Raw genomic sequence first — 72089 nt, forward strand, 5'->3', positions numbered from 1 at the left:
TTTGTACAAAGCCCAGAATTGAGGCTGACTCTAACTAGGGGAAATATTATTTTCTGCCTTGTATGAAGCCCAAGGTTGTGGCTGACTCTTAAATAAACTGAGTATGGATGACTCTATGGGAAAAGATCCTAGATGTTAGGAATCTTTGACACATGAAATATGGTTTATCTGCCTTGTACAAAGCCCAAGGTTGTGGCTACCTGAATGATGAAGGACTCACTGGGGGAGACTCTATTATCTGCCTTGTACAATGCCCAAGGTTGAGGCTGACTATTAACAGGGGAGTTTTATTGTTTTGGTGCCTTGTATGAAGCCCAAGGTTGAGGCTGACTGTTTTTTATTGGATTTTAACTCTACTGGAGAATTTATCTATTAAAAGACTGGTTTTTGGAAGCTAACCCTTTCCAGGGATTTTGACTCATCTGGAGACATTATCTGTTAAAAGACTGATTTTTGGAAGCTAACCCTTTCCAGGGATTTTGACTCTTTTGGGGAAATTATCTCCTAAGAGAAATGAATCTTTGGTTTTTGAAGTGATTTTGGAGGCTAACCCTTTCCAGGGGTTTTTGTTAAGATGATAGAATGATTTGGAGGCTAACCCTTTCCAGGGGTTTTTGTTAAGATGAAAGAATGATTTAGAGGCTAACCCTTTCCAGGGGTTTTTGTTAAAATGTTTGGCAGAAAGATTATCTAATGAGACTTCTTGTTTAAAGCCCAAGATGAAGGCTGACACTGACTGAGGATAAGCAAACATGGATCCTAGACTCTGCTAAGGAAGGTTGATGAAGATAAGGGTGACAGAGACTGTCCATGTCTCTCATTCCAAAAGGTGTACTCAATGTAAAATTGAGACAAACTTAGCTTGTTTAAAGTCTGGTTTAAATTGGAAGAAACTCACCAGGGTATGTTAAAAGGTGACTAAAGACCTGTTCCTATGTTTATAAGAAACCTGATGGGTCCTTGTATACAAGCTCAAGAGGAAGCTGGAAATGCTTTTAAGAAGCCTGTGGGTCCTTGTACAAAGCCCAAGAGGAGGCTAATCGAGGGTCATCGAGGGTCCTTGTTACAGCACAAGAGAAAGCTATGTGGTTTTGAACTTATTTTGGCTCTAAGCAAATGGGTAAGAGGTTTCACCGGGAATAATTCCTCTTTGGGTGGATGTGTCCTATTTTTTTGGATTCTAAGGTTTTTGCCAAGATGTTTCACCGGGAATAATTCATCTTGGGGGTTTGAACTACAAATCTCTAATTAGGAAAGAGCCTTCACCGGGAAGACATTCTCAATCCTAGGCCATATTCCTATAATATATATATAGTTTAACTGTCCTAAGGTTTATACTCAAACGTAGTTCTAAACTAATATATATGCACAGTTTATATTTGACAGTAATTTAAATAAAGACTGTAAATTGAAAGCTTGTAAAGCCTAACCTGGATGGAGTGGAGGCCTTTGAAGAAGTATGTACAGAGCCTTACCAGTAGTTGATGGATGACAGTTGAATATATATATGATAAACAGTTAATGGTTTTTGAAAAAAGAAGAAGTGAAGATGGACAAAGGTCACCTAGGTATCTGAAGAGTTTCACCGGGAATAATGCCCTTTAAATACCAGAAGAATGTTTTGAAAACAGAAAGAAGATTTTGAAAATACAGTTTTTGAAAACAAACTATGAAAAGAAAAAGGTGTTGGGACTTACACTCTATTAGAGGCCCACTTGAAAATGATTTACTGTTTATGAGAAACAGTTGAAAATGATTTGTAATGATATAAGGTTTTGTTGTTTGAAAACCTTAATCATCTGTTTGATCGGAGATTGAAAACAGTTTTGCAAATTGACAAAAGTCAACTTAATTAAGGCAAAGATGAAATCTTTACCTATTTAAGACCTAAATAATTAGGGTTTTATCATAAAATTATTCACAAAGTAATTAGGTTAAAACAAAATGGAAATATATATTTTAAAGTATTTAAGAAAACACTTAAAACATACTATTTTAAACCTAATAAAAATATATGAAATAAATAATATTTTTATGATTTTTTTTATTATTCACAAAATAGATATATTAAATAGCAAGTGTGTGAAAAATGAGGTGAAAATGATTTAATTTGATAGGTGAATTAATTGTGTGAAGTTGTGAGAAAAATGAAGGAAATTAGTGGTAAAAATAATGTTTTGGTCTCACCATGGTTTGAACCCACGCCCTTTATGTTACCAGTCCCAAAACAACACCACTGAGCCAACGCGCGCTTATTGATTATAACACACACCCAGTTCATTATATTTTCAAACAAGTGGTAAATCATGGAAAAATAAAAGAAACAAAAAGTCTGGGGCGAGGGGGATTCGAACCCCAGACCTTGGGCATGAGGAAACTAAGAGCGCATGTGAGGCCACTAGGGCAAACGATGAATTCGTTTGTAAAACACAAACCATTCAAAATAAAATAAACTTGGCCCTCAGATTTGAAATTTGCGCGCCACCACCAATGTCATCTTCTTCCTCAAGCTCCAACAATTTGAATTTCTGAACTCTCTCAATTCTCAACCATTTGCAACGATATAAAGACCAAACTTGCTCTAAATTCACTCACGATTCTAGATATGTAACTAACATAAATTTATATTAACTATATCTAACTAATTTACTAAAAATGTGAAGAACCCTAAAATTTAAAAATCAAATTAAATGGCTATACTTAAAGATAAATGAATGATGATAGAGGGTTTTCAATACTCTGATGATGCTGAACAAGATAGAATCGAGCTTTATCACAAAGAGTGCTTAAATTAAAGAGGTGGAGTTCAGAAACTTACCTCTGAAAATGGAGGTCGTGAGGATGTTAGAGAGCACCTGGGCTTGTATGAATGATCCCAAAAGCTTCCTTGGGACTCAGTGATGCTAACTGAATGCCTATTGTAACTTCAATTCTCCTGAATTGCTCTATGGACCTCCCTCGATTTGAGCTTCAAGTGAACATGGGGGGATGATGAATCTGCAGTTACAGATGAGCTGCGACCATCTGGATAGCTCCACTACCTCCTATGGAACGTGCCTGGATGCTTAACCTTGCTTGGAGCCTTCTGAATTGCTCTGTGGACCTCCAACTGCAACAGCTCCAAAGTGAGAGCAACAATGGCGTTCCCTCACTTACAAAAGTGATCCAGGTATTTGGATAACCTCAAATGATCCCCTTGAGATGTTAGAATGCTTACTTTCCAAAGATAAGCTCTGGTTTGAAGAAAACGATTCTTCTTGCCAAAGAACTTTGAAAAACAATAAGCATGAGAAGAGAAAGAGAAAGCAAGGAATATGGTTGCTTTGGTGTGTTTTTCTACTGAGGTATGCTCTCCTATTTATAGGCAAATGATTCAGTACTGATTGAGAGAGTGAGCTTGCTTAGTGAAGTGAATTTGGTTTCTTAGCCATGAAGAAATTTCAAAGAATATCCAAGTGTGATCATTGCATTTTCGAGCCAGCTCCCTATCCTTTGATTCTATCTGATCTTAGGGAACATTTCAGATACAAAGTGAGCTCTAATTGGTTGGTGAGAAGATTCCTTGGGTGATTCATCAATTTGCCATAAATTCTCAAATGTAATCATTACATAATCACATGTTCTTGTTTTAGGAATCTTCCTCAATGATCATGGCATGGTGAAAATGAATGCATGGCATGTTTTCAGATGTGTTATGGGTCGTGTAGCATCCATAATTGAGGTCATGTGCACAAAATTGCAAAGTTCAAAAATGATGCATGACCTATAATTTCACTTCATGAGGCCAACTTTGAACAAGCATAACTCCTAGCTCAAAATGAATTTGGAGAAGGTTGAACACAATTTGGAAAGCCCTAAACATCTACTTCAAATCATTAGTTTGGAGTTTCTTCAGAATCCTTTGGCAAATTTGTGAAAAATGAGGCCAAAGTTGGAAGAAAACTAGGTTAAAACACTTAGAAAATTTTCTAAGTGTTTATGACCTAAAACTTCAAAATTTCCAAAACTCTTAAATGATTGATCTTTTGAAAAAAGTTCCATTGTAAGATGTTGTTTTATTTTGCAAGATCTACAACTTTCATGTTGGAAGTTTTTTGAGTTGTGTAGGTGAAATTTTGAGTTCCCACAATGCCCTCAAAAACCCTAATTCCCGACTTTTTGCTCCTTGAAGATTCTTCTTGAATTTATTTGGTTAAATGACTTTATTATCCATATATTAATGATATTGATCCTTGAAAGTCATGGTTTGACCAAAAATCTTAAAAGTCAAAGGTGATCCCATACAGTTGACTTTTTCCAGATAAAGTGAGATTTGGACTTTTGTGTAGAATCAAGATCTTCTCCTCAAATGAGTGATGTAAATGGGTTATATTGAGGTAGTAGAGGTTCTTGAATCATGTCTTGAGTTTTGGATCCATGCCCTGATTAAAAGTCAACTATCCTGGTGAATTAGGTCAAAAACCCTAATTGTCGACCATATGAAAATAATGACTGTAGACTTTGAATTGAGGTGTGATGCCCAGTGGATCTTGTTATATGAGATATTTGAAGATGATTGATGTCTTGGAATGATCCCCTGGGGCTTTTTAGGGTTTCCCAAAGGTGATCCCTGATTTTAGTCCTTGATAGGCTTAAAAACCCTAGCCTGGTGACCTGAGTAAATCTGTATTCAGAGGACTGGGTGTCTAATCAATCATAGGTGAGAAAATGAAGCTCTTGAGTCCTATGATTATGTTAGAGACTAATCCTTCTACTGATTGATCCTTTGCCTGAGTTTTCTTGTCTTTGAACATCCTCGATTAAATGCCAGATGAAGAAGTGACTGTTCTGGGTACTTGCTTTGACCTGATGAAAATCCTGAAGATATGTCATCTCAGGGGGGTCAAAAATTAGGGTATGACAGATGCCCCTATTTAAGTTTCTTTTATCTGGAGGGAGAGAGATTGATATCTCGATCTCTCCTGCGTGAAAGAGACTTAAATATCAAAGAATGCCCGAATTTTGGGCGCTCCTGAGATGTTGTAATTGATAAGCTCCTTGCATGACTTGATCCCGTTGTCGCACTTGGCGGGGGATGAGGAGACAAACTCCTGTAGAAATACTTGATGTGGACTCTGGTGAATGGATGGCAGTGTAGAATGCTCAATCCATCTTCTTTAACTAAGTGTTGACACTTAGAAAAAGGTAAACAACCTCCCCCTTGTTTCGGATGTCCATATCTCGAAACTGGTCTCAGCCGTGTTTGGACAATATCTCAGATAAAGAGAAAATTTCCAAAGGTTTGTTTCCTCATCAAACTTCTCATCAGCACTTGGAGATGAGATGCCATTTGATGGTAGTAAAGAAACTTCAAAGGTTTGTTTCCTCACCAAACTTCTCATCAGCACTTGGAGATGAGACGCCATTTGATGGTAGTAGAGAAACTTCAAAGGTTTGTTTCCTCACCAAACTTCTCATCAGCACTTGGAGATGAGACGCCATTTGATGGTAGTAGAGAAACTTCACCATCTTCCCTTTTGACTTGACGTCTTTGAAAGAATGTCATATGGCCTCATGATCTTTTGAGGGGCTAATGACTTTGTTTGAAAGCGGACGAACTGTTTTCGGGGTGAAAACCAACATTCACCGACTTATGCCAGGGAATCAACAAACTGTTTTCCTAAGAGGAAAAACTGCCATTTGTCGACTCATGCCGGGGAATCAACAAACTGTTTTTCTTAAGAGGAAAACTGCCATTTGTCGACTCTGAGGGGAATTAACAAACTGTTTTCCTAGGAGGAAAACTGCCATTTGTCAACTCTGAAGGGGATGAAACATCCCAGAAACAGACAAACTGTTTGAAGAAACTGCCATTCGTCGATTTCTTGAGTATTTAACAGACAAACTGTCTTTCCTTGGGGAAAGACTGCCATTTGCCAATTGCTAGGGGAACAAACTGTCTTCTACTGGGAGAGACTGCCATTTGTTGATCCTGTCGTGAAAGAAAGTGAGCAAACTGTCTTCTGCTGAAAGAGACTGCCATTTGCTGATTTTGTTGAGGAATCTTTAAGCGAAACGAACTGTCTTCATGAAGAAGGCTGCTATTCGTTATTTTTGTCCAAAAAAGTGAGTGAACTGTCTTTTGCCGAAAGAGACTGCCATTCACTGACTTCGCTGGGGATCACTTGTCGATCTGCTGGGGAGATTCCCAATTATTTTCTTTGACGAAGAGTGGCATCTCTTGACCCTACTGGGGAAATACCAAACTGTTTCCTTTGACGAAGAGTGGCATCTCTTGACCCTGCTGGGGAAATACCAAACTGTTTTCCAGGAGGAAAAACTACCACTTATCAATTATGTCGGGGAATCCACACTTCTTGGAGAAGAGAACCGCTCATCGACCCTGTGGGGAATTCCAAAATGCGAAACAAACTATCTTATTTGAAGAAGATTGTCGAGCGTCGCTCTGCAGGAGATTCTCAGTTGGGGAATTCCAAAAGTGAACAAACTATCTCTTTGAGGGAGACTACCATTTGTTGACTTGCTTGGGGAATTTGGGTGTATGAACCTTCTTTATGAAGAAGAAAAACCCTTTCACAACTTTGCAGGGGAATCTTGAGTATATGTCCAAGTAGTTTGGGTATTAACACTTATCAAAACCTGGCTCGACTATGCAGTTATAATGTATGCATGAATATTATGACAAATATAAAAGGTAAAGTGAAAGTGAATAGAATTGTCGCGGATGTAAAATCCTATGATACGACTTGAATCTTGTTGATCAGAAGATGTCCTCTTCTTGTAGTTCGAACTCTGTTGGGAATACCTGGTTATCAGTTGTCCGCTGTCCGAAGTGAGTAATATGAATAGAAGTGAAGATCCGTCATCGGGAGATGTTCGCAAAGCGACCTCATGGGGAAATCTTGGTTCCCGGAGTCTCAACCGTTCTCGGAGCAACTGTTTGCATTCTTCCTATTGTTTGTAAACCTTAGAAAGAAATTTCACCTTTATTTTTGCAAGTAAATTCATTTTATTTTATGAAAACATTTGTTTCAAGAAAATGTCTGTTTAAACTTAAAATGCATCTCAAGAAACTGAAAAAGACTCGATTTGCAAAGAAAGCACAAGGCTCAAATTATTATATATGGAATGGTAATCAGCCAAATGCTTGATTCCATGGAGTATTTACAAAGTTGGAAATTGGTAATTTTTCGGGAAAAGGGCTACGATGAAACGTGACGACCGTTATCTTTCCCTTCTGTTCCGAGTTGCGCTGTATTCGTGCTTCGTAGAAGATGACCTACTGCTGATGAATACTCCGCTATGGATTTTTGGATGATCAAGTTTGTCCTGAACACAGTTACTCGCCATATATCCCTAACTTTTGCGTAAACTACCCCTTTCGGGTTTTAAGTCTACCGGGATTGATTATTATTTTTTTTTTATGTCTCTAACTTTTGCCTGAATCGCCCTTTCGGGTTTTCGATTCACCGAGACGCTCTTTTTTGCCTAAGTCGCTCTTTGCGAGTTTTCAACTTAGCGAGCTGTTCTTTTGATTATTTAGGCGAAGTATTTCTTGACTGCGTCGACGTTCACAGGACGGGTGAATTCTTCTCCATCCATAGTCGTGAGTATTAAGGCTCCTCCTGAGAAAGCTCTCTTGACCACGTAGGGGCCGTCATAATTGGGAGTCCATTTCCCTCTTGAATCTGTGAGAAAAGATTGAATCTTTTTGAGTACAAGGTCGCCTTCTTTGATTGTGCGAGGTCGAACCCTTTTGTCGAAAGCTTTCTTCATTCTTTGTTGATATAGCTGACCGTGGCATAAAGCTGTCATGCGCTTTTCTTCGATTAAGTTCAATTCATCGAATCTGCTTTGACACCACTCGGCTTCTGTTAATTTTGCCTCCATCAAGACTCTCATTGATGGAATCTCAACCTCTATAGGTAGGACTGCCTCCATGCCATATACAAGGGAGAAAGGAGTTGCTCCAGTCGACGTACGTACTGATGTACGGTAACCATGAAGAGCATACGGGAGCATTTCATGCCAATCTTTGTAAGTGATGACCATCTTCTGAACGATTTTCTTGATGTTTTTGTTAGCTGCTTCTACAGCTCCATTCATCTTTGGTCTGTAAGGAGATGAGTTGTGATGTTCAATCTTGAATTCTTCACAAAGCTCCTTCATCATTTTGTTATTCAAATTTGACCCATTGTCAGTGATTATCTTGCTAGGAATGCCGTAGCGACAGATGATGTGATTCTTGATAAACCTGACGACAACTTGTCTTGTAACGTTTGCATATGAAGCTGCTTCAACCCATTTGGTGAAATAGTCTATAGCTACCAAGATGAAGCGATGTCCGTTGGACGCTTTTGGCTCGATCATTCCAATCATGTTGATTCCCCACATGGAGAAAGGCCAAGGGGAAGAGAGTATGTTGAGAAGAGATGGTGGCACATGAATTCTATCGGCGTAGATCTGACATTTGTGACACCTCTTTGCGTACTGGTAGCAATCTGACTCCATCGTCAGCCAATAATATCCTGCTCTCAGTATTTTCCTTGTCATGGTATGTCCATTGGTGTGAGTACCAAAGGAACCTTCATGTATTTCTCTCATGAGTACTTCTGCTTCTTTTCTGTCAACGCATCTGAGCAGAACCATGTCGAAGTTTCTCTTGTACAGAACATCTTCATTCAGGAAGAATCTACAAGCTAACCTTCTCAAAGTCTTTCTATCTTTCTTTGACGCCCCAAGAGGGTACTCTTGCTTTTGAAGAAAGTTCTTGATGTCGTGATACCACGGTTTGTCGTCGATGATTGCTTCTACTGTGAAAACATGAGCGGGCCTATCCAGGCGCATAACATCGATCCGAGGAATGTCATTCCAATGATTTATCCTAATCATGGAAGAGAGTGTGGCTAATGCATCAGCCAAGTTGTTTTCTTCGCGAGGAATGTGATGAAAATCTACCCTGTCGAAGAATGGTAACAATCTTCTCGCGTAGTCTTTGTAAGGAATTAGCCCTGGTTGGCGTGTTTCCCATTCTCCTTTGATTTGATTGATGACCAAAGCAGAATCTCCGTATACATCCAAGTGTTTAATTCTTAGATCCACGGCTTCTTCGAGACCCATGATGCAAGCTTCATATTCGGCCTCATTGTTTGTGCACTTGAAAGTTAATCTGGCAGTAAATGGAATATGGGTACCCTGAGGTGTAACAATGATTGCCCCAATTCCTCGTCCATAAGCATTGACAGCTCCGTCAAAGATTAAGCCCCACTGGGATCCTATCTCAGGTCCTTCGTCTGGTAGTGGCTCGTCGCAATCTTTCATCTTGAGGTACATGACGTCCTCGTCCGGAAAGTCAAAACTGGTTGATTCATGACCATTGAGTGGATGGTGAGCCAGGTGCTCAGCTAGAATGCTTCCTTTCACGGCTTTCTGTGCGTGATACTCAATGTCATATTCTGATAACAACATCTGCCAACGGGCAATTCTCCCGGTTAAAGCAGGCTTCTCAAAGATGTACTTGATTGGATCCATATGAGAGATCAAACAAGTAGTATGTCGAATCATGTACTGGCGGAGACGCTTGGCAGCCCAGGCCAAAGCACAACACGTCTTCTCGAGCATGGAGTAGCGGGATTCACAGTCAGTGAATTTCTTGCTTAGGTAGTAAATGGCATGCTCTTTTCTTCTTGTCTCGTCTTGCTGTCCAAGGACACAACCCATGGAGTCTTCTAAGACGGTTAAGTACATTATCAAAGGTCTTCCTTCCACTGGAGGAGACAAGATGGGTGGTTCGAGCAGATATTCCTTAATGCTGTCGAACGCTTTCTGACAATCGTCTGTCCAGACGCAACTTTGATTTTTCCGTAGAAGTTTGAAAATAGGAGCGCAAGTTGCAGTCATGAGATATATGAATCTCGAGATGTAATTCAGACGTCCAAGAAATCCTCTAACTTGTTTCTCGGTTCTGGGTGAAGGCATTTCTTGAATTGCCTTGACTTTGTCTGGATCTACTTCAATTCCTCGTTTGCTGACAATGAAACCAAGGAGTTTTCCTGAGTAGACACCAAAGGTACACTTGTTGGGGTTCAGGCGAAGCTGAAACTTCCGTAAGCGTTGAAATAACTTTGTCAGATTCTGTATGTGATCTTCTTCATTTTCTGATTTGGCAATCATGTCGTCCACATAGACTTCCACTTCTTTATGCATCATGTCGTGGAAAAGCGTAGTCATGGCCCTTTGATAAGTTGCCCCTGCGTTCTTTAGTCCAAAAGGCATAACACGATAGCAGAACGTGCCCCAGGGGGTGATGAAAGATGTTTTCTCCATGTCTTCAGGTGCCATTTTGATTTGGTTGTATCCCGAAAATTCGTCCATGAATGAGAAAACTTTGGATTTTGCTGTACTGTCTACCAACATATCAATATGTGGTAAAGGAAAATCATCCTTAGGGCTAGCTTTGTTCAAATCTCTGTAGTCGACGCACATGCGGACTTTTCCGTCTTTCTTAGGAACGGGAACAATGTTAGCTAACCACTGAGGGTATTCTGAAGTGACGAGGAAACCTGCGTTGATCTGCTTTTGAACTTCCTCTTTGATTTTCATGGCCATCTCCGGATGAGTTCTTCTCAATTTTTGCTTGACCGGAGGGCATTCTGCTTTTAATGGCAAGTGATGCTCCACTATACTGGTATCCAACCCTGGCATATCTTGATAAGACCAAGCGAAGACATCTGAGAATTCTTTGAGTAGTTGTATCAAACTCTCTCTGATCTCTGAACTGAGCGAAGCTCCAATCTTAACCTCTTTTCTGTTTCCATCGGAACCAAGGTTAATGATATCTAGAGGCTCATTGTATGGCTGAATGGCCTCTTCCTTTTGTTGAAGTAATCGTGAAATTTCCTTTGATATTTCTTCGTCTTCTTCTTCCTCTGCCTCGAATACAGGAAACTCAAAGCTTGGAGAAGTCATACGATCGCACGTTTCAACGGGGTATTTTATGATTAATCTGCATATGTGTGATAAGTTTTATTTAGACAACGAGGGAAGACTCGGTGTATGCAGTTAATGGAATATTTTTGATGTTTTTTTAAGGGTGTTTTTTAGGATTACCAATTTCCGAAAAAAAAGAAAAGGAAAAAACTAACGACGGAACAGAATGACATTTTTATTTATTGACAGTCATTTCTTGAAACAAAGACCCTATAAAACAAAACTCTATTGCTTTGGGCGAAGCAAAGAGGGACATTTTCCTAAGAAATAGTAAAATGCAAAGCCCTATGAAACATCTCTTCACCCTGGGCTATGGTGAGAGGATAAAATAACGGTGAAAGTTCCTACTTAGGAGTGCGAACAACAGTTGTAACTTCAACAGCTGTCCAATAGTGGCGAACCCCATTGTGCACTAAGTAATCTGGAACCTTAGGCTTAAGCTGGCCTGTGGTAGGTCTTGATTTACCAACCACTGTCTTTGCAACACTCAGACGATCTTCTTCTACTTCAGCAGACTGAGCGGTGTGAGCATACCCATTTCCAAGTGGAGTATGTCGAACTTTCTTTTGAGGAAACTTCCAATCTTCTGAATGGAGAGACTCGTTGTCGGAGACACTTTCGAGATCATCCTCTTCTGTATTTTGGTCTTGCTCTTCTCCCAAGATGGCATTGACTAGATATGTGAACTCTAGATCCGTAGCCTCGGAAGGTGACTTGGGGATATAATCCTCAATGATGATTTCACCAGTCGATGATGATAAATAGCAAGGGTTATATATCTCTTTTGGCTGAGAGAGGTACTCAAAATCACTGTTCCATCCAGTTGGAACAATATCTTCAAGAGAGATTCTTGAACTTTCAGGAGCGGAGTATTTCACCATGTAGTCGAATTTTCCGCTTGGTTCTCCTAATGTATCCCAAGTCTCTTCGGGGATAGGAGGAACTTCTTCTGATGAACCATGACTTCTGGTGGTGAAGCTATTTGTAACTTCATCACTGCTTGGTTGAGTCTTACTTTCAGATCCCTTAGTCGGATAACAGCAAGGTGATTCAGACTCTGATAGGGATATGTATCCTGCTTTGTTAAGATAGGATAGCCATTCCTCTTCATCGGTGTTTTCCGTACCGATGGTATTGACTGTTTGTTGAACAGGTTGAAGAAAACCTCCGCTGCGGAAAGTTTCTTGAATTGGAAGAACTACCTCAATTCCTGGAATAGTCTTTGATGATGTTGGAAAGAATCCAACTCCTGTTCTGTTCTTGTTGTTGGTAGGAATATTGATGTGCCCCCAACCACTGGTAGTGCCATCCTTTACAACTTGGATTGCATCTCTGTAGGAAGAAATAGACGCTGCTTTCTCCTTTCCTTTGTCCAAGGAAAGTGCTTGGAATTTAGTTCCAACAACTTCTTTTGGTTCTATGTCGGAGAATGATGACAGGTTGCTGACGATCAGAGCTCGTTCTCCACATACGGTTACCAATTTGTCATTTCTTATGAAATTCAGTTTCTGATGAAGTGTTGAAGTAATTGCCCCAGCCTCATGAATCCATGGGCGACCTAGCAAACAACTGTATTGTGCTGGAATGTCCATGACTTGGAAAGTGATTTTGAACGTCTGAGGTCCAATAGTTATGGGAAGATCCACTTCTCCAAAAACTGACTTCCTTGATCCATCAAATGCTTTGACGATGACATGACTTTTTCTTAGAGGGTAATCTTCGAAAGATAATCTTGACAATGTTGATTTCGGCATGACGTTGAGAGAGGATCCATTGTCTATTAGGACTCCTGTGAGTATATCACCCATGCAGCCAACTGAGATGTGAAGTGGAAGATTGTGGTCCACTCCTTCTTCAGGAAGATCTTCGTCACAGAAACTTAGGTTAGTTCTGGCGGAGATGTTGGCAACGATGTTGTTGAATTGGCTTATTGTAACGCCAGGTTCTACAAAAGCTTGTTCCAAAACTTTCTGTAGAGCTTCCCTATGAGCTTCAAAACTCAATAGCAGGGAAAGGACAGAAATCCTAGACGGAGTATGTAGTAATTGATCTACAATGTTGTATTCACTCCTCTGGATTAACTTCAAGATCCCATCATTTTCTTTCGCTTGAACAGCATTGGTCGGATGATTGTCTTGCCTATGTGGTACTTCCTCCGAAGGTTTCTCCATATTTTCTGTTGTTCTGTTGAAGACTCGTCCACTTCTGGTGACTCGACTGACATCAGCAATGTTGACAACAGACGATAATGGTATTTCCTTACCATTTTCAATGAATGTAGCATTGTACTTGTATGGTATAGCCTTGCTGGACTCATACGGTACAGGGCCTGGTAAGTAGATGACTAGCGGAGCAATTGCTGTCTTCATGCTATCGTACTTAACTTGCATTGGTTCAACTTGATTAATTTGAGGAGATACGGTAAAGACTTCATCATCTTCTCTGTTGGCAAGAACAGTAATGGTATTGTCATCCATCAGCTTTTGAATGTCGTTGCGAACACGCAAACATCCTTGTGAATTTCTTCGACAAATTCTGCATCTACTGTAAGGATGGAAATCCGTTCCAAAGTAGGCAAGTCCATTTAAAGTTTTATGGAACCTGACTACCGATCCTTCAAGATCTTCAACTTTGTAGATTTTGTATTCTCTTGGACATCCTTGAACCATGTTGATGTCGTGTTCAGTCCTGACTCGGATATGTCGAATCCATCCTAAGTCCATTTGTTCTTGTAATGCAGCTTGAACTACAGCACATCCTTGATTATTCTTTGGACAAATATCGCATGTGAAGTAGTTGTGGGGTGGTACGTGGCCGTACCCAGCTTGTTTAGCGTGCATCTTGACAAGATTTTCCCCTATCTGACGAATGTCGTAGATTTGAATGACGTTAGGGTGTTGATCTATCAGATTTACTGAAGCTTCTTTATGCTGCGGCAAAGGATTTGCTTGGACGTTTGGACTAGTATCTTTGAAGGATAGCATTCCGCTCTTCCCTAATCGTTGGAAGTCAATCTTGAAAGAGAAACAGTTCTCAATATTGTGACCTGGTGCCCCCTGATGATAGGGACAAGATTGGTCAGCCTTATACCATGGTGAGGAACTGTTTGTAGGATTTGGAGGACTCCTTGTCTGAATGAGTCCTTTTGCCAGTAATGTTGGAAACAATTCCGCATACGGCATTGGTACTGGGTCAAAGGCAGGATACCTTGGAGCCCGATTGTTGTAATTTGGAGGTCGAACCTGTTGCTGAGGTTGCTGCGACCTTTGTTGAATTTGTTGTTGCGAGACCTGAGGTTGATGAGCTAGCGCTGAGTTAACAACCGGAGTTATTGCTGCAACTTGAGGTTGAAATTTCTTCTTGATTCTGTGCAAGACATTGCTGACATCTTGATCCTTTTTCTTCTGGAAAGAACTTCCATACTTCCTTGGACCAATAGAAGATTCAGGTTCTTTGTTCAAGCGTCCTTCCCGAACTGCTTCTTCTAAACGTACACCCATGTTTACCATCTCGGTAAAGTCACTTAGTGCACTTGCAACCATTCGTCCGTAGTAAAATGGACTCAAAGTTTTGAGATAGATTTTTGTCATTTCTTTCTCTTCAAGTGGTGGACAAATTTGAGCAGCAACTTCACGCCATCTTTGAGCGTATTCCTTGAAGCTTTCTCTATCCTTTTGAGTCATGGCCCGGAGTTGATCTCTGTCGGGAGCCATATCCAGATTGTACTTATACTGTTTGACGAAGGCCTCTCCGAGGTCTCGAAAAGTACGAATCTCTGAACTGTCCAAGTTCATGTACCATTTGAGTGCAGCACCAGTCAGGCTGTCTTGAAAATAATGAATGAGCAATTGTTGATTATCAGTCTGAGTTGACATTCTTCGAGCGTACATTACGAGGTGACTTTGTGGGCATGAATTCCCTTTGTACTTCTCGAAATCTGGTACTTTGAATTTGTGAGGAATCTTAACATTTGGAACCAGACAGAGGTCTGCAGCATTCTTCCCAAATAGATCTTGTCCTCGAAGAGTCTTGAGTTCCTTCTGCATTTGCAGAAACTGTTCCTAGAACTCGTCCAATCTTTCATACACGCCAGCGTCCTCACTGGGAGCGTGATGATATACTTGTCCACCTTGTGGAGGAAAAGTATGCATAATGGGCTGTGGAGAAGCCATGACAGCAGATCTTGGAATCTCAGCATTCTGTTGTGTGAAACCCATTGCCGTTGCTCTTGGAACTTCAATTTCCAGAGGTTTGTAACCCTCCGGTGGTTGTATCTTCATTGTAGCTCTTGGAACTTCAGAAACTGGGGGTATGTACCCTTCTGGAATAAAGTTATACGGCATGCCCCAAGGTCGGTTGGGTGGCATGGTATACTGAGGAATAGGAGTAGAAACAATCTCGGAAACCACAGTCCTTTGTGGTTCTTTTGGCGTTGGTCGATTCTGTGCAACTACCAGGGCTTCTACCATACTATTGAGCCTTTCAATAGCATCTTTGAGAGTATTAACCTCTTCTCTGAGTTCTCCATTCTCTTGCTCAAAGTCTTCCATTCTTTTCTTGCGACTTGAACGAGTGTTGTATGGATGAGACAGCTTGAAAGTCTTGGTTCACCTCCTTCTCCTCCTCTCTTTCTGGAGAAAGGAAAGTGACTATTAGATCCGCGACAATTCTCGTGTCAGTGCGTACGACTAAAGAGATGTATGATATGCAATTAAGTTAATATTTTTCAAGGAAACACCAATATTACGTTATGAAACATCAAACTTTTATTAATTAAGCGAAAACGCCGTTTTTACACACTTTGAAAAAGAAATACAGAGAAACTGAGAGAAAGGACTCTAAAATTTTGACGAAGAGCCGACTTCACATTCTAACATCTTCTTCTGTTTCTTGAGCTGAGCGTTTTCTGACGTGAGCTGATCGATGATCCAGGAAGCAGGAGGGATGTTGAAAGTATTTTTGGGTAAATATTTTCGGTAACATATCGTATCCACAGGGATTGGTTAATATCACAGCCGTTCTATAGTTGTTTATTTTGAGTTAGGAAAATTGAGTTTGGTTTGTTTTATACTTCTACTATCAAAAGCAAATAATAAAATAAAAGCAAGTAAAGGACTTTGTGTTAACAAGTAAAGAAAGATGTTGAGTCTTTAGGGTTCATCAACCTAATCCTATACAACTATCAATTAATTCACAATAGAACAATCCTTTGAATCATTATCTTCACTTATCCTCAAATAAGATTCCATGTCTGCAAATCAAATTAGATAACTTTTACCGGTATGAGATTCGATCTCTCCAAATATCAATAACGATAATAGTAATTAAGAACGATAATTATGAAAACCCAATTACAATTCCATCTCTGCAAATTATAATTGAACCAATATAGTAACCTAGGGCAAAAGTAAAAATCCTCTCTTTCGATCGAAGATTCAACAATGATGTAAATTAAAGCAAGGTTTCTTATTGATAATAAATTCAAACAATTGTTCACAGGAATTAATCAATGGTATTGTATATTCATAGGTTAACTACTACCTTAGACTCAACAAGAGGGATTTAGCTCTCCATGGACATGAAGAACACACAAGAATTAATAGAGGGATTCATCTTCATCAATGGAATGTCTTCAATTGGTAAAGAATTGGCCTTCAATTGTTGTTCTTGATTGCAAACTCAGAATGCTCTCCTAATTTCGCTCTTCACAAAGTTCTCTAACCACCCTTTTTCTCTTGGAAGCTAGGGCTTTTAAATAGAAGTTTTGGGCTTTTAACGCCGAGGCCGCGGCGCGGCATCGGACTGGCGCGGCGCGCTCACAAACAGAAACTTTGGCGCGGCGCTGACTAGAACTCCCGCGGCGCGCTCACAAACAGAGATATTTTCGCGCCGCCTCACAGGACTTCCGCGGCGCGCCCTTTGCAATTTCCATCTTTTTCTTCTGCCTTTGAGACTTCCAGCTCTCTTTACTCCTCATGTTCTTCTCAAGCTTCAATTCAGCTCTAAACCTGCAACAATAACACCCACAAGTGATTCGATTTGCTTTACGCACGAACTAAACTTGTTCAGTTCAATTCTTAATAAAAACCTATGGATTTATCACAATTTGCATTGATTTGGAGACTAAATTACTTCTATTAACACATGAATTTACCATTAATTTACTCCTAACAAACTCTCCCCAACTTAGAGTTTTGTTTGTCCCTAAACAAAATTATTTACCTCCAGCAAAGTCTACCGACAATCATGCAACAGGTTTTTCAAAAAGTTTTTCTCAAGTGGTTCAATACAGTAACTAAGTCAAATACTCCTCTTCTACCTGCAAACTCAGAATATACACATGAAACAAACTTTGAAAGCAAATTACCTCCAGAAGTTCAAAACACTACACAATTGCTTGAACCAGCACTAATCACTCTCATCAGAAAATATGATGACTCAAAGAGGGGTTAAACACTCATCCAAACAATTAAATCAACAGAATTCCATATCATACGTTCACCAAATTGCTAGCATCAAGTACTGTGGAATCTGAGAATCAGAAGGTCTTTCTATGGTTGTAATGTGGTTTAGATTCAAAGAAAAGAAGATAATCAAGGGTTGTTCCTAATATAGGGAAGCATCCAATTCATAACTTATTTCTTTTTCTCTAACACTCTAATTCCTTTACCTGTCCATCTTTTTTCATTCATTCGTAGCTTGATTCTTCTTTTTCTCTCTTTGTTTTTTCAACAACCGTTATATTCAAACGTTGTTACTTCTTTCTTTTTTTTTTTTTCAAGCTACGACCTTTTTTCTTTCACCGATTACCATAAGTACTTACTCTTCTTTTGAATGTGACTCTCCCCAACTTGGAGATCAACCTGTATTCAGATTATATGAATGCTCCCCTACTTTCTAAAAAGGGTCAAAGAGAAAACACAACACCAAATTTTATGGTTGATGATCCAGAACAAAACTTTTTATTGAGATCAAAACTCACCAGGTATTTTCCTTGGTGCATATTATGATGCTTATCTTGACCTCAGGCTCAAAGAATGGTTAGCAAAAGATCACACTCTCACAGAAAAAATTAAGTTGCATGTTTAGAATAGGCTAAAAGAACTCTCAGATTCAAACAATTGCCTAAATCACTTTCACAGATTTCCACAGACGATGCAACAACCGGTTTAGCATGATACAAACACGTCAAAATAATTGATGGTCTCCTGCATATAGTAAACAATGGAAAGCTTTCCTCACAATGGTTAAGGCTAAGCTGATCCAATAAACAATGTACCATAAAGAACTTCTGGCAGTATTTACTAACAACCTAAATTTCATGCACACATTAGGAGCTTGAGTTCGAAAATTCATACCTGCCTTGTCACTTATTGAAAAAGAGAGTGAAACTGAAAAATTTTGAACATTCACTTCCTACCACTTTCATACATGTTGCTTCATTGTTGATACTTTGCTTGAGATTCTCGTTTTGTTATGGGACTACTTACTCTAACTGGGAGTACATAATTAAATAAAAACAGAAAATTTGAACAATTCAAAAATAAATAGCTCCACCCCCCAAACTTGAACTAAACATTGACCTCAATGTTTCGTAACAAATCCGAGAGGGTGACTTACAGAGAGTAACGCAATATCAATTGCTGCCTCCTAGCTTTCACCAGACGGGTTCCCTGATTATTTCCTAAAATAAAAACTAAACAAAACAAAACATTAGAAGTGTGGGTTACCTCCCACAAAGTGCTTCGTTTAACGTCGCATGGCTCGACGGTTCATGCTTTCAAGGAACTAAAAATTGTGCATGTTGCTCCACTCCCCCGAAGAAATCTTTTAACTGTTTTCCATTAACGGTTCTCCTCTCTTTTGTCAGTGGATTCTCTACCATAATGGCACCGTGGTCGCATATATCTTTTACTATCAATGGTCCAGACCATTTTGTTGTTGCTTTACCCGAGAGACATCTTAGTTTTGAGTTGCACAGGAGTACCTCTTGTCCAACTTGGAAGTAGCTCGGAGGTTGATTTTTGTCTTCCTTGGTTGTTCCCTCAGTTGTATCGATTTGGAAGATATCACTCTTGTTCTTAAGATGCTTCTTGGCCTTGAACAGATTAAATCTTACCTCTTCATCTTGCACCCTTATTTTCATGATCCCTTCATCCAGATCAATCATCATTCGAGCGGTTTTCATGAATGGCCTTCCTAGAATCACAGGTACCTCATGATCTTCTTCCATGTCAACAACCACAAAGTCTACCGGGAAAAAGAATTTGTCTACTTTAATGAGCAGATCCTGAATCACTCCATAGGGTGAAGTGATAGACTTGTCGGCCAATTGTAAAGTCATGCTAGTGGGCTTCATCACAATATTCCCTAGCTTCTTGACAATAGATAAAGGGATTAGGTTGATGCTCGACCCCAGATCAATTAACCCATCGCCAGTGAAATTACCTCCAATATTTAATGGTAAGGTTACTCGCCCCGGATCGGATTCCTTTCTTGGAGTTGTTCTTTGGATTATAGCACTACATTGAGCATCAAGCACCACAGTTTCTTCATCTATGCATCCCTTTTTCTTTGTGAGCATTTTCTTCATAAATTTAGCATATTTGGGCATTTGCTCTAATGCTTCGGCAAATGGTATGTTTATATGGAGTTGCTTGAAGATACTCATAAACCTGTTATATTGCCTGGCATTGTCTGACTTTGACGGAGCGTGGGGGTATGGTAGATGTTGGCTTGGTATCACAGGATCTACCTTCTTTTTCTTAGAACTTTTTCTTTTCTCCGTCATCCCTCTTTCTTTCTTGGTCTCATCTATTTCTCTTTCAGCATCTTTGCTCATGGTGCTCACTATGATTTCATTCTCCTCATCTTCCGCACCCTGATTATTATCCTCTTTCTCGGTATCATTGATTTCAACTTCTTTCTCAGCACCTTTCTGACCGGTTCTAGTCGTCACTGCTTTACAATGCTCTTTAGGATTATCTTGAGTGTTGGCGGAGAATGTTGCATTTGACTGAGTAGCTGCAATTTGTTTAGCCAGTTGCCCTACTTGAGTTTCCAGATTTTTAATTGCAGCTTCCTGGTTCTTCTGATTTGTCATTGACATTTGCATGAATTGATTCATGGTCTCTTCCAACTTAGATTGTCCTCCTTGTTGTTGTGGCGGCGGTTGATTGTATGGTTGAAAAGTTTGTTGCTGGTACCCTTGATTGTTGGGTCTTTGTTGATACCCTTGGTTGCTATTCCTCGGAGGATAATTCTGTTGATATGGCTGATTTTGGTATTGATTCTGCCTTGGTCCTTGAGTGTTGTTCATGTAGTTTACTTCTTCTTCTAGGACTGGTGGACAGAATCCTGTTTGATGATTGCCCTTGCATAATTCACACTTCGCAACCTGATAAGAATTGGATATCCCGTTCAGCTCCTTGAGTTGTTGTGGTAGTTTGGACATTTGTTGTGTCAAAATTTCCACCTGTGAAGTTAGCAATTTATTCTGGGCAAGTAGAGCATCACTGTTGTTCAGCTCCAACACTCCGGGTTTCTTATCTCTTACTGTTCGATCATGATTGCCTTGACGATCATTTAGAGCCATTCGCTCTATTATCTGAGTAGCTTCTTCAGGTGTTTTGGACATGAGAGAACCACCAGCTGTGGCGTCCAAAAGTGTCTTGTTTGTAGCTGTGAGACCGTTACGGAACATATGGATTTGATCGACGTCTGTAAAGCCGTGTCCTTTGCACTTTCTCAACATAGCTTTATACCTTTCCCATGCTTCATTTAAAGATTCATTACTACCTTGAGAAAATACTGCTATTGCTGTTTTTGCTTCGAAGAATCGGTTTTGAGAGTAAAACCTTTCCAGAAATTTTTCTTCCAATGTGTTCCAATTAGTCATCACTGCTTCGGGTTGATCCAGATACCAATCTTTTGCCTTAGATAGCAAAGAGTGTGGGAACAACCTCTTAAATAATGCTTCCTCATCAGCTTGAGCGACACCCGTAGTACCTGCTAACTCATAGAATCGAGTAAGATGCGTGTACGGGTCTTCATGGTCCAATCCGGCGAAAGGACTTGCACAAATCAATTGTATGATACCGGTCTTCAGTTCTGTCGGTCGCCCGTTGGCGGCAGTTCTAGCGAACTGAGGATTGAGTCTTGGACTATTAGCACATGGACCATTAGCAGCCATGTTGACAACAGTAGGTTGTATAAAAACTTCCGGTTCTTCCTCCGTGAATAGTTCGTGAAAGAAGAATCCTTCTTGCGACTCGTCAATGGTTTCAAGTTGTTGTGACGATGTCGCGGTTGCGTTGTCTCTTGCTTTTGCTATGTTTGCTCTTCTTCGTGCTTTGCTATTTAACCTCCTAGCGGTCCTTTCGATCTCGGGATCAAAAAGAAGTTGATCGCTAGAAACTTTGCTGCGCATACACGATCTTCTGCAAAAACTAGCAAACACGTGAAACAACCAAATAGAGAAAATAAAACTTAAAACTCAAAATAAGAACTATTGCAATGCGTGCAATATTGACACCAATCCCCGGCAACGGCGCCAATTTGTTGAAAGTATTTTTGGGTAAATATTTTCGGTAATATATCGTATCCACAGGGATTGGTTAATATCACAGCCGTTATATAGTTGTTTATTTTGAGTTAGGAAAATTGAGTTTGGTTTGTTTTATACTTCTACTATCAAAAGCAAATAATAAAATAAAAGCAAGTAAAGGACTTTGTGTTAACAAGTAAAGAAAGATGTTGAGTCTTTAGGGTTCATCAACCTAATCCTATACAACTATCAATTAATTCACAATAGAACAATCCTTTGAATCATTATCTTCACTTATCCTCAAATAAGATTCCATGTCTGCAAATCAAATTAGATAACTTTTACCGGTATGAGATTCGATCTCTCCAAATATCAATAACGATAATAGTAATTAAGAACGATAATTATGAAAACCCAATTACAATTCCATCTCTGCAAATTATAATTGAACCAATATAGTAACCTAGGGCAAAAGTAAAAATCCTCTCTTTCGATCGAAGATTCAACAATGATGTAAATTAAAGCAAGGTTTCTTATTGATAATAAATTCAAACAATTGTTCACAGGAATTAATCAATGGTATTGTATATTCATAGGTTAACTACTACCTTAGACTCAACAAGAGGGATTTAGCTCTCCATGGACATGAAGAACACACAAGAATTAATAGAGGGATTCATCTTCATCAATGGAATGTCTTCAATTGGTAAAGAATTGGCCTTCAATTGTTGTTCTTGATTGCAAACTCAAAATGCTCTCCTAATTTCGCTCTTCACAAAGTTCTCTAACCACCCTTTTTCTCTTGGAAGCTAGGGCTTTTAAATAGAAGTTTTGGGCTTTTAACGCCGAGGCCGCGGCGCGGCATCGGACTGGCGCGGCGCGCTCACAAACAGAAACTTTGGCGCGGCGCTGACTAGAACTCCCGCGGCGCGCTCACAAACAGAGATATTTTCGCGCCGCCTCACAGGACTTCCGCGGCGCGCCCTTTTGCAATTTCCATCTTTTTCTTCTGCCTTTGAGACTTCCAGCTCTCTTTACTCCTCATGTTCTTCTCAAGCTTCAATTCAGCTCTAAACCTGCAACAATAACACCCACAAGTGATTCGATTTGCTTTACGCACGAACTAAACTTGTTCAGTTCAATTCTTAATAAAAACCTATGGATTTATCACAATTTGCATTGATTTGGAGACTAAATTACTTCTATTAACACATGAATTTACCATTAATTTACTCCTAACAAGGGATATGATGAGAAAGTGACGTTTGTGACACTTGTCGATCGAGCACTTCAAGTAACTCATCCTTCCTTCTTAGGATGTTTTGAATCTCAACATTTTCCGTGTTGACGATTCGATACTTGTTCCTCCAAGCATTCCTTTCTTGGCATACCTTGTTTAATGCCGCTTGTAATTTTTCAACATCAGTGGAGAAAAGGTAAATTGGTTCCCTTAGGGGTATGGGTTCTTGATGCTGATATGGAATCCTGAGCTTGAATGCTCTGACGCGTACCCATTGAAGGTAAGGATCTAGGGAGATGCAAAGATGTTTTCCTAACAATCTTCTCCCTTTGCTGTGAACAAGACGCCAGGCTTGGACAATTTCCTTCTTCAGCATGTTGCCATGATCGTCGATGTTCTTGAAGAACAGACCCTCCAATTGGATGTTACTTGGTATATTTTTCATGGGATAGCCGTATTGACGACAGGCTAAAGCTGGATTGTAACTGATTCCTCCCTTAGTTCCAATAAGGGGTATGTTGGGAAAACTTCCGCAACTGAAGATGATCTTGGTTTCGTCGTTGTCAGGACTACACCATTCAATGTCCGTATGAGTGAGGGACATGATTTTCTGTGACCAGTAAAGGCCATCCCCCATGTTCCAGAAAGTGCTAGACTTCGGCAGGTGCGAAACGAACCATTCGTATAACAACGGTACGCAGCATGTGATTAATCCTCCTCGCTGCAGGTTTCTTGAATGCACAGAGTGATAATCATCCGCAAGCAAGGTTGGAACTGGATTTCCAATTAAGAAGATCTTAATTGCGTTGATGTCGACGAAATCGTTAATGTTAGGGAACAAAAACAATCCGTAGATAAGCAAAGCCAAGATTTCCTCAAAAGCGCTCATATCTTGGATGCTGACGAAGTACCGAGCTTGATCAAACAGGAATTTGGAGGGCAATCCTTGAATTCCTCCTCTACTCACCATATGAGTTCTGATGTCGACTACGTTCAAAGGAGTAGTTGCAGCAATGATAATGTCGTCAGGATTCTTTTCCAAACCGGAGTACGGATCTTGCGCGTACACGGGTATTTCAATCAGACGAGAGTACTCCTCCAACGTAGGCATGAGCTGATAATCCGGAAAGGTGAAGCAGTGATACGTTGGATCGTAAAACTGTACCAAGGTGGGAAGGATCCCATCCACAATGTTGGTATTGAGCAAAGGCAGAAGTTTTCCATACTTCTCCTTGAAAGCCTGGGGGTTGACCACCAGTTTTCCGAGCTTTCCCAGTTCCTCGACCTGGGGAATCTTGAAGGTGTATTTCCTAGCTCTCTTTCTTCCGTAATCCATGGTATAGATCCTTAAGTCCTTTCTCCGTTTCTCTCTTTCTATGAAGTTCAAAACGTTCGTTATTTAGTTTCCTTGAAAAACGACTCGAAAAAGACTCTTTTTGTTTTTAGTTGTTATTAATGAATGATGCATGAATGCATGAATGCACACACAAGAGTTTTTAAACAAACATGGCGTTGAAGGGTATAGTGGTCATCAAGTCAAAACGCAAACCTCGCCCCAATGGTAAACTAAGGATAAGGATTTTTTGTACCTGTAGAACGGGTTATAGGGGTCTCAGAGTTTTTACTCAACCTTAAAGATACGTTGATTGGTATCTATAAGAGAGTTTTCTCTGAGTGTAGTATCTGCGTGACAATTACTTTCGTAATCACCGCTCTACGTCCTAAAAAAGGCTTTAAGTGGGGTTAATGTGTTTCTAGGTCCTCCTGGTACAAATCAGTCTCGGAATGCAGTGGCGCAGTTAATCACAACCAGCCAGGCAAATCCCAAGAGTAGAATTGTGAACCAAGATTAGAGGGTCTTCACCGGGAAGACATCCTCCATCCTATCTTATGTTGCACTCAAATCCGGGTATAGGATTTCTCACCACAAGGGGGAATCAAGCCCTTTCCCGATACAGAATAAACAAAATAAACAAATATAAATGCAGCAAACACATGAAATGACACAGAGGTTAGGCAGGACCTCTCTTGTTTGAGGGGGAATTTGGCATCCCTAATTCCTCATTGGGGCTGGACCAGCAACAGGTCAACCATTGGTTTGGATGAAAAACCAAGGTTTTTAACACTTATATCCCCAGCAGAGTCGCCATTTTTCTGTGGTGTCTTTTTTTTACCTCCCCGTTTCACTTGGGAGGACGGCACGCTAGACCCTTCACGCGAAATTTGGAAGGAGAATGCGCCCGTGGTGGGATGAATTTTATTTCAGTTCTTCCTACGATATCACACGAACTTTCTTATTTGTCCTACGAGTAGGAAAGGGGAAAAAATATCTCAACTAAACCCTAGGAGTTTGCTAAGTGTGGGGATTTCACCTAGACTAGAAATTCTGGAGTTCGGGAGGTCGGTTATACATAGGGAAGTGTTTAAACACCCTACATATCTGTAGTACTCTACAGGAACCTTCTTTGTGTCATTGTGATTGTGTTTACTGCTAATGATTGGGAAAGTTTCTCCTTTGTATTAGGAGAAGGAATTGAATTGAATAAAAGAAAGACAGACTGACTGACTGACTATTTTTGGTATTTTATTAGCTCGCTGAGATTCCTTGTGAACCTCATGCCTACATATCCCTAATGGAAGTCAGAGCTTAATGTAGTTCGGGGAACTAATTGATTATTAATTATTTTTGGGTGCCTTGCTTGAAGCTCAAGGTTGAAGCTTTGAATTAAATATCTGTTTACAGTAAAGAGACATGAAGTCATCTTTATAGAGAGGTATTTCTACTATTCCACCACAAACATTTTAAAAGAGTGACAGAATGATTGAATTCATTTCATTAAGAGAGTGACCTTACTTGTGTGTTTGCAAGTATGCTAGTATCTCTTAAATGAAAGAAAGATGCTCGTCCAAATTAGGGAAAGTGTACAAGTCTGGGGATGTGCCAGAGCATGTCTTTTAGAGTCCTAAATGGGAGACTTTGATTGAAATTGAAATATGTAATGTTTGTTTGTTTGAATGTGGTGAGATAGAGGAAAGATCTCTCTATAGAGATAAGCTATGTCTATCTACTGTATAAAAGATTTGATTTTTAACTGGCTTGTATGAGGCCCAAGCTTGAGGTTTTTTGATTGATTGATTGTTTATTGACTATGGGAGAAAACTCCATTGGGGATTAATTACAAGGAATTTTGGTGTTCTGTACAAAGCCCAGAATTGAGGCTGACTCTACTTAGGGAGAATCTATTTTAATGGGTTTTATTTGGTGTTCTGTACAAAGCCCAGAATTGAGGCTGACTCTAACTAGGGGAAATATTATTTTCTGCCTTGTATGAAGCCCAAGGTTGTGGCTGACTCTTAAATAAACTGAGTATGGATGACTCTATGGGAAAAGATCCTAGATGTTAGGAATCTTTGACACATGAAATATGGTTTATCTGCCTTGTACAAAGCCCAAGGTTGTGGCTACCTGAATGATGAAGGACTCACTGGGGGAGACTCTATTATCTGCCTTGTACAATGCCCAAGGTTGAGGCTGACTATTAACAGGGGAGTTTTATTGTTTTGGTGCCTTGTATGAAGCCCAAGGTTGAGGCTGACTGTTTTTTATTGGATTTTAACTCTACTGGAGAATTTATCTATTAAAAGACTGATTTTTGGAAGCTAACCCTTTCCAGGGATTTTGACTCAGCTGGAGACATTATCTGTTAAAAGACTGATTTTTGGAAGCTAACCCTTTCCAGGGATTTTGACTCTTTTGGGGAAATTATCTCCTAAGAGAAATGAATCTTTGGTTTTTGAAGTGATTTTGGAGGCTAACCCTTTCCAGGGGTTTTTGTTAAGATGATAGAATGATTTGGAGGCTAACCCTTTCCAGGGGGTTTTGTTAAGATGAAAGAATGATTTGGAGGTTAACCCTTTCCAGGGGTTTTTGTTAAAATGTTTGGCAGAAAGATTATCTAATGAGACTTCTTGTTTAAAGCCCAAGATGAAGGCTGACACTGACTGAGGATAAGCAAACATGGATCCTAGACTCTGCTAAGGAAGGTTGATGAAGATAAGGGTGACAGAGACTGTCCATGTCTCTCATTCCAAAAGGTGTACTCAATGTAAAATTGAGACAAACATAGCTTGTTTAAAGTCTGGTTTAAATTGGAAGAAACTCACCAGGGTATGTTAAAAGGTGACTAAAGACCTGTTCCTATGTTTATAAGAAACCTGATGGGTCCTTGTATACAAGCTCAAGAGGAAGCTGGAAATGCTTTTAAGAAGCCTGTGGGTCCTTGTACAAAGCCCAAGAGGAGGCTAATCGAGGGTCATCGAGGGTACTTGTTACAGCACAAGAGAAAGCTATGTGGTTTTGAACTTATTTTGGCTCTAAGCAAATGGGTAAGAGGTTTCACCGGGAATAATTCCTCTTTGGGTGGATGTGTCCTATTTTTTTGGATTCTAAGGTTTTTGCCAAGATGTTTCACCGGGAATAATTCATCTTGGGGGTTTGAACTACAGATCTCTAATTAGGAAAGAGCCTTCACCGGGAAGACATTCTCAATCCTAGGCCATATTCCTATAATATATATATATATATATATATATATATATATATATATATATATATATATATATATATATGAGGAGGGATATTCTTACTCCAGGAGTAAGTTATCAACACTTACTCCTCATCATGACCATTGATTCTTTTCAATCCAATGGTTAAAATTAATGAGTAATTAAATGTGGAGAGAGAAAAATAATACTCATTAGTTTTAACCATTGGATTGAAAAGAATCAATGGTCATGATGAGGAGTAAGTGTTGATAACTTACTCCTGGAGTAAGAATATCCCTCCTATATATATATATATATATATATATATATATATATATATATATATATATATATAGTTTAACTGTCCTAAGGTTTATACTCAAACGTAGTTCTAAACTAATATATATGCACAGTTTATATTTGACAGTAATTTAAATAAAGACTGTAAATTGAAAGCTTGTAAAGCCTAACCTGGATGGAGTGGAGGCCTTTGAAGAAGTATGTACAGAGCCTTACCAGTAATTGATGGATGACAGTTGAATATATATATATATGATAAACAGTTAATGGTTTTTGAAAACAGAAGAAGTGAAGATGGACAAAGGTCACATAGGTATCTGAAGAGTTTCACCGGGAATAATGCCCTTTAAATACCAGAAGAATGTTTTGAAAACAGAAAGAAGATTTTGAAAATACAGTTTTTGAAAACAAACTATGAAAAGAAAAAGGTGTTGGGACTTACACTCTATTAGAGGCCCACTTGAAAATGATTTACTGTTTATGAGAAACAGTTGAAAATGATTTGTAATGATATAAGGTTTTGTTGTTTGAAAACCTTAATCATCTGTTTGATCGGAGATTGAAAACAGTTTTGCAAATTGACAAAAGTCAACTTAATTAAGGCAAAGATGAAATCTATACCTAATTAAGACCTAAATAATTAGGGTTTTATCATAAAATTATTCACAAAGTAATTAGGTTAAAACAAAATGGAAATATATATTTTAAAGTATTTAAGAAAACACTTAAAACATACTATTTTAAACCTAATAAAAATATATGAAATAAATAATATTTTATGATTTTTTTTATTATTCACAAAATAGATATATTAAATAGCAAGTGTGTGAAAAATGAGGTGAAAATGATTTAATTTGATAGGTGAATTAATTGTGTGAAGTTGTGAGAAAAATGAAGGAAATTAGTGGTAAAAATAATGTTTTGGTCTCACCATGGTTTGAACCTGTCGCACCCCAATTTTTGCCCTACATATTTCGTTCATTTGATAGTATCGCATTCATATTTAGTGTGCATTCATTCATCGCATTTTTTTTCGCATAACTTGAAAAATTGACTTTTTTATTAAAGTCAACAAAAAATAGCTTAGATAGTTTAGATTAAATTTAACTTTTATATTATTTTATTTTAGTTTAGGTTTAATTTAGATTAATTTTTAGACTTTAATACTATTTTTATTTTTAGTCTAGATTTAAATTAGGTTAATTTTTATTTATCATTATTATTCACATCTTTTTTTGTTATTATTATTTTCAGTTTTCATTATTGCTATTATTATTATTTTTGTTCTATTGTCACTTATGTCAAAAAAAAAAGAAAAAGGAAAAGACCAAAGGATGCTTTAAGGGTCCATCAAAAATAGAAAAGCCCCATTTCACACAAAAAAAAATAGTCAAACAAAAAAGGATTCTCCTTCATCTTTCTCTATGCCACGCTTCTACATACTGCTGTAACTAGTCCACATCTCTGCTCCTGCACCCTGCTCCAATACAAACAAAGATAACAGCCAAAAACCTGATTCTTCCTGTCTACAATGTTCCAAAACTTTCACCTAAATGGATCAAACACAGCCTACATCAAGAAAGCGACAAGATCAGTATGACAAATAAGTTCAAACTCATCAAATTTTCCCCCCAAAAACCCCTCAGTCCCTCTATAAAAGACTCGGCAGCAACATATCAAAAGGGGGGGAGAGAAGGCATTGAAACTCTACAGAAAAATCTCTGCAATCTTACTCCCATATTCATAAATCTCTTTCTCAAATACCAAAACTTGCATAATCATCCCAAAACTCTCACAGACCGATACACAAACAGCCTTCCACACACACTCCATCGACTCACTTCTGCAAAACCCAACATAAACTCACCATAACATTGATTCAACCTCCAAATTCATTCACAAAAACATTGAGCTTATTCACCTTCAAAACACACTCAGCAAGAACACCCATAACTTCACACCTTTCTAACCTAACCTCACCTCCAACCTTACTCATCATCACCGCCTTCTTCACCTCAAACAGACCACACACTTAAACCTGCGTAAATCCAGACCTCATACACACAACGTAACAACTCGCTCGATACGCACAGAGCAGCTGCACGGATCCACGACGCATCATCGACGTCAACACATCAACACCGACATCAGAAGCAACACCAAATCTCGTAGGAGCAGAGAAGAAGGAAAATAGATCGAAAGGAAAATTGAAACACGTACCTCCATAAACTCTTGACGGTATCTTCGAACTTTATGTATTTATTTTATCTCTGTGATTCGAAATTGTTGTTACTATGAGAATTGATGTTGTTGTTGTTTGTTTCTGAACCAATTTCCGTTGTTGTTTTTAAATCGAATTATTGTTGTCGCGATAAAATGCCGAAACCGAGTGAGGCCACCCATTGTTGGTGTTTTTTCGCATAGAGAACCATCGAGAGAGAATCGAGAATGAGTGAAACAAGAGAGGTGAGGGATGAGCGTTGAAAGAGTTGGATATCTTTTGGTTGTTATTAGGGTTTTGTGTTTAAGCTTGATATGGGCTTGTTGTATTTAGGCCCAATTCGATTTGCTATGTCATCACTCCTATTCTAATCCTCACCACCCTTGAACTAAGTCTTCAAGTGACTTAGGGCCTAACTATACCAGCATCAACGAAATTCCACCATGAACAGCCCCCATTCTGTTTACACCCCCCATGTTATGCTTTGTTTTTTAGTCTATTTTATTATATTAGTTCACTTGTTTCAATTTTAGTTATATAATTGTTGAAATTTCCTTTTTAAAAATAAAAAAATATGTTTATATATTTAAATTCTATTTTTTATTATAAAAAAATGCAAAAATATTAGATTAATCTCGATCCAAAAGTCAATAAATCTTGGTCCAACGCCAAGGCGATTCAAATAATTTCTCGATCCAACGTCGAGTTTCCTCTTTTAAAACTTTATTAACCAAACCAAGAGATTAAGTGACAAGGGGTGAACACCTCTTGAATACCTTAATCTTTTGAATCAAAAACACATTAATCAAACCAAAAGATTAAGTGACAAGGGGTGGACACCTCTTGAATACCTTGATCTTTTGAACTAAAACATCTTTAATAAAACCAAAAGATTGAGTGACAAGAAGTGCACACCTCTTGAATACCTTGATCTTTTGAACTAAAACATCTTTAATAAAACCAAAAGATTGAGTGACAAGAAGTGCACACCTCTTGAATACCTTGATCTTTTGAACTAAAACATCTTTAATAAAACCAAAAGATTGAGTGACAAGAAGTGCACACCTCTTGAATACCTTGATCTTTTGAACTAAAACATCTTTAATAAAACCAAAAGATTGAGTGACAAGAAGTGCACACCTCTTGAATACCTTGATCTTTTGAACTAAAACATCTTTAATAAAACCAAAAGATTGAGTGACAAGAAGTGCACACCTCTTGAATACCTTGATCTTTTGAACTAAAACATCTTTAATAAAACCAAAAGATTGAGTGACAAGGGGTGCACACCTCTTGAATACCTTGATCTTTTGAATCAAAACACTTTAATCAAACCAAGAGGTTAAGTGACAAGGGGTGGACACCTCTTGAATACCTTGATCTTTTGAATCAAAATACATTAATTTACCTGGACAACAAGTGACAATGGGGCTAGCTCCTGTTCAATACCTTGGGTAAAGACGCGCTAGGTGCACACCTATGCTCAATCCTTTGCTAAATGTCCCTTTAAAACACAACTTCAATTTCATTCAACCTTTTTGCTTTATGGCTTTTAAAACTCTTTTCATAAACGAGACACTTATCCAATTTTCAATACGAACATACTTCCGCATGTGAAGATCGAACATCTTCCACTCGAATGCGATGATGGCCAAAATCATGTCTTATCTTGATTTAGTCATCCATTCTTGTAGTGATATCATATCCATGTGCGCGTAGTATTTCCATTTGAAAGCGATCGAGTACCTCTCGCTAAAATCAACCAACAAAACTTTTCGTGGTTCCTAGCCCGAACTACGATTGCTCTGACTTTCCCATTGCACTAGGGAATACGTAGGCACAAGATACAAACGTCTTGGCGAGCATAATAATAAAAAATCTTTTTTTTTTCTTCATAATAATAAAAACCCTAAAAAATCTTTCCTTTTATCTTTTCTCGATTAATAAGCTAAAAAACACAAACATAACACTAACACTCAAACACAAAACTAACTAAATGGGTCCCATCGAGTACGATGGAGGTGAGGGGTGCTAATACCTTCCCCTTGCTTAACTGACTCCCGAACCCTAATTTGGTTGCGACGACCATCTTATCCTTTTCTTTTTATTCATGGGTTTTATCGATATTTTCCCTTTCCTTTTGGAATAAATAAAGTTCGGTGGCGACTCTGTTGTACTTCGAGCGCGCGATTCCGCTCGAGTCACATTTTTACCGCTACAGAACCCACGCCCTTTATGTTACCAGTCCCAAAACAACACCACTGAGCCAACGCGCGCTTGGTGATTATAACACACACCCAGTTCATTATATTTTCAAACAAGTGGTAAATCATGGAAAAATAAAAGAAACAAAAAGTCTGGGGCGAGGGGGATTTGAACCCCAGACCTTGTGCATGAGGAGACTAAGAGCGCATGTGAGGCCACTAGGGCAAACGATGAATTCGTTTGTAAAACACAAACCATTCAAAATAAAATAAACTTGGCCCTCAGATTTGAAATTTGCGCGCCACCACCATTGTCATCTTCTTCCTCAAGCTCCAACAATTTGAATTTCTGAACTCTCTCAATTCTCAACCATTTGCAACGATATAAAGACCAAACTTGCTCTAAATTTAGAGCAACTTGTTTCAAAATTTAGAGCAAGTTGCTCTAAATTTGCAATTGAATGAAACATAAGTAATGTATAAATAAATAGTATCAAAATTGTATGATATTTTTTATTAATCATACAATTTTTTTTGTCATTTATAAAATTTAAAATTTTAACGGGAACAACCTCATCAATGATTAATACATATTTATCTATATATAACATAAAATAATTGAAATATTAAAATTTAAGCTAAATACAAAAAATATAGGCTAATCATTGAATTTTATGTATACAACTATAATAATAATTGAATAAATATCTGTGTGAAAAAGATAAGAGTGATCCAAATACGAGAAGCTTACTTTCTTTCGTTTTGTAAATGGGAACAAATTTTTTATTGATTCAAATATTATCTCTTTTAAAAATAATAAACTATTTTGATTATGAATAATTAATATATTATTTAATTTTTCTTTATTTCCTCACAATGCCTTATTTTTTTCAAATTTGTAAATAATTCACGAGAACTTAACATACCATACCAGTACCCATGCGAGCACACGGGTATTGATATAGTACGCGCATATAATACTGATATTAAGCTATTGGTTTAAATATTAATTAATAACTAGAACAAGTTTACTATTGATTTAAATATTTTTATAAACAATTCCAAAACAAAAATTATCACTTGTGCGAACACACGACTACTGATATGGTGCGCGCATATGGTAATGATATTAACACATTTAATTAAATGTTGAATAATAACGCGAATAAATTTACTATTGATTTAAAAAAATTATAAATAATTCCAAAAGAAAAATATTTATATATAGGAATAATTATACGGTTGATTCATGTAACATCCATATTTCTCTAAGCATGAGAATAAGTAATAAGATCTAACGGCTACTAAGTGGTAAGATGACATTAAGTATATGGACATATTAAGAGTTGTTAAGGGAGAATTAGTAGGAATGAATACTAACGGGAACACAGAGTTACTGATCAAAATAATAAATATTAACGGGAACATGAAGTTACTGATCAAAATATTGAATATTAACAAGAACAAATTTGGAATATTAACGGAAATACAAAGTTACTGATCAAAATAATGAATATCAGTGGAAACATGAACTTACTAATCAAAATATTGAATATTAACGGGAACATGAAGTTATTAAATAAAATATTGAATATTAACGATAATATGAATTAGTGGTCAAAATATTGAATATTAACGGGAACATGAAGTTACTTATCGAAATATTGATTATTAACGGGAAAATGATGTTTATTGATCAAAATATTCAACATTAACGGGAACATGAAGTTACTGATCAAAATATTGTATATTAACCAGAACATGAAGATATTGATCAAACTATTGAATATTAACGGGAACATGGAGTTATTAATTAAAATATTCAATATTAACGGGAACCAATGTTAGTAAGTTAAAAGTAAATGTGAATAAGTTTATTGCAATGGACAATCGACATTGTGTTGTCTGTTCTTTATGCATGTCACATTTTGTTTTACTATTGGTAAAACATTAATAATTTAAGTCAAATAATTGATCTTTCCAATTTTTATTGCATACTAATAAAACAACATATAAACTTTAATTTCTTAATTAATTTTTATTTTCAATATTCAATTTTTTAATATTAGTATTTTTTTATAACTTTTTTAATTTTAACCCAAATTTAATCTTTTACTAATACCTTTTACTGATAATTTTTTTGAATATTAACGGGAATAAATTTGAAATATTAACTAAAACATGAAGTTATTGATCAAAATAATTAATATTAACGGGAACACGGACTTACTGATCAAAATAATGAATATAACGGGAACATGAAGTTACTGATCAAAATATTAAATATTAACGGGAACAAATTTGGAATATTAACGGGAATACGGAGTTAATGATCAAAATAATGAATATTAGCGGGAACATGAAGTTATTGACCAAAATATTGACTATTAATGGGAACATGAAGTTACTGAATAAAATATTCAATATTAACGAGAACGTGAGTTACTGATCAAAATATTAAATATTAACAGGAACATGAAGTTATTGATCGAAATATTGAATATTAAGGGGAAAATAATGTTTTTTAATCAGTATATCCCAAACTTTGACCCAACCTATTGAAAAGAAATTTCTATATTTTACAAATTTATTTTTAGGATATTTACTTCTACAATAATATCTATATTGAACAAAATAACACTTCCCCTATCATCTTTTATTTCCCTCAATCACAATGCGCGAAAACGACGGGTACCCGTGCGAACGCACGGGTAAGACACTAGTTATACTTTAGTGTCAAGTAGTTTCTGATGTAATATTTGTGACAATTAACATTTATTAAATTTTAATTATAAAATAATTTGTATATAATTAATTAAAATTTATAGAGATTTTAAATTAAATTTTATTTTTGATGATTATTTATTATAACTCTTGTAATTTTATTTTGGTTTATTTCAGTATAAATTTTAGAGACTATTTATATGTTATAATTAAATATTTAAAGTTTGTCATACAATTAGCTTATTTATAATTAAATTTTTATGATGAAATGAAATTCATTATTAGTTGTGCTTTGATTTATTATTTATCTGATCATAAAAATAAACTTTTTACTAATTAGGCTTAAAAAATTTCACATTTTTAATTCAGTTAATCATATTTCGATTTTGAATTCTTTAATGATTTGAATATGGTTTCTTATCTGCATTGAAATTCTTTTTATTGTTAAAAACAACCGGGACTTCATAATTTTGATATTTTCTCCGAGATTCTTCTTCATTTTAAAGGCGAGTAAAACGTCATTTTTTTTGTTAGGGGTCCATTTTTTTATTTGTCCTAGGCCTCTAAAAAGTCGGGACCAGCCCTGGTCAGAGTTTCTCCAAAGAGTATATTCAACTATCCCACATATGAATTTTTAAAACAAATATGTGATATCAATTTTTTTAGATGAGGTATTCTTGACCACATATGTATAGGTAGGCATATAATACTAACCAGAATTGAGGATTGTAGCATATGTTAGACCAACTAAATTTTAAGGAGATTTGTGTGTTCTAACTAGAGTGTGTACTAGGTTTGGGTTGATTAGTGTGTGCTTATATTATAAACCAACAAATAAGTGTGCAGATAAAGTAAGAAGGCATGCCCTAGAAGTATTCGAAGGAGTGCATATTGGTAATACAAACACATCATTACATATATTTGCAGTGTTTGAAGAAGGATTAGGAGGCAAGAAACTCAAGTAATGATGAATGTTAGTGAGTTTGATAATACAAATTCACGCCGGCACCTTTACTCTTTCTTCCCATCTGGCACGCCTGCTCTCCCACTCTCTCTCAAAGAATAAAAAGTGTCTCTTCTCACTACGCACTTTGTTAATTTTCATCTTTTGTCAGACCCTATTCCTTTTTTAGCATCAGCTAGGCCATTTACTTATTCACCAATCAATCCACTTTTCTTTCTCTCCACCATACATACACCCTTATTTTCAATAAAGAAAAAGATAAAAATCACCATCCCAATACTCCACTTCCCTTAAAAAGAAGACCATAATTCATTCTATTCGAGTCACCCCCACCCCACCATTCTCCATCAAATTCTCTAATTCCCATTTCACCCTCCAAATTAACTTAACTAAACTCCAAATTGCTCCCACCACCATCATTAAAAACACGTTACATGCAATATTGATATACCTTTGTGCAACAACAACTAGATTATTGATGTGGGTCTCATACAACTTAAATGGATACGTTGTTTAGACTTGTTAGTTTTCAACACCAACACCAACCTCATCAATCTCTCAACTCCACCACCACAACAACAACAACATCTAGTAGCTCTCGATCCTCCAAACAAAACTATCACCAATATTACCCTCCACAACAAGAAGAAGAATGCTTCAACTTTTTCATGGATGAAGAAGACCTTTCCTCATCTTCTTCCAAACACTACTATCCTTATAATCAACAACCACAAACTTCAATCACTACTAACACCTCCACTCCTACACCCACACCCACACCCCCACCCCCACCACCTCCAACTGATCATTTCAACTTTGAATTAACCGGAAAGTGGGCCCACAACATCCTCCTCGAAACAGCACGTGCCATAGCAGAAAAAAATAGCAATCGTTTACAACAACTCATGTGGATGCTTAACGAACTAAGCTCCCCTTACGGCGACACAGAACAAAAACTCTCTGCCTATTTTCTCCAAGCTTTATTCTCTCGAATGACTGAAGCCGGCACCCGAACCTTCCGAACCCTAGCTTCGGCTTCGGAGAAAACTTGCTCATTCGAATCAACAAGAAAAACGGTTTTGAAATTTCAAGAAGTTAGTCCATGGACAACTTTCGGTCATGTAGCTTGCAATGGCGCAATCTTAGAAGCATTAGAAGGAGATTCAAAGTTGCATATAATTGATATTAGTAACACTTATTGCACTCAATGGCCAACGCTTTTCGAAGCGTTGGCGACTCGAACCGACGATACTCCGCACCTCCGTTTAACCACTGTTGTAACTGCTAGTGGTTCTGTTCAGAAAGTCATGAAGGAAATTGGTGCAAGATTGGAGAAATTCGCTAGACTAATGGGAGTTCCGTTTAAGTTCAACGTTATTCATCACGCCGGTGACCTTTCCGATTTGGATTTCTCCGGTTTAGATATTAAGGAGGATGAAGCGTTGGCGGTTAATTGTGTTAATACTTTGCATTCGATAAGCGTTGGTGTTGGTGATGGTAACAGTAACGGTAACAGTAACCGTAACCGTCGAGACGCGTTGATAGGTTCGTTGATGAGGTTGCGTCCGAGGATAGTTACGGTGGTTGAAGAAGAAGCTGATTTGGATTTCGGTTTCGAAGGCTTTGAATTCGTGAGAGGTTTTGAAGAGTGTTTGAGATGGTTTAGGGTTTATTTCGAGGCATTGGAAGAGAGTTTTCCGAAGACGAGTAACGAGCGTTTGATGCTGGAGAGGGAAGCGGGGAGAGGGATAGTTGATTTGGTGGCGTGTGCTCCGGCGGAGTCGATGGAACGGAGGGAGACGGCGGTGCGGTGGTCGCAGCGTTTGCATGGTGGAGGGTTTAATACGGTGGCGTTTAGTGATGAAGTTAGTGATGATGTGAGAGCGTTGTTGAGAAGGTATAAGGAAGGGTGGTCGATGACGCCGTGTAGCGACGCCGGAATATTCCTGACGTGGAGGGAACAACCGGTGGTGTGGGCCAGTGCATGGAGGCCTTGACACTCGCACGTGCTTGTAGTTGTTTTAGCACGTGCGTAACTGGAAACTTGTTTTTTTTTTGGTTTAGTATTGGGATTTATTTTTCAGAGTTTGGTTAGTAGTACCAAAGCAATTTGCATGTATTGATTAATGAAAAAGGAATCATAACCTAATTTACTCTCTTTATTCTTATTATTTCATGATATATTTTTTAATAATAGGTAAATATTAATTAGTTGTAGTGTAATTAGTGTATAGTGATGATCATATTTAATTTTTTTTTAAGTTTATCATAAAACTTGGGACCATTAGGACCTTTTCAATAACCTAAGAAAAATAGTAATAATAAATTATCTAGTGGTTGTGATATTAATAATTTAATTATTATATTGTTCTTAATAGCAGTCTTAATTTCTCAAGCTAAAATAACTAAATGTCACAATCTAACTATATAGGTTTACAAGTATATTATTGACCAGGTACATGGTTGTTGATCATTAATAAAGATTAATTTAATTGAATTATAGTTAATCTAATTAAGTAATTTGTTGTGATGTATAGATTTGACCAGAGGAGATAAGCAGCACAATTTAACTAACAATATAAGGCAATATATATTATAGTTAAGAAGGACCACATTTTGATTGGAGAATATTTTATGTTTTAATTTGAGATCATTAATAGTGGCTAACTAACTTATATTAGCCATACTCTACCCTACCATAATAACAATAATCTTAATTTATTTTCCTAAATTTGTCCATAAGAAGCTAGGAGGGTTTGGTGTTTTTGGTGCGTGAAGATGATATCAGCTTTATTAAGACTTTGCTAATATTATAATTTCAGGAGTTTATATAATTAGTGATAAAGTAAATAGAAGTACACATGTCAAAATGAGGTCATTATCTAGTTTATGGGCACAATAGAAATAGAATCTTAGGACGGCCATCAAGTTGGGTTAGTGCTTTGGAGAATATAATCTCATTAAAAGGTGTATAGTTTCCATTGAGTGGCCAGCAAGGTGCCTTTGAATTGGTCTTTAATCTTTTATATTTTCTCCCATATATTTTTCAATACAATAAAGATTTAATGAGATGGGAATCCTAAATTTTGATTTAAGTGTGACAAGTTAAATTACATCTAATTTATTGACGAGTATAATATTCAATTTACAAGAGCGATGATCCATACCATTAGAATGAATAGCAGAGATGATTTTTATCTTTTTCATATTCAAACTCGAATTTTTGATCAATCTCTCTTTTCTGCCCCGATCTTCGACATGGATAAATAATTGAATCTCAAACTTGTCCAAAACAGATTTGGGTTGAGTTTAAAAATCTCCATTTCGCTTCTATCGTTGCATTGAAATCAATATTTTAATGGAAAATAGTCAATTTCCCAAACATCAAATAACACTATAAATAATAAAGAAAAACATCTTTAAAAAAAATCCAAACATACATTTTATAAAGTACATTTAAAATATCAAAGTTTTGATTATACAAATAATATTTTAAATTATTAAAAATAAATAAATAAAATATATATTAATAAAAATAGAACGTGTTTGAGGTGGATACTAATATTCTTATTATCTAGTCTGTCTCTCTATGTTCTATAATTGAGAAACATTCAAACACAAATTCAAACTCAATCAAAATGAATTTTTCCCGTAAGATGCAAAACATATTCATGTGAATATCTACGATACGAGCTTTCTTGTCATGTATATCAATATACTTAATCTCTTTAAGATTTTGAAGCAAAGACTTGAGTCTCTTATAAGTTTGAAATATTGAGTCAATTGTTGTTTTCTAGATGAAGTAAATTCCTTAACATCAAAATTGGTTTACATTAAATATATTTTCTCATACCATGATCAAAATATATCTCTTTTTAAATGGCCCCCACAAAAACCCTGAGCTATAGTATTATATGGTTGTGAAATAATTAGGTTGGGAGCTCATAAGAGACTCCTTTTTCCAATGAAAGCAAAGTAAATAGCAAGTACTATTACATTATTAACAATGAAAAAGGAAATAATATGAATAGTGGGTTCATCTTTTAAGGGTTTTGCACATCTTGATGTTGTGATCAGACTTGCCCCCCTTTCACGTTAACATATATACATTATTATCCAACTCTTTTCCATCTTTATTCAAAATTACTATATACAAATTTATTCATATCTAGGTGCTTTCTTTTTTGTGTTTTTTAAAGGTTGTTTGATGTTGGCCCATACCTTCTTCTGCAGGTTTAAGCTTTAGTGTGCTTTTTCTATATCAATTGAAATGACAAGGACATTTTTGGTCATGTTTCTTTATGCTTTAATGGGACCAAGCTCATGTAGAAAGCTAACTCAAGTGTATAATTTCAAATTCATTTAATTTCAGGATCTTTGTCTTTCTGTCTGTATTAATCCGTATTGGAAAAGGAAAATTTTCTCCTTTCCGACAATAATGGAATCATTTTAATTTGCCGACAAAATATAAAGGAGGACCCAATTTTTGCAACTTAAATTATATTAAGATTGTAAAATTACGTTCTAAGAATACAAGGTAAGAAATTCAAAAGTATTAAAAAAAACTAAATGATATGTTAAAAAAAAACAAACTTTAAATACTTAATAAAATTTATAGTGACATATTTGTGAGGGACCACAAATAGAACGATGAGTGTCTTATCTTTACGAGACGTCTGTCCCACAACATGTTGCCTGAAGCATAATTCTCACGTAGCAGGGGGTCGTCCTAAGGGAAAGCATGGATAGTGACGTTTGGTTAGTTCATAACCGTATGTGTGAAGTCATGTCCACGACTTCCTAAGAAGAAGGTAACTAACAGCTGATACCCTAGTTAAGGTGGAGCAATTACCACTTCACATGAGTCTTCTAATCTAGACCTATAAGTCTCTATAAATATTTCATCCTTATTATGAGAAAAAAACAACTCAAGATATTCACGAAATACCCTGAGAATACAAAACTTATCGCCTCACATGAGCTTGCTCTCCCATAACCAAAGACACCATCGAACAGAGTTTCTCACCACAGTGAGCAAACCTTAAACCACAAAAAACCCTAAAGCCTCTAACCCTTACCAGCATCAGGGTGTCACGCATTCTATACTTTTTGACAAGTACAGTGACGCCCACCGTAGGACCCTAGTAAAATTAACAAGGGATGGACCGTTCGTTATCACCGCCACTTCGATACTCACCAAAACCTCTATTCATATATCTATTTGTCATCAATCATGGTTGCTATGAGAGCATAACCTCCCTCACTGGAGAATAACATAGGTAGCAGTAATCTCAACGCCATGGCGGAGATGCGCGCCGCTAAGGATAAATTGCGCCGCCAAAACCAAAGGCTGGAGGACAACATCCTCAACATACAACAATGCCAACAAGAGGTCACCCCATAGAGGAGATGGATGCAACATGCTCATAAGAATCACTACGCTCATCAAACTATGTCAAGGAGGGGGCTCGGACCCATCATGAACAGGCGCCTCCCATATTTTATCTAAAAGTGGCCAGAGGTGGCTTCAACGAGACTCTTGTCCAAAGGCCAACATCTTCGTTAGTTGGGGTAGTCACAAGGGGGAATGTTACTAAAGGAAGAAGATAGTAACACTGAGAAGAAGGCCTAAAACGTAAAAGAGCGTGTTTTGAGGGCTCATAGAACTCGTAGAAGAATAACTACACCTCACTCATCAAAGATAGGGCCACGTTCAAGCAAGGTGAAAAGGTGCTATAGAGCTTTACGCCCTTAAACACTCACCGTGAACAGATTTGGCAGATGATTTTCCACTTGCATGAGATCCTTGTGCGTTTACCTCTTAAAGTGGATGTTATGGGACCTAAGTCAGGAAGATGGTGTAATAAGTTCCATAAAGTAAAGGAAACCACACAGATGGTTGTTATCGGCTTAATATGGAGATCGAGCGGTTGATCCAGGACGAAAATCTTAAGAAGTATGTTAAACAGGATTCTTTTCAAGGATTAAGCGGGTCCAATTCCCACATGCGGGACGATACAGGAAGCCTCATACCCTAAAAGGGAAAGAAACGGTTCAAAGAAGATGGTGACAAGATTGTACTTCATACACTCAATACTATTGCAATAGAATTTGTTAGGAGCAGAGAGACTAGCTCCGCCTAGAAAAGATATGCATACTAGGTATTAAATATAAAAGATCTTCCTACAAAGTGAAAAGAAGGTGAGAATAAGACGTCATAGGTCGAGATCACTTTTTTAGAAAAGGATGTAGCAAGTTTCCATCCCCACAACAGCAATCCCACATCATCATTGTGAGGTGCAATGAATGGGAAGTTTGAAGAGTCTTGGTAGATCTAGGATGCATTTGAGAGACTCTACCTCGATCCAGAGGACCTAAAAGCCTTCACGAGTTACTAGTTGGGTTCTCCGTTAAGAAAGTACAAGCGAAAGACTACATAACGCTAAAGACCACCTTCGGAGTGGAGGAACAAGCCAAAGAGATCAAAGTCTAGTATATGATTATAGACACCCTTCTTCTTATAATTGTTGAACAAGTGACCTCAAGCACAAAAGGGAATGAATTGTGATATTTTAAAACATGATTAATTTTATCATGTCACGAATAATATTGTATTAGTAAGTTTATATGTGAGTAAGAGTTGCAGAAGTAAAGTACAGGAAAGTAAATTGTTGAAAATAAAGAAGATAAGGATAGAAAGATTGCACTAGAGAGTTATCCAGGTTTGGTTGAATGCTAGCCTAGTCTTGTCCCCAAGAGGTCTTATTGAGGTTTTTCACTATAGACTTTTGAGCTTTTGAAGGTTATACCCACGAACCTTTATACAATCTGATCTTGACATTTTGAACATGCTTATCCCCAACCTAAATACAACTTTTACCGCAACTTGTTCTATAAAGAAATAGATATTTATGGCTAATCTCTTTAGTCAAAACAAAGGTTTCTCCGAAGAAGCTTAACAAAATAATAACAGAGATTTATGGTTTATCTCAAGATCAAAAAATCAATCTCTTAAAGGTATCGCACCCTTAAGACTATAAATGGCCAGCATGAACACTTACAAAAATATTCTCCTCACAAATAGAGCTTCACTCAATAGTACTCAAGCAACCGATAGTGAGAATAAAAAATTTAAGAGGAGAAAGAAAGATAAACTCCAAAGAAATATGAAAATGTTGGAAAGTGGTGTGATTTCAAGTGAGGGAGACCTCCCTTTATATAGTAGTTGGAATCACTAAAAAAGGAAACAATTCATGGGTTGTATTAACTATTTAATCGATTAGCCTAATCGATTAGATACTCTAAATCTGACAGTTGGAATGCCCAAAGTCCTAATTGATTAGATAAGACAAAAAATTTTCCCTTTAGCCATTTCCACAGCCCCTAAGTCATCTAAGACAACTCAAGGAACTTTTTAAATTTTTTCTCTTGATAAAAAATGTTTCAAAAGGTTTTAGTGTGTGTGTGTGTGTGTGTGTGAGAGAGTTGTCTTAGTAATCATAAGCTACTACCTTTATCTTTACAATACTCAGTTCACTCAAACAGACTGACAGACAGACATGACTCGGCGAGCTTTCACACTTTGCATTAGGGAAGCTTCAAGGCTCTTTGTTGAATATTGTATGATTATAAGAGCACTTGGTCTTGATTCCTTTTAAGATGATTTATTTAGTGTTGCAGTAGAATGTCGTCATGCATTATTGTCATCAAAACTTCAGATAGTGATATTTACTACCTATAAACACATAGATCCACAATATAGGGAAACCAACTTTTAATCAGCTGGGAGCCACCTTGTCTACTTTATATTTGTACATGAAATACTTGTTCTTTGACAGACGGATTGGAGTCATCCAAGGAGACCAAAAAATCTCCAAGAAATGTTATGTGGATAGTCTCATGATCAAAAGAGTCCAAACCCGAGGCGTGAATATTAGGAAGGTTGGTTCAGGAATCAAGCCACCAGAAGAGGCTCACTAAGATGAAGAAGCTCCATCTTTCGGGGTGATAAAAAACATTGGAACATCAATGAAAGGCCTAAATAGGGCTCCGAGGTAATTATAAAAAGACATCCAAAAGAATTAAAGTAAAGATGTCTAAAAAGGCACGTCAATTCAAATTTTTACAGAAAGCCCCATAAGGGCATGAATACAGGAAAAAGCCACAAAGGGACAAAGAAACAAAGAATAACAAACCCTATCATTGGCCATCATGTAGGGTTATCTCCTCCATGGGTACTTTCTCCAAGTGGGAAGTCATTGGCTCGCCTTCTACCGTCATTGCATCACCACAAGGGCCATCTTTAGCGTCTTTGGCTAAGGGAGATCCTTCATGTTCTGGCAGGGAAGCCTCTTCATCATCCACAAATTGGCCATCATAGGTAACTTTGAAAACATCTAACATACACAGGTCCAGTTCAGGATATATGAAGGAGACATGTTCCTTTGCATGCCCAAAATAAGTACCAGAGGTCGCCACCAAGCCATCTTTAAGCTCTGACACCTCGCCCTCTAATTCCTTCTTGGAGTGAAAATCTTCCTTCAAAGATAACCTCATGGGATTCATTCTCCCATTTCTTCTCTTTTCTTCTCCTTTCTTCTTTCTTCACTTATCTTCTTTCTAATTTTATATCTCTTAATTTGTATAACCCTTACTAACTTAAATCCACTAATAGCCTTAGTAATACATACTCCCACTTTACTTATTTATTCTCATTTTTAGGCCCAACTAGTTATTTATATTCTCACTCAAAAACCCAAATAATATATAATACACATACATATATTTCATTTAATTAATTATTCACATAAAAATCCAATTAAATCACATATTCACAAAACTCAAATAATTAATTATTCAGCACATCAAATAATATTATCATAGCAATAGAATAATAAAATAATTACCATATAAAAAATTGGGATGTTACAACGGGCCCAAAATCCCAACCTAACCCGCCATTTTTAGGCGGGTCCGCGAGCCGGCTTGACGGGCCACGACCCGTTTTGCCACCCCCTAATTGTTTCACTCTTAAGTTGCAGATTTGAGTATTTTTCAACTTTTTGTTTCTTATTTGTAAGCTAGTTTACTTTGTGATTTTGTTGTTACCACTAGTTTGGGAATCCATTTGAGACTCTCTTGTACCTTTATTTGATTATAGTGAAGATATTTCTTTGTTCTGGACGACCCATGATTTTTTACTATCACATTGAGAATTCTCCACGTTAAAATATCGGTGATCTCTTGTATTTGTAAGTGCGTACGACACTTTTAGTGAGGAGAGAAAGAGAGAATAATAAAGGAAATAAGGATTATATTATTCACTTGAATTGTACAAATAAGGATACAACCTATGACTATTTATATACAACCCTAATTGGGCTTGGGCTTACACAACTTGGATTATATTTGATATTATTATATTAGATTATATTTGATATTATATTAATAATATCAATCCCACTAATATCTCAACAAATCTAATAATATCTCAACACACCCCCTATAATCTAAGTTGTCGAACAACTCTAGTCATAGTCGAACTGAACTATTCCTAATTTCTTTCTCAAATTCAGGAATCTCTCGATCTTCAATCCTTTGGTGAAAATTTCGGCCAACTGTGCTTCACTTGACCAATGCCTAACTTCAAGTGCACCTCGATTCACCTTCTCCCTTAAGAAGTGAAATCTGGCTTCAATATGCTTACTCCTACCATGCAGAACTGGATTCTTCGCCAGATTTATGGTGGACTTATTATCGATTTGAAACACAAATGGTTTCTTCACTTCGACTTCCATTTCTTCAAGTAAAGTTTTGATCCAAATTGCTTGACATGCAGCATAGGATCCTGCTATATATCCAGCTTCACATGAAGACAATGCCACCACAGGTTATTTCTTCGAACACCATGAGATTGGGGCACCAAATACTAGAAACAAGTATCCAGTTGTGCTTCTTTGATCTTCCTTATATCCACACCAATCAGCATATGAAAAACAATTTACTATTGCTTCTTTTCCTTCAGAGTCTTGTCGAAATAGTATTCCATAGTTTATTGATCCTTTCAAATATCTCAGGATTCTTCTTGCAACCTTCATGTGTAACACCCTTAGTTCACTCATATATCTGCTTAATAATCCAACAGCAAATCCTATATCAGGTCGACTGTTGCACACATACCTCAGAGATCCAATAATTTGTTTGAACAAAGTTGCATCAACTTTTTCTTCCTCTCCATGCTTCTCCAACTTCACATTTGGTTCGACGGGTGATGAGGCAGGATTCGAGTCTTCCATTCTGAATCTCTTGGAATCTCTTTGATATACTTCCTTTGATGTAGCACCATACCTTGCTTAGACACTTGAAATTCCATACCTAGGAAATAAGACAATTTTCCCAGATCCGACATTTCGAATTCTTTCATCATAAGCTTTTTGAACTTCGACAAGTTCTTCAAGCTATTTCTAGTTACTAATAAGTCATCAACATACAAGAAAATGATTGTTATATCTTGTGCTACCACCTGAACATAGACACCATACTCAGATTTGCATTTTATAAATCCCAATTCGACTTAGTATGAGTCGATCTTCTTGTTACATGCCCTAGGTGCCTGCTTGAGCCCATAGAGCGCTTTGTGCAACTTATATACTTTACTCGCTTCTTTTTGAATCACAAACCCTGGAGGTTATGTGACATAGACCTCTTCGTCTAAGGGACCATTCAAAAATGCTGATTTTACATCTAAATGAAAGATCGACCAGCCTTGGTTGCATGCCAATGCTACAATTAGTCGAACAGTCTCCAGTCTTGCTACTGAAGCAAAAACTTCAGAATAGTCGAGTCCTTCTCTTTGAAGAAACCCTCAATCTACTAGCCTTGCTTTATATCTTGCTATCGACCCATCAGCATTGTGTTTCAATTTGAACACCCACTTCACATCGATAGCCTTTGTACGTGTTGGCAATTCGACTACCTCCCATGTGTTGTTTCTTTTGATTACCTGTAACTCTTCAATCATAGCTAACTTCCACTGATTAATATTTAAAGCTTCGCTATAGTTGATTGGTTCAGCACCTGCAAGTAAAGCAAAATGAACTAATTCTCCATCTGGTGTGACTTCATCATCACCCATCACTTCATAGTCATGAAGTCTTGTTGGACGAACTTTGGTTCTTTGAGGTCTTTGGTTTGTTCCAGCTACATCCTCTTCAACTTCGACTGTGTCGGGAATGTTAGCAACTACTTCGACCTCGACTGTGTCTTCAACTGGATTTCCAGCAATTCCTTCGACTTCAACTTCGACTTCAACTGTTTCTTCGTCGATGTTAGAGCTCAACAATGGCTTGCTAACTGAGTTACTAGAATTCCAATTCCAAGCAGAATTTTCATCAATCACAATATCTCGACTTAACACAATCTTCTCATATATTGGATTGAATAACATGTATGCACCAGTCTTGTGATATCCTACCAGAATCATAGGTTCACTCTTGTCATCAAGCTCCCTTCTTCTTGCATCAGGAACATGCTTGTAACACATAGAGCCAAACACCTTCAGATGACTTACCGATGGTCGTTTGCCATGCCACACTTCTTTAGGAACCTTATTCTTTAGCATCTTGGTAGGGCACCTATTCAAGATATAAACCGCAGTCGAAACAGCTTCACCCCATACAGATTTTGGCAAATTCTTCTGCTTTAGCATGAATCTCGCCATATCCAATATGGTTCTATTTCTTCTTTATTCAATTTCATTGTGTTGAGGCGTATAAGGAGCAGTTACCTCATGATCAAAACCATGTTCTGCACATAAATTTTCAAACACCTTAGATGTGTATTCGCCACCTCCATCTGTTCACAGAACTTTAATCTTCTTCTCACTCTGGTTTTTGACAAGTATCTTGAACCTCTTAAAGATTTCAAATACTTCATCCTTTTGTTTGATCACATAAATCCACAACTTTTGACTAAATTCATCAACAAACGAAATAAAATATTTGTTTCCACCAAGAGTATGTTCTTCGAATGGTCCACATACATCTGAATGTACCACTTCAAGTATGCAAGATGACCTCATTGGAATAGTCAAAACGAAAGAATTTCTTGATTGTTTTCCTACCAGACATCCTTCACAGAGTTTGTCGGGCATCTCAAGACTTGGAATACCAGTAACCATATCTTGAGTGATCAGTTGATTAAGTGATCAAAAATTCAAATGTCCAAACCTTAAATGCCACAACCAACTATCCTTGTGGCCGACAACAATTTTAAGATATTGAACTTCTGTCGAACTGATCATAGTCTTAAACATCATGTTCTTCGATAACGGAGACTTTAAGACCAAATTGTTCTGGGTGTCGAACAATTTACAAATTCCATCTTTCATGACAACTGAGAAACCTATTTCGACCAGTTGTCCAACACTTAGTAAGTTGCACTTCATTCCAGGTACATAAAGCACATCTTTGATCATGGATTTTGCTCATCTGAAAAACTATGTTGCCAGTACCTTCGGCTTGCAACAAACTATTATCAACAAGTTTTACCTTGCTCTTCTTCGACTCGTCAAAATCTGCCAACCACGCCTTTTGACTAGTCATGTGATTCGAGCAGCCTGAGTCGAGAAACCACATTTTGGATTTGACATGGTTATCTGCAACTGCAGCCATAACCACCATACCACCTACATAATCATCTGAATCTTGGTGTGCAAGTTTTTCTCCTTCGTCCTTGCCTTTTGTCGATCCATTATCTTTCTTGTACCAACAATGTTTGGACATGTGACTCCACTTTCACAGTTATAGCACTGCACACCTTTACCTTTTTTATCTTCTTTGTCCTTTTGATAGTTTTCTCCTCCTCCTTTTGAGGATTTAGAAGTCCCATCTTTATCCTGCTGCTTCTGGGGGTTCGACCAAGGCTTCTTACCCTGATTCTTGTCGAATTTGCCTTTGAATTTGTTGGAACCACCATTCTTTTTCCATGACTGAGCTTGTCGTGCCTGTATCGAATCATGAACTCCTTTCCTTTCAACAATCCTAATCTCATGCGCCTAGAGCTGTCAAAATGGTCTCGGCCCATCGGGCCGACCCATAAGCCCAACAATTTAGTGCGGACCGAACTGCAAAATACCTTAAAAAATACGACACTATCTTTTTGGGCCAGCCCATCGGGCCTATGTTTTTATGGGCTGGACCGGACCGGGCCAAACGGGCTTCGGGCTGGCCCACTAAAAAAAGATTTTGGTAAATTTTGAGAAAAAAAGATTGAGATAAGATATGATTTCATAAATGTGTTTTCAAGTGATAAAAAATTAAAGAGGATGAGGATATATTTTCAAGATGATGTGATAAAGGAAATTGTTGTGAGATGGAGAGAAAATTTGATAAGTATGAGTGATAATATTAAGTTACTTTGTACTTTTACATGGATGGTTTTGTTGTATTCATATATATATTTATGGATAAATATTTTAAACATCACTTATATAAGTTTATGATGACTCTCTACTTATGTTGTGTTGCATTTATCCATTACATCTTTTTTATAAAATTAAAATTATAATATTGAAATACGGGCCGGGCTAGCCCATCAGGCTGCACGGGCCTTTGAAAAATGGGTCAGGCTCATTTTACGTGGCCCGTTTAGCAATCGGGTTGGGCCAGTCCATTTAAACGCATTGGCCCACCGGGCCGAAGCGGGCTGGGCCGGCCCATTTGACAGCTCTACATGCGCCTCCAACGAACCAACCAGATCCTCCAATTTTAGGTCTTCTACTTTGTTGGATTCTTGAATAGCTACGATAATGTAATCAAACTGAGAGGTCAACGTACGCATTACCTTCTCAACTATCATCTTATTAGTTAGGGTTTCACCACAACCCTTCATGAGATGGACGAGTTTCTGCACCTTCGACACATACTCTGCAATCTTTTCGTCTTCTCTCATCGACAACAATTCATATTGTGGATGCAAGGTCTGCAACTTGACAACCTTGACTTTCTCACCTCCTTCATAATACTTCACCAGACTATCCCATGCCTCCTTCACCAATTCAACATGAGAAATCCTGGCAAAGTTCGCTGAATCTACCGCCGTCTGAATGTAATACGCAGCCTTGCAATCTTTCTTCTTGACTCCGTTGTGGGCTGTTTTCTGTGCTTTGGTTGCATCTGCAGCCAGCACAGGTACGCCGCCACTTCTAGGGTTTCATGGAAGCCAAACAAGGATTGCATCTGTGTAGCGGGGAAAATTTGATATCGAAGCCATGGGATTGACTCGAATCAATATTCCGTTTGAAATCGCCACCGCGCTTTATTTTTTCAAAGGAAAAGGGAAAAGAACGTAAAACCCAAAGTTTTGTTTTTTTAAAACAAGAAAGAGAACTCAGGTTCGGGTGTTGATTATATGAGGGGAAGGTTTAAAGCACCCCTCATATCCGTGGTACTCCACGGGAACCTTTTTGAAAATCTGTGTGTGTGTGCTAAAAAGGGTTTGTTTTATTTTTTAAAATAAGCTCGGCAAAGCGTTAAGCTTTGGGCCTACATACCTCCTCGGTGCAATGGAGAAGTCAGAGCTAATGTAGTTCCGCTTTTGGAAAAAAACGTTTTAAAACGAATAAACACTTTGTTGTCGTTAGAGAGAAATACTCAGCCATTGATCTTGAGCATGAGAACAAACAAGTTCTTTGCATCGCAAATGAAATAAGGGCTCCAACTCGGATAAAATCAACGAGTATGCCATTAGCTCTCTCACGCGGAAAAGATCTTGTTATTATCAATCAATTTCAAAATCGTGGGGTATAACCACTCGTTTCGACAATTAACGGTGTCTAAACTTTTGAAGAAAAGCCACTAGGGGCGAAAGATATTTTTAAGAAAAAGGTTTTGAAAAGATTGCAAACATAAGAATATTTTGGAAAAAGGGAGAAGATTTTGAAAATTTAAGAATGGGAGGAGATGAAGAGGCTAACCTAATGCATAAAATAAAAGCTAAGGAAAGAAACGGTCTAACCGAATAAGAAGCCAACACTTGACATTAAGAGCCAAGGTAGTTTTCCCATCCTTTGGATTTATCAATACCATCACATTAACACTTGGGGATCCACATGAACTTATTGTCTTAGCACCATTTTTCATTAAGCACATTAAGATTCTGACGAAAATTGGGCAGAGTAACGGCTGTTTTCGGGTAAAATCCTTATCTCAATGCCTTGGAATTAACCATCAAGGGCTTTCAAGGAAATACCTGCACACATAAACATACAACAGAACAATGCCAGACAGACAGAACAATCACAGGATAGTAATAGAATGAGTCCAGAGGTACTAGGTCCATAAGTCCGAATCTCCAAAGTGCTAGGGATAGTAACCGATAGTCCAAATAGAACCTTATGTAGTTTTTTAGATTTTGGTTATTTATTAGTGTTTTAGCAAAAAAAGTAAAGTATGGTCCAAGTGGACAAAAGAAAAATAACAGAAGCATAAACATATGTCCAAGTGGACAAAGAGAAAATGACGGAAAGTAAATATGATGAAATGATAAAGTAAAGCGATAAAGCGAGAAATATAAAGAGCGGTAATATAAAGAGCCGTATAGTAAAGGTGCGGAAATTAAAGTTAGTTGTTAAGTGTTAAAGATAACCATCTTGAAACTTGTCAAGTATGTTATCAAAGTTAGTAGGAAGATCTATGGTGAGTGAATGATGTACTTGGATTTAAATTCAATGGGGTTTATCAGAAGCTTGATAGAATCATAGCGACTACACGATAAAAACCTCCACAAGTCTTAAATCAACCGCATACAATTCTCTTCCATGTTTGATCTTTTTTTATTCGGGACACGAAATATTGCGCTATGTTAAGCAGATCGCCAAGTGATTTATGTAGAAATCACCCTACAACGAGGCCGGTCAAAACTTTATGTGCTAATGCATGCGAGAAGAACGATATGTAGATCGCCTTCCGAAAGCAATACCGCACGAAAAGAAAATAGGTAACGATCTAGTCTTTACTAAGAATCCATAAGAATTCTCAAAGTATTAAGACTTTCATCGATCAAAAGAAAAAAAGGAGAAGGAGAAGATAAAATGCATAAAGATAATCAACTCACACTATCATTAATATCATTCATCTAATATTATGGATTTGGTTCTTTCAAACCTATCAACATCCTAGATCCAATGATATTAATGAAATGGAGGAAGAAGAATAAAATTCACAAAAGATAATCAACTCACACTATCATTAATATCATTCATCTAATATTATGGATTAGGTCATTTCAAACCTATCAACATCCTAGATCCAATGATATTAATGAAATGGAGGAAGTAGGAAGCCAAAACAAGCATAAAAAAGGCAAAAAAACACATTCTGCCAGCAGGAAATCGATTTACCTCTGTAGGAAATCGATTTCCTGAGTCCAGAGTTCAAATTTTAAAAAAAAAATAAGGTGGAAATCGATTTCCTACAGAGGGAAATCGATTTCCTGCACGCAGCATTCAAAAAATCAGCATTAGGAGGCATAAAACTTGACTTAAGCAAACATACAAACACCTTATGATCACATATCCATTGGAGCACGAATTTTCCATCAAATCACCATCAAATAGCACCAATATAGCATCAAAGATGCATTGAACACAAGCAACAAAGATCTACATCTTAGAATTGAGAAATTTACCAATTCTTGAATTAAAGTGTTGAAGTAGCTTCAAGAACAAGCACAAAGTGTAGATCCTTCAAGTATGGAGATAAACAATCAAAGAAAAGAGTGAAATGTAGGAGGCTTAGTTCAAAATTAGCAAGATTCAATGTGAACCTTACTAATCTTATGAAAATGAACTTTGGGTGAGGGTTTTGGAAAGGGTGAGAAATGAATTTGCAAGCAATTTTTTGGCTCTCCAAGCTTGAGAAATGAATTTGCAAGAACTTTTTTGGCTATCAAAAGCTTGAGAAATGAGAGAGTAGAGGGCTCTATTTATAGAATTGGAGCAAGAGTAGTGGCAAATTGGTCTTTTTGTGTTTGGTAATTAGCTTGTGTTTAATTGGTGATTAAAGTGGCAATTTAAATGGTAAAAATGGTAAAATGAGGTTAAAGTGGGTTTAATGAATGAGTTAATTTTGATGAGGTGGAAAATTGATAAAATGATCAAATAAAAAGGTGCCAAAATGATGTCAAGCTTCCCTCCTTATATTTTTTTGAATTTTGCGCACAGGAAATCGATTTCCCACAGGGGTACATCGATTTCCACCTTCAAATTTTCAAAAAACTGTTTTCTTGCACTGTTTTGATTTTTGCCCGATCTTTCACCTGTAAAATATAAACAAAAGAGACAAAACATATATTTTTGATTTTTTTTGTTAGTATAAACAAATAAAAAGGCTATAAATGCTCGATAATTCCCCTCAGAGATAATCACAGTATCAAAGATAAAGCATCATAATGGTGCTCTTGATTGATGATTGAATGCAAATGATGTATGATCTTTGGGTCAAAAATTGGGGTATGACAGATGCCCCTATTTAAGTTTCTTCTTTCCGGAGATGTGAGGGTTAAAATCCTCAGCTCGACGTAATTGAAGAGACTTAAATATAAAACACACAATTTTTGAACCTAAGGTATAATGCGATGCTAATGGATGCATCAAGTATGATTATGGAATAGAGAGGAGTATAACACCACTGGGGAGATAAGAAAGGATTCCACGGGGGAAAAGGTATACGTCATCTAGGAATAGAATCGGACTTCACAAAAGAAAGAAACTCTCGACAGAAGCTTTCAAGATAAAACATGATCGAACTTCGAGAAGAGAATATCTGAGGCCTACATGAATGTGGCTACATCAAATGAATATCAAGGTAAAACGTGATTGGACAACATCAAATGACAACCAAGGTAAAACATGATTGGATATCGTCAAAGGATAATCAAGGTAAAACATGATTGGATAATCATCAACGGACAATCAAGGTAAAACATGATTGGATAATCATCACAGGTCCATCAAGGTAAAACATGATTAGATAATCATCACAGGTCCATCAAGGTAAAACATGATTAGATAATCATCACAGGTCCATCAAGGTAAGACATGATTGGATGTCATTAAGGGATAATCAAGGTAAAACATGATTGGATAACATCAAATGACAATCAAGGTAAAACATGATTGAAAAATACCAAATGATAATCAAGGTAAAACATGATTAGGTAACCAAGATAAAACATGGTCGAAAGTGATCAGGATAAAGCATGATTAGAGACAATCAAGATAAAACATGATTGAAGGGAACCAAGATAAAACACGGTCGAAAGTGATCAGGATAAAGCATGATTAGAGACAATCAAGATAAAACATGATTGAAATCTTTCAGGAATGACACTGAAAGAAGAAAAGATACATCTAGGAACAACACTAGACGGACAAGACAAACAAATATCTGTTTTGGATAGGTGCCAAGTAAGTTGGACTTTGATCTCAAGGTGAAGATGTTGATAGCAACAGGACCTCGAAAAATGCAAATGAGTATGAAATTTGTTTCAATGCATGATGTTGAATTTTTCTATGCATGATATATGATCAATGCAATGCAATTGTTTGTTACAACTAAGGTAGACTCTTTTGTGAGGCACGATAGGAACTCGATTCCTCAACACAGGAACTCTGCCAATTCTGCTTACGAAGAAGATGCTTGGACATACTTCTATTACACTGGTAACTGTATCAAAACGATGATCCTTTGAGAAGGACTGATAAAACTGCTTGGGGATTGCTGAAGAAGATTGCCCCTGATTCACTAATTGTTGCAAGTTAACTGATCATGGCTTCAGTTCTTGAAATGCATGTTGGGATGGCTTGCCCCAGTACAAGTATTGAAATGATATTCTGATCAACAAATCTTGAATGAACAACAGGATCTTGAAATAACGTGCCCCTGATAGGATCACTGATCAAGTTTCTCGACTGTTTGAACTTCCTGAAAAATGAGTGCTTACTTGCAAATAAAATGTTCATTCCAGAATGGTAATTTTAATGCAATGCTCAAAGAATATTTTTGAAATCAAAATCATTTTTGGAAAGATGTTATTGATGTAAAGCAAATGGAATCACTGGTCAAAACATAAAGGTTAAGACATTCAAAGTGAAAGATAAAGCAAGGATATTGTATCAAAACAAATGATTGGAAAATCTCATGGGAGTCAGCTTACGCAACCTTGTTGTAGTATGCTTTCAAACAAACCTTGCCTCAATTAGGTCTTTTAAAGGTTGTAACGTGGTCAGGTTCACGGTTTCAAAAACAAAGGATATAAGGCTCAAAATTTGATTGTACCCACCCCCTTCGTGATGATCTCCAGTCCTAAAACTCAGTTAATTTAGCTTATGCATTCAGGTTCCAAGAGGCTTCCGGAATTGCACCTTTGTAATGATCATAGCTCACAAGCAAAGAGAACTTTTGAGATGGCAGTCACTTCTTCCTTTTGATATCGCAACATCTTGTTGTTTGGGGAATTTATTGACTTCTCTTTTTTCATCTTTTTCTTTTGATATATCCCTAACTTTTGCCTGAACTGTTTATTTTGAACTTACAGTCAGCGGGATGCCTTGATTCTTGCCTAAGTCGTTTTTGGTTTTGACTTAGCAGGCTTTTCTTTATATACATTTTTTGATACATTTTTTTTTTGAAAGATAGTGACTGCCTTGCTTAATGATTAAGATGAACCATCTTTGGCTTTTAATTGACATCTCCAACATTTCTTTGATGTATGCGGAGGAGCGCTTGTGATTGAAACCTTTGTGGAAAGGTGTACTGAATGATTCTCTTAAAATAGAATGCACAGCCAAATTAACTGAGAACTACCCTGCCCCAGGTTAAAATGTGGGTTTTTTCGTACAGAAAGAAACTCCTACTTCGAAGGCTCAGGGGGGTTGACAAGGGATTAACTTCCTTATTTCTCCAGTGTTTGGGAATTGAAACAATGCCTGTACATCATCAGCAAAGTTTTATTCGAAAGCATACAGTTCAACAACTTGGGTATTTCGTTGTCATCATCCTCCCTCCAATCTTTGCATAAAACACAAGTTTGATAGAGAAAGCAAATGGAAGAAAAAGTTTTGTAAAAGAAAGCATAAGCATAAACATAGCAGATGTGAATGAATTCAAAATATGCAATGCTCATTTCATTAAAATTACCATTCAGGAACAAACAAAGTCTAAAAGTAAACAGCACAATAAAGGAAATACGAACAGTACAGAAACAAGGCCTAGTGACTAATCAGCAACAAAGATGAGCTATCCTGTCTGAAACACTTGGCTTTAGGAGACCATCTGGCTTTCACTTGTCTTCAGCCACTTTGATCTGGCAAAGGATTAGTGACAACATTAGGACCCATATCCCTGAAAGATAGCATCTTTGATCTTACCAACTCTTGGTCTTGTTGAAGTTCTTCCATACTCTTCAGATACATGCTTCTAGTTCAATGTGTCGAGGAATCAGCTTGACGGTAGACAACAACTCTGAAGATGGAGACAGACAAGGATAAGTTTTCTGGACAACCTGGATGTATGTATGCAAATGATGCAATTGCAATTTTTTTATTTTTATTTATTTGATTTTCAAGGAATTCAAGTTATTAATTTGTAAACATCAAAACATGAACGAAGTAGATCCTATATTAGATCAAAGCTTTGATCAAGTTATCATCAAGATCAATCATCCATTTTGGTGGATTAAGGTTTTCACCCTATCGACACCCAAGATCCATTGAGTTTGATGAAACTTATGATGTTTACAAAGAAAGACCTATGAGTTCCTTGGAAATCAAATGAATGCATGGATGCATGGTTTATGCATCAATCACAATCAAGATCACACATAGTCGCACGAACAAAGTTCAAAGGTTCGACGTCACGAGCATGGAGTCAAGGTTAAGAACCACCCACAAAGGTATGAACTAGGGAATTTTGTACCTGCCGAACGGGTTCTACAAAGGTTCCCAGAGTTTTCAATCTTCTATTGGATATTACCGGCACGCACAATTGCTCATGGGCGTCAATAATATGCCTAAAAAGACCTCGTCTGAGCGTAGTATCGCATGACAACAAGCTCAAATTGGTACTTGACCTTGTTTCTGCGCTACATCCTAAAAAGGCTTGGATGGGTTAAAAGGGTTCTAGGCCATTCAGCTTCTACGGACACTCACTATTGAAAGTAATAGCGTCCTTACGATGATTCGTAACAACCTCTACTACCTTCCATGAGGCCTCCACTGATTGGGGTTCCACCATATGACGCTCATGTTAAGGATTGCTCCTGACATGCGACTATTGGTCTTACCACCTCCTATCTCAAGTTACTCACAAAAGTTCGGGTTAGAACTTTATCTCATCACAGAGGAACCATCGAGCACCAAAAAGAAAAGAAAGAAAATAAACAAACAAAGCACACAACAATAGATACAGATAAAAACACACAGATAAACAAAAATAGGCTTAACACACTTAAAACTGGATCCCCAGTGAAGTCGCCATTTTTCTGTAGCGGGGAAAATCTGATATCGAAGCCATGGGATTGACTCGAATCAATATTCCGTTTGAAATCGCCACCGCGCTTTATTTTTTCAAAGGAAAAGGGAAAAGAACGTAAAACCCAAAGTTTTGTTTTTTTAAAACAAGAAAGAGAACTCAGGTTCGGGTGTTGATTATATGAGGGGAAGGTTTAAAGCACCCCTCATATCCGTGGTACTCCACGAGAACCTTTTTGAAAATCTGTGTGTGTGCTAAAAAGGGTTTGTTTTATTTTCTAAAATAAGCTCGGCAAAGCGTTAAGCTTTGGGCCTACATACCTCCTCGGTGCAATGGAGAAGTCAGAGCTAATGTAGTTCCGCTTTTGGAAAAAAACGTTTTAAAACGAATAAACACTTTGTTGTCGTTAGAGAGAAATACTCAGCCATTGATCTTGAGCATGAGAACAAACAAGTTCTTTGCATCGCAAATGAAAGAAGGGCTCCAACTCGGATAAAATCAACGAGTATGCCACTAGCTCTCTCACGCGGAAAAGATCTTGTTATTATCAATCAATTTCAAAATCGTGGGGTATAACCACTCGTTTCGACAATTAACGGTGTCTAAACTTTTGAAGAAAAGCCACTAGGGGCGAAATATATTTTTAAGAAAAAGGTTTTGAAAAGATTGCAAACATAAGAATATTTTGGAAAAAGGGAGAAGATTTTGAAAATTTAAGAATGGGAGGAGATGAAGAGGCTAACCTAATGCATAAAATAAAAGCTAAGGAAAGAAACGGTCTAACCGAATAAGAAGCCAACACTTGACATTAAGAGCCAAGGTAGTTTTCCCATCCTTTGGATTTATCAATACCATCACATTAACACTTGGGGATCCACATGAACTTATTGTCTTAGCACCATTTTTCATTAAGCACATTAAGATTCTGACGAAAATTGGGCAGAGTAACGGCTGTTTTCGGGTAAAATCCTTATCTCAATGCCTTGGAATTAACCATCAAGGGCTTTCAAGGAAATACCTGCACACATAAACATACAACAGAACAATGCCAGACAGACAGAACAATCACAGGATAGTAATAGAATGAGTCCAGAGGTACTAGGTCCATAAGTCCGAATCTCCAAAGTGCTAGGGATAGTAACCGATAGTCCAAAGAGAACCTTATGTAGTTTTTTAGATTTTGGTTATTTATTAGTGTTTTAGCAAAAAAAGTAAAGTATGGTCCAAGTGGACAAAAGAAAAATAACAGAAGCATAAACATATGTCCAAGTGGACAAAGAGAAAATGACGGAAAGTAAATATGATGAAATGATAAAGTAAAGCGATAAAGCGAGAAATATAAAGAGCGGTAATATAAAGAGCCGTATAGTAAAGGTGCGGAAATTAAAGTTAGTTGTTAAGTGTTAAAGATAACCATCTTGAAACTTGTCAAGTATGTTATCAAAGTTAGTAGGAAGATCTATGGTGAGTGAATGATGTACTTGGATTTAAATTCAATGGGGTTTATCAGAAGCTTGATAGAATCATAGCGACTACACGATAAAAACCTCCACAAGTCTTAAATCAACCGCATACAATTCTCTTCCATGTTTGATCTTTTTTTATTCGGGACACGAAATATTGCGCTATGTTAAGCAGATCGCCAAGTGATTTATGTAGAAATCACCCTACAACGAGGCCGGTCAAAACTTTATGTGCTAATGCATGCGAGAAGAACGATATGTAGATCGCCTTCCGAAAGCAATACCGCACGAAAAGAAAATAGGTAACGATCTAGTCTTTACTAAGAATCCATAAGAATTCTCAAAGTATTAAGACTTTCATCGATCAAAAGAAAAAAAGGAGAAGGAGAAGATAAAATGCATAAAGATAATCAACTCACACTATCATTAATATCATTCATCTAATATTATGGATTTGGTTCTTTCAAACCTATCAACATCCTAGATCCAATGATATTAATGAAATGGAGGAAGAAGAATAAAATTCACAAAAGATAATCAACTCACACTATCATTAATATCATTCATCTAATATTATGGATTAGGTCATTTCAAACCTATCAACATCCTAGATCCAATGATATTAATGAAATGGAGGAAGTAGGAAGCCAAAACAAGCATAAAAAAGGCAAAAAAACACATTCTGCCAGCAGGAAATCGATTTACCTCTGTAGGAAATCGATTTCCTGAGTCCAGAGTTCAAATTTTTAAAAAAAAATAAGGTGGAAATCGATTTCCTACAGAGGGAAATCGATTTCCTGCACGCAGCATTCAAAAAATCAGCATTAGGAGGCATAAAACTTGACTTAAGCAAACATACAAACACCTTATGATCACATATCCATTGGAGCACGAATTTTCCATCAAATCACCATCAAATAGCACCAATATAGCATCAAAGATGCATTGAACACAAGCAACAAAGATCTACATCTTAGAATTGAGAAATTTACCAATTCTTGAATTAAAGTGTTGAAGTAGCTTCAAGAACAAGCACAAAGTGTAGATCCTTCAAGTATGGAGATAAACAATCAAAGAAAAGAGTGAAATGTAGGAGGCTTAGTTCAAAATTAGCAAGATTCAATGTGAACCTTACTAATCTTATGAAAATGAACTTTGGGTGAGGGTTTTGGAAAGGGTGAGAAATGAATTTGCAAGCAATTTTTTGGCTCTCCAAGCTTGAGAAATGAATTTGCAAGAACTTTTTTGGCTATCAAAAGCTTGAGAAATGAGAGAGTAGAGGGCTCTATTTATAGAATTGGAGCAAGAGTAGTGGCAAATTGGTCTTTTTGTGTTTGGTAATTAGCTTGTGTTTAATTGGTGATTAAAGTGGCAATTTAAATGGTAAAAATGGTAAAATGAGGTTAAAGTGGGTTTAATGAATGAGTTAATTTTGATGAGGTGGAAAATTGATAAAATGATCAAATAAAAAGGTGCCAAAATGATGTCAAGCTTCCCTCCTTATATTTTTTTGAATTTTGCGCACAGGAAATCGATTTCCCACAGGGGTAAATCGATTTCCACCTTCAAATTTTCAAAAAACTGTTTTCTTGCACTGTTTTGATTTTTGCCCGATCTTTCACCTGTAAAATATAAACAAAAGAGACAAAACATATATTTTTGATTTTTTTGGTTAGTATAAACAAATAAAAAGGCTATAAATGCTCGATAATTCCCCTCAGAGATAATCACAGTATCAAAGATAAAGCATCATAATGGTGCTCTTGATTGATGATTGAATGCAAATGATGTATGATCTTTGGGTCAAAAATTGGGGTATGACAATCTGTTTCTTCCATCGGATCCAATTCTTGCCGTCAAGAGTTGAAAGAGAATTCGGAATGCCATTAGTACCATTCATCTTTGGAGCAATTGATTCACGTTCCCTGGAACAATAACCAGGCTCTGATACCAATTTGTTAGTGCGTGAGACACTTTTAGTGAGGAGAGAAAGAGAGAATAATAAAGGAAATAAAGATTATATTATTCACTTGAATTGTATAAATAAGGATACAACCTATGATTATTTATATACAATCCTAATTGAGCTTACACAACTTAAATTATATTTGAAATTAGTATTTTTAGTTCGAGTACATGTATTTGTTGTTTATCCTTATAGGTTCTTTCAAATTTAATTTTTTTTATTTACACGGTCGTTATGTGTTAATTTCCCATCTATACATACAAGATATTAAATACTTCATATGTTCCATGCCTTATATTAATTAGTTATAACAATAACGAAACATCAGATGCTTTAAAAGTTGTTAAGGTTGAAGTAGCAAAGAATTGCAAAAAGAAAATTATAATAGTAAGAACTAATATAAGTGGAGAATAGTAAGGTAGAATATGGACAGGTCATGTATCTATTTGTAAAATTTCTTCAAGATAACGAGATAGTTGTCCAATACTCAGTCTAGTTCACCATATTATAATGGGGTAGAAGACACATTTTGAGTTATGGTGTCATATACATATTTGGGGATGTTCATATGAAATAAGAGTTTACGATTAAAAAAAACAAATAAACTTGATTCTAAAACTATATTTGGATATTTCATTAAATATGCCGAAAAAATCTAATCAATATAGGTTCTATTGTTCATCTCTTTCTTGAAACTAACTTGATTAGTGGGAACAATCAATCTCAAGATATTGACACTGATAAAAGTCATTGATAGTAATTGTTCCACTTCAAATGGTCGATTGATTGTCATCCACACTACTTTTTATGCCGTAACATCTCCACCATGCTCTCATCTCCTACGTGCGTGTGTAAGATATTCCACAGCCAATGGTAAATTGGTAACCAAGGAAACAACATACAAAATCAAAAGAAAAGTCCACAAGGTGTAGCCAATGGTAAGGAAACAAAAATGAAAAAATCAAAAGAAAAGAATCATTTACATTGTTAATATTACACACAATGCTCGGCTAAAACTAATCAAGAGTGTTGGATTATTAACAAAACTCCAATGATCAAGAAGATAATCTTTCTCGACCGCTGAACAGTTATTTGCGGTTTCATGTTTCTATAACCTGTTATGACTAATACACAATGTGCTTCACACGCAACACTTTTTTATATTTTGTATATGATAACTTTGAATGAATGTACATTAACACAACAACACTACATTATTTGAAAAGGGTTCCACCCCTGAGGCAATCTCCATTTTCTATGCCAATAGATAGACACTCTTGACCACCATGGGAATCCAAAACTATATTCCAAAGGCTCATCCGCCGGTCCCGCCACTATCAACGGTAACCAAACATATCTCGAGTCCCTTAAGTCAGCTGGATTCCATCGATCTGCCATGAAGATGAACATTCCAGGGAAACCAGGAATAGGAAGCACAAAAGTACTCTGAGCAAAGAATGTTGTTAGTCTAAACATTTTGTTTCCTCCCATGCATGGATTTCCCATTGTTTCCCAAGGTCCCATTATTGACTCTGCAGCATGAGCCAGTGCTTCGTTCGGGGCCCACCCTGTGCAACCTGATGTGATCATGTAGTATGTTCCCTGATGCTTGAATAGAGCCGGTGCTTCTCGGTGTTGTCCAACAAGAACCCTTCTCATGAGGGATGTTACGTTGAGATAATCTTCGGTTAGGGGTCCGATGTGCAGTTCACTGTTGTCTTCGGAGGAGTAGATTATATATGCAGCGCCATCATCGTCTTTGAAAACTGTCATATCCCTGCTTTCGTATCCATGTGGCCTTTGGCTACCGAGGTAATCAAAAGGACCATCAGGTGTGTCGCTGATTGCCACGCCAACAGACGCTTTGGTATAGTTAGCATCATCAATGTGCATCCACATCACATACTTTTCAGTCTTCTCATTGTAAATCACTTTTGGCCTCTCGAGTACATTAGACTTGTGCAGATCATGGGTTTCGTTTGTTTCCTCTGCTGCCAATACAACCCCCTCGTGCTTCCAGGTCCATAAATCCTTGGAAGAATAACAGCCAACTCCAATAATGTCCACCTGGTGGATGAAGAGAGAATCATTATTTTCAGTTCAACTTAGTGAATGTACAAGGTTATTTGATAAATAAATAATAAAATGAATCCCTTTGGGAGCTACTGGAAGGTGAGAAAATAACAGCTAGTATGAACTGATAACATGGTACAAAATCACAACTTTAACCACAAGAGTATGGAAGATAGTTTTTCCAAATTATACAAGTAAATGATAGAGCATGTCAATTTAAGGAGAAACTAGTTTACAAGTTCATAAAGTACAGCAAGAAAGGGAAATGTGCATATGAAAATAAAACACCTATTGGTGCTAAGAATAGCACTCTTTGATATCTACTTGGCCATTAAATCATAACATTCTACACTTAAACTCATTAGCAGCATACATTCCTTGCTATCCCTAATAGAAAGATGAACTGAAGAAGGAAAAACTTAAGATTGCCCGAGTAATTTGGATACAAATACAAAACATTTTCCTCGACCACAATGGGCCACTCTCTTATGAACCAGTCAGTAGACAAGATGTACCTGTCAATTAGCATGGCAAATTTCATGTCCAGTACCTTAAAAAAAGAGGGTTTTGCAATCACTGAAAATCTTGCCATCTAGATACAGCCATATGGAATGTAAAATAAAACAAGGACCTTTCCTTTTGATACAGCCATGTAAGCTTCTGACTAGTATAACTACTTTACGGTTGGCAAAGTAGAATTATCAAATTGTATATATGCTTAGGTCTGTTGGAAGTAAGAACTTCTTTGTTCATCCAATATAAGAACTAATATTCACTTGATTTCCAAGAGTCTTTGAACAAATAGACAACGGATTTCTGAATCTTGGATGGGCCAAATAGGCTTTGAACCTAAAGTTATCATAAAATTGCATTTCAATCAAAATCTGCAAGATTTACTTTTCAAAAAGAATTATTTATTTTTTCCATTTTCAAAATAAGTTGTCTACATATTAGTATTTGCATTTGATCCAATTTGAAAAGACATATAGGTAGAGTTTGGTCGATAGATTAGGGTATACTAGAAGTAGAATAGAACAAAGGTAAAAAAACAGAACAGAACGCCGCATTGAATTCTGTTCGTGTGCCAATTTCTAACTCGACATTAATAATATCTCCACCATTCTAATTGGAAGATCACTATATATACCAGTTCCATAAACTAACAAGACAATGAAACTTTGTACCAACATTAGCATATCAAGAACAAAATGAGATCTTCGAAACATACACTATTTCTTTGCCAGCAATTTTAACTATTAATGACAATATGCTAAGGATATGTTTGGGAAAATTTATGCATGGGAAATACTTGTTTCTTTTTAATAGTTCCAGCTTTCTCATCTCACAAAGTTGCATGAACAAGGCAATTATTTCCCCACAATAAGCTATAATCTAAATACAACATAAAGATGTTTTGAGCCAAAGATTCCCGAAAGTCACGAATAACCCTAACCATCATCCATGTTTTCCGCCAAAGACCAATATTGTATTTTTTTAAATATTAAAAGATTATCGGCTACATCCATGTTTCAAATTGCGAGTTTTGTGATTTTGTTTCTCGCACTAAATAGCATTGCTGTAGTAAAAATTAAAGCTACGTAACAAAACCCTATAGTTTTAAGGGAGAAATAATTACTAGCAAAGAAAACAAGCGTTCATTAAAAAAAAAAGTTGGAATTACCCGAGCGGCTCCTTTCTTGTGAGCATGGTAGGTGGGCCCATCTTTATATTCACCATACCAATAGTATGTCTTTGAGTTTTTATCATACAAAATGCCTCCTCCATGGGCTTGAATCGGATGACCTTCCGTATCCAACCACATTCTCCCAGGGTAGTACTGATACTTATCAATTTCATCAGCCTGCATTGGATCTATAGCTCTTTTACGACCGGGAAAAAACACATGTCTCATTTGGGAATTTTCATCCAAGAATTCTTCAATCAATGTAGTCGTCCGTTTCGGCCTGCGCTTTACTGCCCGAGGAGACCTCTTTCCCTTCGGCGGCGGAACATGAAGGTTCTCCTCTTCCGCTTCTTGAAGTTCACGAAATTGCGGATGATGATAAAACGCGCGCAGATGAGTCTCTCCACCGTGTCTCTCTGTCTGATGAACATATGAATACAATTGAAGCAAAAGAAGACATCCTAACAAACTCAACACAAAAACCAAAGTAGAACATCTCCCCCCTGCATCGCAACAACGAAAAGCCGTTGATTTCTTGTACTTGTTCCTGATCCTCATTTTCTCTTCCTTTTAATCTTCAAGAAAATGCTGCAATTTACAAAATGCAACAACAACCTATGGAAACCTGAACAATGTAACCAAATACTACAAGTCACAAAAATCTAACCTAACATGGTATCAAGAATTTCAACATTCATTACATGATTGTTTACAATAACTAACCACACTTAGTAAGTAATTAAACAATTAATTACGTTAATAGTAAATTAATAACCATCATTAATTATTCATTTCCACAATTCACAAGAATCAGATCCATTAAGCAATCACAGAACACAACTCACAAAACTTAAAATTGGAAAAACTGAAAGAAAAGAAACCCTAATTGATGCATAAGAAAAACATAAACAAGAACTGAAACTAAAAACGAAAGAGTTTCAGTACTCACTGACCTGGTACCGTCCGAACTAAGGAATGAAGAGAATTTCCTGACATGCGGTTTTTGTGGTTGTTACGGACAACCTGGCACAACACAGCACAAAACAACACAACCACCGAACTAGGCAGAGTGAGAAATAAAGAACATAAGGTTATTTTGGGTATTAGTTAAAATTGAGTGCCGTTTGGATCTGGAAGTGAGGTGATGAATGAATGAATAATGAATGATGATGATGTTGATTTACCACCAAAGTGTTTTTTTTTTTACTTTTTTTACTGTGTCTCTATTAGGTAGAGACCATGGTGAAAGTTCTAGAAGTTGTATTTAACCATACATGGCTAATTAATTTGAGTTCTTTGTGTTGTTGTACTTCTGTTTTTTTGTTTGTTTAGTTGGACTTGTTTTTGTGTTGTGTTTACTTGTTTGGATTGGATCTGCTTGTTTGAGATAAGAAATGGGTGCTATTGCTAGTGTAGTGACACGTTATTGTGATGGGATGATTAGGTGAGTAGTGCAAGATTTTTTTACTTTGTTTGCTTAATTAAATTAGGACGGTATATGACAGATTAACATTTAGATATACTCTTGTGGCAAAATGTGATGATGATGGATCATCTAATATTACTCTTTGTAATGTTTATGGAGTAAAACATTGTAACTCTTTGAAAATAAATTAGTGATCTGTTTAGGAGTAGATAAACAAGACTAGACAGCTTTATTTTCTTTAACTGAAAAAAGGCAAAGCACAATAATAAATAATTATGACATTAAACCATTATTTTTAGACTTGATGGCTATAATTGGAATTTAATTATTGAACTTGCAATTATTAGTAATCATGTCTGTAAGACTTTTTTTTTCTTAAATAGCTTTAAATATTAGTTAACTTATAGTAGTTGTGTAGTTGTAACTAGAGCATTGAAAATGGGCAAGTCCTGTGGCCCGGCTCGCAAGGTCTTAAAATTATAGAGAGTTTGAAACTTAAAATTAGAGTTTATATTTTTTTAAAAATCTACCTATCATACTCCAAAATTATGCTTTTACAATTATACCTTTTAATCGGAAATTTTAAAAAAAAATACTGAATTCTTAAAAATTTCCATGAGTTTTTATTGGAAATTTCAAAAAAATAACGGAAATTTTGAAAAAAATATACTGAATTCTTAAAAATTTCCATGAGTTTTTATTGGAAATTTCAAAAAAATAACGGAAATTTTGAAAAAATTACTAGATTTTTCGAAATTTCCGATATTTTTTGGAAAAAAAACTGTGATACCATAAATTTGAGATTTCCGGTATGTACCGGAAATTTTAAATTAACTAAAATTTTCGTTATGATGTACTGAAAATTTTCTTATAACTGAAATTTCCAGTATTTTTTGCAAAAAAAAGACTTAATTGCAACTTTGGTCCCCCTATTTAGCATATTTCTTGATTTTGGTCCCCCCCATTTTAAAAACCACTATTTTAGTCCCTCAACTTTGATTTTTTTTAGGATTTAAGTCCCTATGCAAATTTGAGGCTAATTTTTTATGACATGGCATATAGTCTGTTGACCTGTCAGCTGCCAACTCATTTAAAAATTAAATCCAATTCTTTTTGTAATTTGTTATGTAACTTAATAATTTTCTTAAACGTAATTTCCTAATTATTAATCAAATATCATTATATAAATTCTTGAATGATATTGAACCTTAAAAATTGGCAAACACTGCGCCTCCTTCATGCGCTTCCTTCATCCTCAAAGCAAACCGAGTGCTTTCTTCATCAGCTCCAAACACTTTTTTTTGTCTCCAATATCAGATCCATTGCTTATTTATCTTCTTCTTTCATCTTCTTCTCCAACCCATGTCTGGAAGAAGTTTTTCGTTTGCCTCAACAAACCAGTCTGGTTTAAGAAGAAGAAGAAGAGGGAGTAAATGTTGGTGTGAAATTGAGTCACCATTGATGACATCATGGACTTATGAGAATCCCGGAAGAAGATTTCATGGCTGTGGTAATTATAAGGTGATGGGAAAAAAAGGATGCAACTATTTTGAATGGGTTGATGATGACATGAGCAACCGTGCAAAAGATATGATTAGATATTTGAAGAACAAAAATGATGAGGTTATGGATTTAATGAGGGACACACAGAAAAAGGAAGACTTGTTGAAGATGAAGATAAGGTTTATGGGTTATTATCTGGGTTTGTCGATCGTGTTTGTAATGTTACTTGTGTGTGCCATAGTTACAACACATGTATTCAAATGAAGTTTTTTCTATGTATTGATGAGTAATGGTTATGAGTAATTTCTCTGTATTAATTAAATATGATTGTGTTATTTCTCAGTATTAATGAAAATGGTTTGTGTATTTTCTCAGTGTTTATTTGTCAGTTTAATCATTGTTACTTGTGGTACCAAATGATCTTATGCACCAAACTCATAAATGACGCTTGATGATATTCATTAATTAAACTTTTCTGGTTGAAATATCAACAAAATGAAGTTTTACCTTTGCAATTCTCAAAATACGCCTCTTATACTATAGAACCATAGCGATTATTTAGCTGGTAAAAATACCATGTAGTAGTGTCAGTTCTTGCATGGTAGTTGACAGAAATTTTGTCTGTTTTCTTTTCTTCCTCATTTTATTGGGTGCTCTCATTTTGCAATATTGTTAGTTGACCAAAGAAGAAAATGAAAAAAGAACTTCTGAAATATGAAAGAAAATTTAGAGACAGTTTTAGAAAATCTTTTGGAGTCAGTATCTATTTTCATACATCAGAATGAGTAACAAGATAACTGCTCTGTCAATAGAGGAAAAGAAAGTTCATATCAGCTAGACTAAAACTAAGTAACTGATAGTGATGTTAGAGTTCTGATAGAACATAATTATGTTACACAGGTCAGTCATTTATATCATTTGCACATGTGCCTAATATAGAAGCTTCTAGATGCTACTGTGTGACCTAAATTTCCCTGCCACAACACACACATTACACCCTAACATGCATGATGTGTGTGTGTTGTATTACAGTTTAATTACAGTAGTACCAGAATGAACAGTGTAACAATATTGCCAAATAAACATAACCATAACATATAACCATCTCATTGCCATAACAGTGCCAGAACATAATAATACCAGAACATAACCATACCAGTACATAACAGCCTATTTTCAAAAAACATAACAGCCTAAATACAAAAGATAACATAACAGCCTAAACAACTAGTCTTGGGTTGATGGCGGTGCTTGTGACCCTCCTTCAATAACCGTTTGTCCAGCCATTTTTTTCGCCTTTTTGTTGCCACCTTTGGGAATCGCTCTCTGCTGCTCTTTTCCCTTTACATGTTCGCTTGTTATGGCCAAAGTTACCGCATTTCTTGCACTTGACAGTTTGAAGACTTATAGGTAGTGTACTTCTGTTGCTCGGTTCATCGTTTGCCTTGCTGCGATTCTTCTTTGGACGACCGATAGACCTCCGCATGACTGGTGGGTTGATTGGGTTGGCAACAGTAGCAGGCCATAGTTATGGGCCATTGGTTGGCATAACAATATGGCCATAAGTAGCCAACACAGTAGACTTCCTATTTTCAAAAAAATCATGCATCAGTAACTTAACATGTTATGTCAAAGTAAAACACTATGAGAAGACGTTACCGATAGTACGATGAAACAAAATCTTCAGGATCCTTCTTGGTAAACCATAATGCAAGTGTTTAACAGTAAGACATAATGCAAGTCATTAGTAAGACATAATTTTAAGACACAATGTAGACATAATTTTAAGACATACCTTATGTTGATCAGATATAAACCCGTAATCCATGTGTTGGATGGACGACAAGTCTTCAAGTAACAACTTAAGGAACCATTGCCAAGAGTCTTTTGTTTCCGCTTCCACGACGGCATAAACGATTGGATAAATCTTGTTGTTTCCATCCTTACCAACAACACCTATTAATTGGCCTCCAAATTCCCATTTTAGGAAACAAGCATCCAATCCAATTAAAGGCTTACAAGTGGTTGCAAATGCTGCCTTACAAGCTTCTAAGCATACATATGTTCGTTCAAAAATAGGTCCAGATTCAGAATCATCACACTTAATTTTGACAGTAGAGTTTGATTTGACTTTAACAACTCCTCAGCATAACTCCTAAGATGGTTGAACTGTTCACGACCTGCACCTTGAATCAATGCTATAGCTTTTCTCTTTGCTCGATAAGCTTGATGACTTGACAACTTCACCCCCCATCTCCTAACACCTTCTGCAATCAGCCCTTTAGTTTTCATGTCAGGAGTGTGTCTCAATGTATCCACAAATTTGCGAGCTAACCATTGTGTTGTCGCTTGTCTATTCTTAGGTGTCATGTGACAAGTATGTTCATTGGTGAAACTAACTAGTTGCCAAAATTGGTTGGTAGACCTCATGCTAAACCTAATATGAAATGGACAACCTTCAATGCATTTGACAACCACTCTCTTCTTGTCATTTTTCTTGATTTCAAGATTCTTATTCTTCTCCATAGCATACTCCTTTATGGCATCTTTGATTTGCACTTTATCCTTATACATCATCCCTACTTCCAAATTTGTAGTTTCTTTAAAAGTTGGAAACCTTTCCATATAAACTTCATCATCACTATCCGGCGGAGTATGAAGCACATCCGAGTCACAACTTTCATTATCAGAAATATCATGCATCATTGACGGTTTTTTTGTTGTAAACGTGGGGAGAATTGTTTGCCAATCAACAACAACATCCGACTCTAAATCCAACTCATCTAAGACAGCTTCATCATTTTCCTCATCATCCTCACTGCTCATGCTATAATCTGGATCTGTTTCGCTGTCTTCATCTGTAACCTCAACATTTTCTTCTACATTAAACTCCACATTTTCTTCTTCACTAACTTCCTCATTAGTAACCTCAACATTTTCTTCTACATTAAACTCCACATTTTCTTCTTCACCAACTTCTTCACTAACTTCCTCATTAGTAACATCAACATTTTCCTCCACATTTGCTCCCTCGCCATTAACCTCCACATTTTCCTCAACATTTACCTCCACACTTTCCTTAACATTTTGCTCTATGTGTGCTCCCTCACCATTAACCTCCACACTTTCCTCCTAAAAAATAACATCACCAATAGAAATTTCTTCAACTTTGTGTTCAACATAGATGTCAACGAGTTTAAATCCTCTAACATCTTCCACTAACCTTAACACATCATTGTCACTATTTAGAGGTCGAAGTCCACGTGAGAAGGAATAGTTGGGGTTCCAATACCATAAGCACTTTAGGTTACGATACCCCTCAGCTTTGACCAATTCTTCAATTTGCATATGGGATAGCAAATCCACATCCAAGTCCCAATCTATTTCAGTAACAAGCTCGCCAACGTACAACTTGACTGGATTATCTACAAAATAGCCCCGATGATGTAACCTAAGTCTGAAAAATTGGGTTTCAGGTGGCCTGCAATTGAATATGAAACTTTCATAAATTTCAGAATAAACAATTCAGGGACCACTTTACAATACAGTACAGCAGAAATTAGGGACCACAACAATTTCAGAAATTAGGGACCACATTACATTACATTTCTGGAATTAGGGACCACAACAATTCGCACAACAATTTCTGGACCACAACATTAAATTACAGTTTTGCAGAAATTAGGGACCACAACAATTTCACAACAATTTATGGAATTAGGGAAATTAGGAACCACACACAAATTGCAGAAACGCAAAAGAAAACGCAGAGCACATTACAAATCGAACAAAACAACAACCACAACGAATCGCACAGAAAACGCAGAGCACATTACAAATCGCACAGAACAAATGATCGATTTACTTACCTCGAAACATAGCTTGAGTTTGCCATACCAATCGATTCTGAAATGTATCGTGTGCTTGTGTTCGCTTGTGTTCTTCGTGGGTGATGGGTTTTATCCGTTAGGGTTCATATTGGGTATTGGGTTCTTCGTGGATGTTGTAATGCTTTTGTCCCTCTTGTTTTCAAGATAATGTTGGTAAAACATAAGGTTATTATTTAATTGATATTTATTTAATTATATTCTATTTAAATTAAATGGTAAATATAGTATGTATATTTAATGTATTAAAATGAAGTGAATAAATATTACATGCCAGCTCAACAAAAAATGTGCCATGTCACTGAAAATAGGCACCAGATTTGATGGGGGACCAAAATTCACATGAAAACTTAAAAAAGGGACTAAAATAGTGGTTTTTAAAATGGGGGGACCAAAATCAAGAAATATGCTAAATAGGGGGACCAAAGTTGCAATTAAGCCAAAAAAATAGTGATACCATAAATTTGAAATTTCTAGTAAGAATCGGAAATTTGAAATTTTTGCTATACCGAAAATTTTAAATCAAATAAAATTTCCGGTATGATAAACCGGAAATTTCCGGTATGTTGTGCCGAAAATTTGACTGTGCTTACCGTAAATTCTTTGTATCTTAACATTTTTCAACAAGGGTAAAATTGGATTAAAAAAATATGGGGGGTGCCAAGTATAAAAAAAGCGGTGGCATGTAGATTTCTCATATTTTTCATGGTCTTTTTAGTCCAGTCTTAAAAAACCCGCTACCCATTAGGGCTAGTCCATATGGGTCGTGGGTAGCTCATCAGACCCACATAATTATAAATTTTAAAAAATTTATAATATTTATA

At 36.8% G+C, this 72089-nt stretch overlaps 4 protein-coding genes across 6 annotated transcripts; 2 read left to right on the plus strand and 2 right to left on the minus strand.

The window, feature by feature from the left end:
- Positions 1-35900: 35900 nt before the first annotated feature.
- On the plus strand, positions 35901-37970 carry LOC131652273 (protein SHORT-ROOT). The gene has a single exon (XM_058922086.1). The coding sequence runs from the start codon at positions 36234-36236 to the stop codon at positions 37728-37730; it is 1497 nt and encodes a 498-aa protein (XP_058778069.1). The 5' UTR covers positions 35901-36233; the 3' UTR covers positions 37731-37970.
- Positions 37971-45623: 7653 nt separating this feature from the next.
- Positions 45624-46028, minus strand: LOC131650185 (secreted RxLR effector protein 161-like). Its single transcript, XM_058919909.1, has one exon. It carries the CDS (start codon positions 46026-46028, stop codon positions 45624-45626), a length of 405 nt encoding a protein of 134 aa, XP_058775892.1.
- A 15603-nt stretch (positions 46029-61631) lies between these two features.
- Positions 61632-65849, minus strand: LOC131652274 (uncharacterized). Of its 3 annotated transcripts, none has more exons than XM_058922089.1 (3): positions 65403-65849; positions 64447-64952; positions 61632-62759 (listed from the first exon to the last, which is right to left on the minus strand). In XM_058922089.1, exons 1-3 carry the CDS (start codon positions 65443-65445, stop codon positions 61902-61904), a joined length of 1407 nt encoding a protein of 468 aa, XP_058778072.1. In that variant the 5' UTR covers positions 65446-65849; the 3' UTR covers positions 61632-61901. The 3 variants fall into 3 exon arrangements, with proteins under 3 accessions (XP_058778072.1, XP_058778071.1, XP_058778070.1); XM_058922088.1 differs by having other exon boundaries at positions 64447-65037; positions 65403-65847; XM_058922087.1 differs by having other exon boundaries at positions 64447-65074; positions 65403-65847.
- A 1388-nt stretch (positions 65850-67237) lies between these two features.
- Positions 67238-67798, plus strand: LOC131650186 (uncharacterized protein At4g04775-like). The gene is made up of 2 exons (XM_058919910.1): positions 67238-67577; positions 67722-67798. The coding sequence occupies exons 1-2, from the start codon at positions 67238-67240 to the stop codon at positions 67796-67798; spliced, it is 417 nt and encodes a 138-aa protein (XP_058775893.1).
- Positions 67799-72089: the final 4291 nt, after the last annotated feature.

Source organism: Vicia villosa, linkage group LG2, assembly GCF_029867415.1.
Source record: "Vicia villosa cultivar HV-30 ecotype Madison, WI linkage group LG2, Vvil1.0, whole genome shotgun sequence".
NCBI classification, from domain to species: Eukaryota; Viridiplantae; Streptophyta; class Magnoliopsida; order Fabales; family Fabaceae; genus Vicia; species Vicia villosa.

Bases quoted from the DNA above. Each gene is read 5' to 3' on its own strand.
- LOC131650185 (XM_058919909.1), bottom strand. From the start codon at position 46,028: ATGGAAGACTCGAATCCTGCCTCATCACCCGTCGAACCAAATGTGAAG.
- LOC131650186 (XM_058919910.1), top strand. From the start codon at position 67,238: ATGTCTGGAAGAAGTTTTTCGTTTGCCTCAACAAACCAGTCTGGTTTA. The intron at 67,578-67,721 runs GTTTGTCGATCG...GTTATTTCTCAG, and splicing joins GTTTATGGGTTATTATCTGG to TATTAATGAAAATGGTTTGT.
- LOC131652273 (XM_058922086.1), top strand. From the start codon at position 36,234: ATGGATACGTTGTTTAGACTTGTTAGTTTTCAACACCAACACCAACCT.
- LOC131652274 (XM_058922088.1), bottom strand. From the start codon at position 65,007: ATGAGGATCAGGAACAAGTACAAGAAATCAACGGCTTTTCGTTGTTGC. The intron at 62,760-64,446 runs GTAATTCCAACT...TTCATCCACCAG, and splicing joins ACAAGAAAGGAGCCGCTCGG to GTGGACATTATTGGAGTTGG.